This window comes from Orcinus orca, chromosome 11 (assembly GCF_937001465.1).
Source record: "Orcinus orca chromosome 11, mOrcOrc1.1, whole genome shotgun sequence".
Lineage (NCBI taxonomy): Eukaryota > Metazoa > Chordata > Mammalia > Artiodactyla > Delphinidae > Orcinus > Orcinus orca.
In genome coordinates this window covers 26266693-26338781 of record NC_064569.1, presented here as the reverse complement: position 1 = coordinate 26338781, position 72089 = coordinate 26266693, and the positions used below count along the sequence as shown (strand labels likewise).

The following is a 72089-nucleotide window of genomic DNA, read 5'->3' as shown; positions in this document are numbered from 1 at the left end:
CACAGGGAACTCTACTCAACATTCTGAAATAATCTGTATGGGAAAAGAAACTGAAAAAGAATGGATATATGTATATGTATAACTGAATCTCTTTGCTGTACACCTGAAACTAACACAACGTTGTAAATCAACTATACTCCAATAAAATTATTTTTTGAGAAAGTTAAAGTAAAAAAAGGTGTATCGGGCTTCCCTGGTGGCGCAGTGGTTGAGAATCTGCCTGCTAATGCAGGGACACGGGTTTGAGCCCTGGTCTGGGAGGATCCCACATGCTGCGGAGCAACTAGGCCCATGAGCCACAAGTACTGAGCCTGCGCGTCTGGAGCCTGTGCTCCGCAACAAGAGAGGCCGCGATAGTGAGAGGCCCGCACACCGTAATGAAGAGTGGCCCCCGCTTGCCACGACTAGAGAAAGCCCTCGCACAGAAACGAAGACCCAACACAGCAAAAATTAATTAATTAATTAATAAACTCCTACCCCCAACATCTAAAAAAACATTAGGTGAATCATTATTCAGACATGCTGATTTCTTTAAAAAAAAAAAAAAAAAGGTGTATCAAAGCAGATAGGCAATCCCTACACAGTTTCTGCTGGTAACTTAGTCTTGGTTTTGGCTGTCCAGATTATGCCTGTTTGTAGCTGCTACACAGGTGAATGAACCAGTCCTCTCTCTCTCTGCTTCATATTTAATTACACTCAAGAATTTATTTTGCTCATAAAAGTGCTGTGGGGTTTTGCACTATTAGTAACTCAAAGGCTATTTAAAAGAGTTATTCTCTTTCTAATGGTAGGATATAATGAGGTTGGTTGCAATAAGAATTCAGTTTTTACTAGTCACATGCCATACAAGTACCTCTGAATATTTATTTTTGAATAACCTCACTTTTAAACATGTTCTGACGCTTAAACATTTTCTGATTCAACAAGCGCTTCACATAAGTGCTACATGATGGATTCTTATATTTGTGGCTGTATTTCATGTCCTTGTTAATGTGCTAGTTTTTAATTAACATATCAGTTCTTTCATCTGTCTGTAGAGGAAGCAGAGAGGAGAGTGAAGAGCTCTGGAGTCAAGTCAGAGCTGGGCTTGAATCCTGGTTCTATTACTCACTTAACACAAGTTATCTAACCTTTTTAAGCCCAAATGTTCACTCCTCAATAGTCATTTACTTAGTCATAAAATAAATAATTATTAAGAAAATAGGGATTTCCCTGGTGAAGCAGTGGTTAAGAATCTGCCTGCCAATGCAGGGGACACAGGTTCAAGCCCTTGTCCAGGAAGATCCCACATGCCACAGAGCAAGTAAGCCTGTGTGTTACAACTACTGAGCCTGTGCTCTAGAATCCGCGAGCCACAAGTACTGAACCTGCGTGCCACAACTACTGAAGCCTGCGCACCTAGAGCCCGTGCTCTGCAACAAGAGAAGCCACCTCAACGAGAAGGCCGTGTACTGCAACAAAGAGTAGCTTCCGCTTGCTGCAACTAGAGAAAGCCCGTGTGCAGCAACGAAGACCCAAGGCATCCAAAAATAAAAATAAATTAAAAAAGAAAATAAGCTAGGAATTGGGTACACAATGATGAAGAAAACAAGTGTTTTCCTGTTTCACACTGGGGATAATGATATCTGCATCTCTAGGTGGTGTGTGTATTAAATAAGATAATATGAGCGATAGATCGGCAGAGCACTTGACAAATCCTCAAAAAGTGAGGGCCTCCTATGTACCTACAGACACTTGAGCAACTTTTATGTGCTGGCCTGTGCTGTCCAATTAGTGGCCGCAATTGGCTATTAAGAATCTGAAATGCGGCTTCTTTGGTGGTGCAGTGGTTAAGAATCCGCCTGCCAATGCAGGGGACATGGGTTCTAGTCCTGGCCCAGGAAGACCCTACATGCCGCGGAGCAACTAAGTCTGTGTGCCACAACTACTGAGCCTGTACTCTAGAGCTCGCGTGCCACAACTACTGAAGCCAGCATGCCTAGAGCCTGCGCTCCGCAACAAGAGAAGCCACTGCAATGAGAAGCCCATGCACCACAACGAAGAGTAGCCCCTGCTCTCCACAACCAGAGAAAGCCCATGCACAGCAACAAAGACCCAACACAGCCAAAAAAAAAAAAAAGAACCTGAAATGCTAATCTAAAATAGGATGCACTGTACATGTAAAATACACACCAGAATTCAAAATCTCAGTACCAAGAAAAAAAAAAGATGTAAAATATCTCATTAATAATTTTTATATCAATACATGATGACAATATCTTTTTTTTTTTGGCTACGCCATGCAGCATGTGGGATCTTCGTTACCTGACCAGGGTCAAACCCATGCCCTCTGCATTGGAAGTATGGAGTCTTAACCACTGGACCACCAGGGAAGTCCCCTGACAATACATTTTAAATATATTGACTTAGACAAAATATATTATTAAAATTAATTTCACGTTTCTTTTTAATGTGACAACTAGAAAAAAATTTAAAATTTTTAAAATTTATTTATTTATTATTATTATTATTATTTTTTGCAGTATGCGGGCCTCTCACTGTTGTGGCCTCTCCCGTTGCGGAGCACAGGCTCCAGACGCGCAGGCTCAGCAGCCATGGCTCACTGGCCCAGCCGCTCTGCGGCATGTGGGATCTTCCCGGACCGGGGCATGAACCCGTGTCCCCTGCATCGGCAGGCGGACTCTCAACCACTGCGCCACCAGGGAAGCCCTATTTTTATTTTTGGCTGCGTTGGGTCTTCGTTGCTGTGTGCAGGCTTTCTCTAGTTGTGGAGAGCAGGGGCTACTCTTCATTGCGGTGTGTGGGCTTCTCATTGCAGTGGCTTGTCTTGTTGCGGAGCACGGGCTCTCAGGGAAGGGGCTCCAGTCGTTGTGGCATGCAGGCTCAGCAGTGGTGGCTCGTGGGCTCTAGAGTGCAGGCTGAGTAGTTGTGGCGCATGGGCTTTGTTGCTCCATGGCATTTGGGATATTCCCGGACCATGGATTGAACCCGTGTCCCCAGCACTGACAGGCAGATTCTTAACCACTGCACCACCAGGGAAGTCCCAACAACTAGAAAATTTAACATTACATATGTGGCTCACATTTCATTTCTACTGAACAGCACTGTGCTAGACAATAGGCACTATAAGACAAATATAACTAATTCAGGGTCCCTGCACTCAAGGAGCTCCTAATTTCTCCAGGAATTGAGAGTAATTGTAATATAATACAATAAGCACTCCTACAGCAGTAGAAAACTCAGCAAGCTGGTACTGTACAAAGAAAGAAGCAATGGGAGAGAATGGCATGGAAAGCAGTGCAGAAAGAGGTCTAACCCTAAAAGAAAACTGACTTTAGGGAATGGCATTTAATGAGGTTCTTTGCAGCCCCATGGATGATTTGACTGATGCTAGCAGAGTTTCCAAAGCCCCTTCAATACCAGTGGAATTTAGACACAGTGGCTATATGTGAAGTGCACACAGTGTGGTAATAGTACTGCCCAACTGCAGCAATTCCATGCGACTGGATCATTGAAAGGGTTCCTGTGACTTCGCAGGATATACTTAAGTAATTTTAAAATAAAAGTATGTAGTACAGCATAAGAAAAAAAGCATAGACAGCCATAGAGAAATCTGAGGCTTCTGGACACAGCTCCCAGGGCCCTTTCTTAGTCTTTGGACTATGAACCACCAAGACAGGAGTGAGATACTGCAATATCAGGGATGCCGAGGCACAAGTCTACCCAGGGGTCTTTTATACTCTGCACCAGGTAGCTAAAACCCGTCTAGGCAACTGGTTAACCAGGTGTATCACTGTCTATCCTTATCTTGGCCAAGGAGCCTGACTTCCAGGCTTCCCTAGAATAAGCATAGAGCTACTCGAATCAAACAGAAAGTTCACATGTCCATTCAGGCCTTCCATTCCCATATGAAGAAGGAACAATTTAGGATTTAATTTAGGAAAAGACTGTTAGGCAGCTTCCAGGATGGTCCCTAGTGATCCCTACCCCTTCATATTTATACCCTTGGATTACCCCCTCACCTTGAGTGTAGGCTGGACCTTCGTGACTCACTGCTAACAAACAGAATATAGCACAAATGATAGGATGTCACTTCTGAGATCGTCACAAAAAGATTGTGACTTTCATCCTGCCTCTTTCTCACACTCATGTTCTATCACTTTGAGGAAAGTCAGCTGCCTTATGAAGAGACCTGCACCGCAAAGAATTGAAAGAGGCTCCGGGCCAATGCCTGTAAGGAACTGAAGCCCTCAGTCTAACAGTTTGAGAAGCCTGAATCCTGCCAAGAATCACGAGTGAACTTGGAATTGGATCCTTCCAAGTCAAGCCTTCAGATGAGAACACGATCCCAGCCAACACCTTGACTGCAGCCTTATGACAGACCTTGAAGAGGAGCACCCAGTCAAGCCACATCAGACTTCTGACCCACAGGAACTGTGACATAGTAAGTGCTTGTTGTTTCAAGCCCTAAACTATGACAATAACGGATACAGGGATCTAACAATGAGCTTCATTCTGCAACAGGAGAAGCACATGATGATAGTATATTCCAAATATACGAAGTTGGTAGGTGGTACTAAGTCAGAAATGAAGAAAAGGGAGGCAGTAAGCAAAGTTAAGGTCACACTGACACAGGAAGAAGTTACGACAGAAAAAGCACAAGGCCACTAGAAATTTTAAGTGCAAAGCCAAATACAAGTGGAAGCTGAAGGGCAGTCTGTGTGAGTCCTGTGCTGGGATTACTTAGAACACATATGCTGGAAAATTATTCCAGTACTTCTATTCATGGAGAAAGGGCAGGTGTTGATATGCATCATGTAATGGAAATGCTCCTTGGTAACTGTACTGTAATTGTTGATTTTAGTATTTGGGGTCAAATTATAAGTTGTTTGATGACTATATTAATTCTTAGGTAAACTTAAAAGCTGTTTGACCTTAAGTTAATTTTCTGTAGCTCAATGTTCTCATATGTATAAAACAAGGACAATGTAACTTCCTGGTTTACTGTGAATATTAACTTATCATTAATGAGAGGAAATGAGTTAAGGGTTAATTAATAAAGGGTGTACTTGAATCTGAAGAGAAAAATTAACTATCCACACATTTTGTTTCCTACAAGATCCTTTGAAGCATCTAAAAGGAACTGAACTGAGTTAAGATAATTCTCACCAAGCCTAACTTGATATTTTGCTCAGGCCACGCAACCATGAGTAAGTATAGGATTTACATTTGATATTTTGATGTCCTAAAAATAGAGTTTGGACCCCAAGAAATTATAGTATTACAAGGTAGGAGCCACATTTTGGATATGTAGTTCAAAGCAAGCAGAGCATGCAAATTCCCAGTGACCAATGGAATGTAACATACCTAAAATGCAGCTGTGATGGCAGCAGTTCACTGATCACTGGGTCCCCACAATTTCAACAGCCTGGAATCTCAAGCAAACCATCAACTTGGAGTTGATCAACAGAGAGATCAGAGAATAAAAGACAGCAGGAAAGCAACTAAAAGGACTTAGAAGAAAAGGAAAGGCTAAATTTCCTTTCCTTCCCTTCTAACTCTTTCCATTCAGGTCAATAGTCCAGGTTTCTGGCTATTCTTTTAAAAAATTCTATTATCTCATAGACAAATCTATTCTAATTAGGCAATGCAAAAGTTAGGATAAATTATAAAAATCTCATATTAAACCACAGACATTCCTTCCATTAAAATTTATCCTGAAATACCATCTATGAAAATAATGCTGCTGGGAAGATGGTGCCCTGGGTACAAGTTCATGACTCCATTCCTTTCTAGAATCTATACTGGGTGACTCAACCACAAAGAGGTTAGGGTTAACTCATTTCAGATTGTTGCCTTCCATCATGGCCTGCAAGAAAAGGAGATGGCCATTGCAAAAGCTCCATTGAAACTGGCCACATGCTTAACACAATCAATCCTCAGTCCCAAGACACCTGTTCCCACAGGCAAGGCAGACCTCTCCACCCACTCAGTGGCACCCACACCATGGCACAATCCAGAAACAAGATTCCTCCCTCTTCTTCTCCCTTATCCAATCCACCATCAAGTCCTATTGGCTCTCCCTCCAGAACAATGTCACCATTCAGATGGATATTTTCACTCTATATTTCTCCTCTAAAATTAGTCTTATTATCACTTTCTTTCTGTGGTCAGTTCTTTACATGGATGTCTACTGATTTGTTTGATCTTTCACTCTTGCATCTCACTTTCTATTTTTTATTCCCTTCTTCCTGAAGGACCTCTTCTTTGATCCTTTCTTTCATTGAGGGTTTATTTGTCTTTTTCATATTATGCATAAAGGAATATTCTACACACAATTGCCCAGAGCCTCAAACACTTGAAAGACCGAATTTCTTTTTACTAATTTTAAGTCAAAGCAGTATTCTTTCATTCTCTGCTGAAATTAACCACTGAAATTAGATGTTATAAAATCTTCATTGGTACCTGTAAGGTGCAAGCCTCAACAAGTAAGCACCATGCCTAAAGTGAAAACATTAACTATTAAAAAATTAAACAATAATGATAGCAGCCAATTCAACATTGTTAAATATACATTTGCAACTCTAAATGACTTATCTGATTTAAGTATTTGAAATTTAATGTCGACTTTTTGGTAATAAGGCAAGACTGAACATATCCACCTAATTGTGCTTGTGCCTCAGTGGTTAAGGTGCTTGAATCACCACTTTAACACTGAGATTTTTTTTTACAATCTTAAAAACTGAGGAAACTCAAAAGATACTTATCAAAATTTATTCCATGAGAAATTGAAACACATTTTTAAAGCATTTTTCATTTAAAATTAAACCCATTATGGGACTTCCCTGGCGGTCCAGTGGTTAAGACTCAATGCTTTTAGTGCAGGGGGAGGGGGTTCCATCCCTGGTCAGAGAATTAAGATCCCACATGCCATGTGGTGTGGCCAAAAAAAAAAAATTTTTTTTAATGAAAAATAATTATCAAAACATTTGATAAAAGTCTACCATTGGTTCTACATTTTTGCAAATTTCTAGTATCTAAGTTTATGGTGGACTCCTGAATTCTTTCTGTTACATCTTTATTGGAGTATAATTGCTTTACAATGCTGTGTTAGTTTATGCTGTACAACAATGTGAATCAGCTATATGTATACATATATCCCCATATCCCCTCCCTCTTGAGCCTACCCTCCCTATCCTACCCCTCTAGGTCATCACAAAGCACTGAGCTGAATTCTTACTTGTGCCTTCTGTTGTTGAGCTATGTTGTCTTGAAGTATGTCAAAAAAAAAATCCGATCTCACATACAGATATACTTTTTATGTGAACAAAGAGTGTGTTCATAGCCTTTTCAGATAATCATGCATTATTCTTCTTTGATACTGTGCCAAAAGTTGACAAGCAATTGTTTCCTGAAGATTTAGTTGCAATGTAGAAGCTGTCACCACAAAGAAATTTTCAGTTTTATTAAAATCCATTGGTCTTCGTGGCATTTTGAAAGGATCTCTTATCTCTTCGCACTGGTCATCAGAAATATTGGTTCACTAAGGTATACAGATCTTCCAAATATTGACACTTCTTACCACACAACATCAAAAATAATTGTGTTCATTAATATTCTCATTGAGTTGACTAGAGATCCAGGTAATGGGATGCTATCAAGCTCAGCGTCTTGGATACAAAATTTCCAAAATCCTAATTTCTCTTCAAAAGCTCAAATTATCATTGACAACAAGTATTTTTATTCCCCTTGAAATATCAGGATGACATAGTTCAAGACAAACGTGTCCATGATTCCTTCAAGTAAATATGATGTTCCATGGGACTACTTCTCAATGACCATCACACAACCATTGCTTCTGTATCTCTCTTGGTTCAAATCATTTGGGAATGCATACATTTCTTTATGTGTACCTGCTAGTTCATCACTTAGGATATTTAAAAGATGTATATTCAGGGGTTGAGATTTAACAACATAAACAACTTTCACCACTTTGTCAAAGACATTCTTAAGGGAGACTTTTTTTTTAATTGAAAGATTCCAGCACTAAAGAACACAATGACCATTTTTCTAAAATGGTGGAGTAGAAGGATGTGTCCTTACCCCTTCTTACAAGAATCACAACTGCTGAACAACCATCAATAAAAAAACGCTGGAACCTACCAAAAAAAGATACCCTACATCCAATGACAACGGAGAAGCCACAACGAGAGGGCAGGAGGGGTGCAATCACAATAAAATCAAATCCCATACGCACCAGGTGGGCGACCCACAAACTGGAAAACAATTATACCACAGAAGATCTCCCACTAGAGTGAAAGTTTTGAGCCCCAAGTCAGGCTTCCCAGCCTCAGGGTCCTGCAACAGGAGGAGGGGTACCCAGATAATCTGGCTTTGAAGGCCACTGGGATTTGACTGCAGGACTTCCACAGGACTAGGGGAAACAGAAACTCCACTCTTAAAGGGCACACACAAAGTCTTGCACACATAGGATCCAGGGGAGAAAAAGCAGTGCCAGACTTACCTGCTAGTACTGGAAGGTCTCCTGCAGAGGTGGGGGGTGGCTGTGGTTCACTGAGGGGACAAAGACATTGGCAGCACCAGTTCTGGGAAGTACTAACTGTGTGAGCCCTCCCAGAGGCCACCATTAGTCCCACCAGCCTGTAGGCTTCAATGCTGGGTTGCTCAGACCTAATAACCAAATGGGAGGGAACACAGCCCCACCCATCAGCAGACAAGCAGATTAAAGTTCTACTGAGCACTGCCCAGTCCAGAGGGACAAGACCCAGCTCTATCCAACACCAGTCCCTCCCATCAGGAATCTTCCACAAGTCTCTTAGATAGCCTCATTCACCAGAGGGCGGACAGCAGAAGCAAGAACTTCAGTCCTACAGCCTGTGGAACAAAAACCACAATCACAGAAAGTTTGACAAAATGAAATGGTAGAGGTTTACATCCCAAATAAAGGAACGAGATAAAATCCCAGAACTAAGTGAACTGGAGATAGGCAATCTTCTGGAAAAAGAATTCAGAATAATGAGAGTGAAGATGATCCAGGACCACGGAAAAGAATGGAGGTAAAGATCGAGAAGATGCAAGAAATGTTTAACAAAGACCTAGAAGAACTAAAGAACAAACAAACAGAGAGGAACAATACAATAACTAAAATGAAAAATACACTAGAAGGAATCAAAAGCAGAATACCTGAGACAGAAGAATGGATAAGTGACCTGGAAGACAGAATGCGGGAAATCACTGCCATGGAACAGAATAAAAAGAAATGAAAACAGTCTAAGAGCACTATGGGACAACATTAAATGCACCAACAGGGACTCCCCTGGTGGTCCAGTGGGTAAGACTCTGCGCTCACAATGCAGGGCCCCTGGGTTTGATCCATGGTCAGGGAACTAGATCCTGCATGCACGCCATGCAACTAAGATTTTACATGCCGCAACTAAGAAGTCTGCACGCCATAAATATGAAGTCTACATGCCACAACTAAAGATCCCACGTGCTGCAACTAAGACCTGGTGCAACCAAAATAAATGAATAAATATTTTTTAAAAAATGCAACAACATTCTCATTATAGGGGTCCCAGAAGGAGAAGAGAAAAAGAACATGAGAAAATATCTGAAGAGATAATAGCTGAAAATTCCCCTAACATGGGAAAGGAAACAGTCACCCAAGTCCAGAAAGTGCAGAGTCCCAGGCAGGATAAACCCAAGGAGGAACACGCTGAGACACATACTAATCAAATTTACAAAAACTAAAGAAAATGAAAAAGTATTAAAAGCAACAGAAAAATGACAAATAACATACAAGGGAACTCCCATAAGGTTATCAGCTAATTTCTCAGCACAGACTCTGCAGGCCAGAAAGAAGGGATTGGCACAATATATTTTAAGTGATGAAAGGGAAGAACCTACAACCAAGAATACTCTACCCAGCAAGGCTCTCATTCAGATATGATGGAGAAATAAAAAACATTACAGACAAGCAAAAGCTAAAGAGAATTCAGCACCACAAGAGCAGCTTTGCAACAAATGCTAAAGGAACTCCTCTAGGTGAGAAAGAGAGACCAGCAACTTAAAACAACCTGAACATATAGACTGCTATATCAAAACCACATGGGAGGGGCTTCCCTGGTGGCGCAGTGGTTGAGAGTCCGCCTGCCAATGCAGGGGACATGGGTTCGTGCCCCGGTCCGGGAAGATTCCCACATGCTGCGGAGGGGCTGGGCCCGTGAGCCATGGCCACTGAGCCTGCACGTCCGGAGGCTGTGCTCCGCAACGGGAGAGGCCACAACAGTGAGAGGCCCGCGTACCGCAAAAAAAAAAAAAAAAAACTACATGGGAATAGCAAACCCAAGAACTACAATACACACACACACACACAAGCAACCCAAAGACAACAATAAAGATGGTCACCAAACCACAGAAGAGAACAAAAGATGAAGGGAAGAAAAAAGACCTACAAAAACAAACCCAAAACAATTAAGAAAATGATAATAGGAACATACATATCAATAATTACCTTAAATGTAAATGGATTAAATGCGCCAACCAAAAGACAGACTGGCTGAATGGATACAAAAACAATACCCATATATATATGCTGTCTACAAGAGGCCCACTTCAGACTTACTGACACATACAAACTGAAAGAGAGGGGATGAGAAGGTATTCCATGCAAATGGAAATCAAAAGAAAGTGGGAGTAGCAATACTCATATCAGACAAAATAGATGTTAAAATAAAGACTGTTATAAGAGACAAACAAGGACACTACAAAATGATAAAGGGATAATCCAAGAAGATGATATGATTGTAAATATGTATGTACCCAATAGGAGCACTTCAATACATAAGGCAAATACTAACAGCCATAAAGGGAGAAATCAACAGTAACACAATAATATTAGTGGACTTTAACATCCCACTTACACCAATGGACGGACAATCCAGACAGAAAATCAATAAGGAAACGCAGGCCTGAAATGACACATTAGATCAGATGGACTTAATTGATATTTATAGAGCATTCCATCCAAAAGCAGCAGAATACACATTCTTCTCAAGTGCACATGGAACATTCTCCAGGATTGACCACATGCTGGGCCACAAAGCAAGCCTTGGTAAATTTAAGAAAATTAAAATCATATCAAGCATCTTTTCTGACCACAACGCTATGAGATTAGAAATAAACTACAGGAAAAAAAACTATAAAAAACACAAACACGTGGAGGCTAAACAATAGGCTACTAAACAACCCACAGATTACTGAAAAAAATCAAAAGGAAAATCAAAAAATACCTACAGACAAATGAAAATGAAAGTACAATGATCCAAAATCTATTGGATGCAGCAAAAGCAGTTCTAAGAGGAAAGTTTATAGCAGTACAACCTTACCTCAGGAAACAAGAAAAATCTCAAATAAACAACCTAACCTTACATCTAAAGCAACAAGAGAAAGAAAAACAAACAAAATCTAGTTACTAGAAGGAAAGAAGTCATAAAGATCAGAGAAATAAGTGAAATAGAGACAAAGAAAACAACAGCAAATTTCAATGAAACTAAAAAGCTGGTTCTGGGACAAGACTCCATGCTCACAATGCAGGGGGCCCGGGCCCGATCCCTGGTCAGGGAACTAGATCCCACATGCTGCAACTAAGAGTTCGCATGCCACAACTAATGAGCTTGCACGCAGCAACAAAAATCCTGCACGCGCCAAGATCCTGCATGCCACAAGTATGACCCGATGCAGTCAAATAAATTTTTTTAACTAACTAAATAAAAGCTGGTTCTTTGAAAAGATAAACAAATTGATAAACCTTTAGCCAGACTCAAGGAAAAAAAGGGAGAGGACTCAAATCAAGAAAAAGGAAAAATTACAACTGACACCATAGAAATACAAAGAATCATAAGAGACTAATACAAGCAACTGTATGCCAATAAAATGGACAACCTGGAAGAAATGGCCAAATTCTTTGAAAGGTACAATCTCCCAAGACTGAACCAGGAAGAAATAGAAAATATGAACAGACCAATAACAAGCACTGAAATTGAGACTGTGATTAAAAAGCGCCCAATAAACAAGTCAAGGACCTGATGGTTTCACAGGTGAATTCTATCAAACATTTAGAGAAGAGCTAACACCTATCCTTCCGAAACTGTTCCAAAAAATTGCAGAGGAAGGAACACTCCCAAACTCATTCTATGAGGTCACCATCACCCTGATACCAAAACCAGAAAAAGATAACACAAGAAAAGAAAATTACAGGCCAATTATCACTGATGAACATAGATGCAAAAATCCTCAACAAAATACCAGCAATCCAAATCCAACAGTACATTAAAAATATCATATACCATGATCAAGTGGGATTTATCGCAGGGATGCAAGGATTTTTCAATATCCACAAATCAGTGTGATACACCACATCAACAAATTGAAGAATAAAATCCATACGATCATCTTGATAGATGCAGAAAAAGCTTTTGACAAAATTCAACACCCATTTATGATAAAAACTCTCCAGAAAGTGAGGGAACCTACCTCAACATAGTAAAGTCCATATAAGACAAACCTACAGCTAACACCATACTCAACAGTAAAAAGCTGAAAGCATTTCCTCTAAGATCAGGAACAAGACAAGGATGTCCACTCTTGCCACTTTTATTCAACATAGTTTTGGAAGTCCTAGTGACGGCAATCAGAGAAGAAAAAGAAATAAAAGGAATTCAAATTGTAAAAGAAGTAAAACTGTCACTGTTTGCATGTGACATGACACTATACATAGAGAATCCTAAAGATACTACCAGAAAACTACTGGGCTCATCAATGAATTTGGTAAAGTTGACGGTTTCAAAATTAATACACAGAAATCTGTTGCATTTCTATACACTAACAACACCCCATTTACCACTGCATCAAACAGAATAAAATACTGATACCTAGGAATAACCCTACCTAAGGAGACAAAAGACTTGTACTCTGAAAACTATAAGACACTGATGAAAGAAATCAAAGATGACACAGATGGAAAGATATATCATGTTGGATTGGAAGAATCAATAATGTGAAAATGACTATACTATACAAGTCAATCTACAGATTCAAGGCAATCCCTATCAAATTACCAATGGCATTTTTCACCAAACTAGAACAAAAAATCTTTTTTAAAAAATATATTTATTAATTTTATTTATTTATTTTTGGCTGAGTTGGGTCTTCCTTGCTGCGCGTGGGCTTTCTCTAGTTGCGGTGAGCAGGGGCTACTCTTCTTTGCAGTGGGCGGGCTTCTCTTGTTGGGGAGTATGGGCTCTAGGCACGCGAGCTTCAGTAGTTGTGGCTCACGGGCTCTAGAGTGCAGGCTCAGTAGTTGTGGTGCATGGGCTTAGTTGCTCCACGGCATCTTCTCGGACCAAGGATCAAACCTATGTCTCCTGCATTGGCAGGCAGATTCTCAAGCACTGCACCACCAGGGAAGCCCAGAACAAAAAATCTTAAAATTTGTATGGAGACACAAAAGACCCCAAATAGGCAAAGCGATCTTGAGATAGAAAAATGGAGCTGGAGGAATCAGGTTCCCTGACTTCACGCTATACTACAAAGCTATAGTCATCAAAACAGTATGGTACTGGCACAAAAACAGAAATATAGATTAATGGGTCCATTGATAGAAAGAGATTAGAAAGTCCAGAAATAAGCCCAGGCACCTACGGTCAATCTATGACAAAGGAAGCAAGATTATGCAATGGTGGAAAGGCAGCCTCTTCAACAAATGGTGCTGGGAAAACAGGGCAACTACATGTAAAAAAATGAAATTAGAACATTCTTTAACACGATACACAAAAATAAACTCAAAATGGATCAAAGACCTAAATGTAAGACCAGACACTATAAAACTCTTAGAGGAAAACATACGCAGAACAATCTGACATAAATCACAGCAATATCTTCTTTGATCCACCTCCTAGAGTAATGAAAATAAAAATAAACAAATGGAACCTAATTAAACTTAAAAGCTTCTGCAGAGCAAAGCAAACCATAAACAGAACGAAAAGACAACCTGCAGAATGGACAAAAATATTTGCAAATGAAGTGACCAACAAGGGAATAGTCTCCAAAATTTACAAGCAGCTCATGCGGCTTAATATCATCAAAACAAACAACCCAATCAAAAAATGGGCAGAAGACCTAAATAGACATTTCTCCAAAGAAGACATACAGATGGCCAAGAGGCACATGAAAAGATGTTCAACATTGCTAATTATTAGAGAAATGCAAATCAAAACTACAATGAGACATCACCTCACACCAGTCAAAATGGCTATCATCAAAAAATCTACAAACAATAAATGCTGGAGAGGGTGTGGAGAGAAGGGAACCCTCTTGCACCGTTGGTGGGAATGTGAATTGGTGAAGCCATTATGGAGAACAGTATGGAGGTTCCTTAAAAATCTAAAAATAGAGCTACCGTATGATCCTGCAGTCCCACTCCAGGGCATGTATCTGGAGAAACACATGGTCAGAATGGGTACATGCACGCCAATGTTCATTGCAGCATTGTTTACAATAGCCAAGATATGGAAGCAACCTGAATGTCCATCGACAGAGGAATGGATAAAGGAAAATGTGGTACACATATACAATGGAATATTACTCAGTAATTAAAAACAATGAAATAATGTCATTTGCAGCAACATGGATGGACCTAGAGATTGTTATGCTGAGTGAAATTAAGTCAGACTGAGTGAAGTAAGAGAAATATCGTATGTTACTGCTCATATGTGGAATTTAAAAAGAACTGATACAAATGAACTTATTTAAAAAACAGAAACAGACTAACAGACTTAGGGAATGAACTTATGGTTACCGGGGGGAAGGGATAGTTAGGGAGTTTGGGATTGGCATGTACACACTGCTATATTTAAAATGGATAACCAAACACAACATTGTAAAGCCACTATACCCCAATAAAAATATGGATAACCAAGGACCTACTGTATAGCACAGGGAACTCTGCTCAATGTTATTTAAAAACCTAAATGGGAAAAAAATTTGAAGTATACATACATGTATAACTGAATCAGTTCGTTGTACAACTGAAACTATCACAACACTGTTAATCAACTATAGTCCAATGTAAAATAAAGTTAAAAAAAAAAAAGAACACAATGACCAATATAATGACCACTAATATTCATAGCTTGGAACCATTGCATTGACTCGACCGGTGCTATGGTGCCAGTTCTACCAACCATTGCTTTTCTAACTGATCCTTCTACTGACATTGCTCAGGAAGAGCACAATGGCTTTTCCTATGGAAGCATGCTATTTAATATTTTGAGAAGCCCAGTCTTCTCAAGTCTTCAGAATGTATTTTTAAAACTTGTGATAAAATATACATAAGAGTTTACTATAGTTTTAATATGTGTGAACTATGTAGCATTAAGATTTTATGAAAACAACACATTTCTACTTCTAGTAGTCATAAAAGCCCAGAAACATCTGAAGAGTTATATTTTGCCTTCCTTGCAATTTCCTGAACCTAGTAAATTTTTGCTCTTCTAATGAATGAACCTGAAAATATTTACTTGTGACAGCTTAATTAACATTTCTCCTTTTAAAAACACCTTTCTAAAATGTGCTCTGTTGTGAGGGCAGGAAATCAAACACAAATCAAACTGTTTCGGATATACTTTTTAAAAAATAAATGTTTATTTCAAGTATGAAAAGTAATGTTTAGATGTTATCCAAAAATTATGTTCAGTTTAACAAGTATAAAACAAGACTCCGACAAAAAGTTTACAATTCAGTATAAAATACTTAAGAATATACTTTGACATTCACAGTGAGGATTTCTGAAAAATAAATTTTGCTAATAAGTTTTAGAAACAAAAATACAGTCCCAGAGGAAATAAGTCCTTAAGTAATGCACAGGTCTCCCTTAGGATGGATAGTTAGCATTTCAAAACAAGATTTGTATAATAATTCATTTTAAAATAATGGTAAACTTGGTTCAATAATGTCAGAATTCATGGTTTCCCTGACAAATACCATCTATTTCTTATGCCTGCTACACACAGATAAGGTTCTCAAGCCAATTTAATTAAGTAACTTCAATGATATACATAACCTAAAATGGTAACCAAACTCTGAGAAATTTTATCACGGCAATCTGAGTATTTCCAGAAAAATAATTTGAACAGAAAGTGACAGAAATTTTCTTGTGGCAATTAGAGAACCATCAGAAGAATTAAAGTCTGAAAATTATTCTAAAGGACTGCTACCAAGACTTCTGCTTCTCTTCTCCATGTACATCTTTTTGTAGGTTTGAAACATTGCTTTTGAATCTTTTACTGGGTTTTGTAGTGTCTCAAATCCATCTGCACTGAAACTTCTCTTGGAGAGTCTTGAATTAGCCAAAACATTATCATCTAAGGAAACAAAAATTTTATTTACTTTATTACTCTTAATGTTAGTGACTAGTATACAATCAATATAAATTGAGACGGAAAACATGCGTTGTTCTCTGGGATAAAAAATTAGGGAAAGAGCTAAGTGTGACAAACTATGGCTCTTTACCTACAGAATTATAAAGTAAATACACAGGACATCTTGCCTCTCCTTTGGGGGCTGTTTTCTAACATCACCCCCATCTTTACTGCCCAGGGCTATTCTGCTCTACCTGTACGCTTGCCCAATAAAAACTCATTATTTGCATACTATTATGAACGTGACTTTCTTAACAGCCATCTAAACTAGCAATATAAAAAGCACAAACGCAAGCCAGTTACAAAGAGTAAATGGAAGGTACAGCTTGCATATTCTGGCCTTGTTATGCACTAGGTGTTCTAAGAAATATCTGTATTTTTCTGTTTCTTTAGACTATTTCAGTGCTGTTATTAGCCTCACTATCCCTTTTTTTGATGGGCCCAGCCAGCTTTTCCTTTTTCTGTGTATTTCTAGATGTGCCTCTATATCTCAGAAGCTGTTCCAATTCTGAATTCCCGTACTTCACATTCCTGCTGTAGCCACTCCTTTCTGAGTAAGTTTTCTTGTACCTTTTTCTGCCTGGGTGGGTCAAGCACTCTGTCCTCTTCTTTCTTTATTTTTTTTGCTAACAGAGGCCGGCTACTCTTAATTCTTTATCTGTTTCAAATTCCTCTCCGTGCACATCAGCTTTCTGTTATGAATGCTGATACCTGAGGTGCAGCTCTAAGCTGCTTTCCGCTGGATTCTGTCACCTCCTCTTCTTCTACCTCACCCTGACAGCTTCACGACTTGCTCCATCTACACTCCAACCTTTGCCACCAAATTTAGGTGTTGCTTATCTAAAGTGTGTTTTTTATAGCTCTCTGGGAGTTCCAGTTCTTCAGCCTCTTCCTCTTGGTATGTTCTGTCTTTCATGATTTCCCTGAGTCTCATAAGACTTTTTTTTTTTAATTATAATTTTATTTTTATTTATTTTTGGCTGCGTTGGGTCTTTGTCTGCACGCAGGCTCTCTCCAGTTGCAGTGAGCGGGCTCTAGGCACGTGGGCTTCAGTAGTTATGGCTCACAGGCTCTAGAGTGCAGGCTCAGCAGTTGTGGCACACGGGCTTAGTTGCTCCACAGCATGTGGGGTCTTCCCGGATCGGGGCACGAACCCATGTCCCCTGCGTTGGCAGGCAGATTCTGAACCTCTGCGCTACCAGGGAAGCCCTTGTAAGACTCTTGACAGAGCTCTGGACTTGTTTCTTAGCTTTTCTCTCACCCTGCTGCATCTCTCATTGCACCTGGGCCCTGCTTTGTGTCATTTTCATAGTGATCCTGAGTACTGATGTCCCACCTTCAGTGTTTATTGCTCATCCTGGCCGCAGGTTATCTTCACGTCTGTCGTTTAGCTCATGCTGCTCCCTGAGCCTCTGGTCAACCTGTGCATATATCCGTCTTCTGAGTATTTTCAGATTCAGATTCCAGTTATGCCTCCCAACTCTCTCTGAAGCAAAACTTATGGCCCTCCCTTTTTCCAAGGAACTTTCTTGCTGCAATCTCCACACCCATTTCCATCTTTCTCATATTTCACTTCCTGTGTTCCAACTTTAGGGGTGTGTTTTCTACTCTCTCACTAATTAATTTTCCCCTCTTTCCGTTGTCTTCCTGTTCTAATTAAGAGTGCACATTTCTTCTTCCTTTGATTCTTTCATTCAGGTTTCTTTTTCCCTTTATGTATCTTCAATGTATAAGCCTCCATTTCTACATGCCTGCTTACATATATTCTTTATAAGCTCTTCTCAACCTTTGTCACACTTCTTCTCTTGCTTCTCTTTATTGCTGCTCATGGCAAAATTCTGCTTCTCCCAATTTTCAAAAGACTCTTATGAACTCTTCATATTTAATTAACCCAAACTAAATTTCCTGAACCCTAGGTTCCAGTTCTCAATGCAAAACCCTAAAACACAAAATACATTCATTCCACTAATTAAAAATCAGATACTAAAAACTCTGGTTTTCTTGTTGGCCCTCAGCCCAAAACCCTTCCCAGTAAACAAACAAACAAAACCCCAAAAAACCCAAAACCAAACCGAAACAAAAAACTATGAGCATCAGTCTTTCGTCATCAAAATAACTCAAATTCCACACTTAATAAACTTAGAAGACAGGGATGTGGTTCAAGTCCCTATTGAGTTACTGGCTATGTAACTTTAGCCAAATGATCTAACCTCTCATTGATAAATGGGAACATCTTTGTCTCCCTGGTTTTGAGAATTTAATTAACTAACTTGCAAATAATCTAATCTAGGGGTTGGCTAACAGGGTATGCCTGTGGGCCAAGCCCGGCCTCTAGCAAGTTTTGGTAAAGTTTAATTGGAACATAGCCCATGCTCATTCATTATTCTACAGCCATTTCTCACTGCAATGTTAGAGTATTTAGGAGAGACATTATGATTTGCAAAACCTATCTACACAGAAGAAGCATGCCAACCCCTTGTCTTAAGTCACTGTGATGAGAATTCTCTTGTTAAAAGGAAATAGATCACTACTTCTCTGTCCACAGCATGACAGAAAAAATAGGAGAATGTCTTCCTACCACTCATACAGACACTGAACTATCTTCTAAAAGAATATGGATAAAAACCAAACTTCACAGTAGTTTCCATAACTGTAATCCAGCTTATATATGATAGAGTGCCAGGTAAGTAAAATAAAAACTTAAATAGACAGTTTTACCTATTTCTTGGTTGGCTTCCAGCATCCTTTTCTCCTCAGTCAAACATTTTAACCAGTCTTCTTTTGTACTTTTTATTCCTGAAACTATTTAAATATTCATTTTCAGATCTCTAGATATTGCTATTCATCTCTTTTAGTACTATAATGAAGGAAAACCATGTAAGCCTAAATTAGATTTTAGAAGGCATCAGATATATTCACACATAACTAAAAAGGGCATGGAAAAATGCTTTCTCCCCTATGACGTGCCTGAATCTCACAATTTAAAAGTTTACCTTCATTATGTAATTATGTTTCTCCCACTTGGGCTGAACACCAACACATCTCAAGATACTTAAGGGCACATGAGACAGAATGTACCTCACATTGCTGCTGCACCCACTTCCAACCAGGCCCTCAGATTCTAAGGATCTAGTTTGAAGAACCAAGTGTAATCACCAGTACTTTACAAAATGAATTTTATACTCTATATACTCATATATCCCTACCAACTTCCAAGAAAAAGTACCTTATTTACATTGTAATTTTATGCACCCAAACAGATACTGTCTGAACACAGTACAGGAAAAACTACGATTTCCATTCAAATCCTTTAGTTTTCCAATCTGGGTTTCTCAACACACCGTTTTACATATACTATCCACAACCCATAAATGTTTCCTTCTACCACAAATAATGAGTCCTCTATTTTCTCCTTCCATCTTGCACTACATTGAGAATTCTATCCTTCGGCTAACCAACAGTCACGATTTCCATTCGGGTTTGGTAACTCAACAATGGACAACACTGCTTCCAAGATCCTCCCATTGCATACTTCATGAGTAGACTAGAAGGTACCACTTCAGTGATAACACAATCACCAACTGCTTCAAAGATGACTATAAGGCAAACCACTTCCGTGTGTACAAAAAGATTTCATTAACATTACATATCTCCTAACACTTAGACCAAAATTTCAAATTCACAGGGCTTTGAAACTGCAAGTCCCAAAAGAGAATGAACAAAGGCAAGACCTGAAATAATGTACACTTGATGCTTTTCTGACTTAGCACAAAGAGTGCTAAGTCACTTCTTGGCACAAAAGGAAATCTTTGTATTTGGCAAACCTTACAATTTTATATACCTCTTACCTTTAATGTGAATGTAATATAATTTAAAACAAGTGGGACACAAACTTAAAACAAATATTGCCCAATGAACCATCAACTTACTGAGAAAACTAAATACTAAGTAAAGGCAAAATGCATTTAAGTCTCTCCTAGCTACAGGGAAGTCAGGAGAGATGCTCTGTCACTTGCTGAACTACAGTATTACAATGTTGCAGACACCATCAAAAAAAATCATACTGGACCTTGCACAGGAGCTTGCTCCTTCCTAGGAGTAGATGGCAGATCATTCTGGTCTTTAACAGGGTTTGTATTCTTAAATAGTCCATCTGGACATAATTTAAACTCCAGCATGCTTAGTTTCTCTGTGGCATCTTTCACAGGTAAAAGGGTCTTAGGTTTATTTTCTGGTCTCTTTTCTTTATTAAGCTTCCTGGGTGAACTATCTAATTTCGTGAGACAAATGCGCTCACGTTCAGTGCATTTAAATGCAACTCTACTCAGATACAGTTTCCTTTGATCCTTTGCTTGGGAAGCCATTTGGCAGAATTCAACGTCATTATTTACATTACTTAAATTTTTGTCTAATTTGGTTTTATCAATCCACATTTTATCAGGTTGCTTTCCACCAACTGTTCCTTTAATATTCCTTGAAATGTATGTTTTAGACTCCTTGGAATGATGGGCTTTGAGGTTTTTACCATGGCTTGTACCAGTATTTAATGATTCCTTAGAGGTCTGTACACTGCCATTGTGTCTCTCATTTGATCTCCCACAACTTCCCACTCGCGTAGAAAGTTTATTTGATCTCATATACTGAGAATCACATGGTACATTTTTCAGGTAGTTTTTCTTTAATGTTTCTTTATGCTTCTGCCTTGATAAATACTCCTTTGGTGACAGAACTCTATTAATTTTAGAGGAGCTATCCATAGAGCCTGAGGACTTAACATTTGACACTGTCTTTTCTTTAATCCTGGCTCTTTCACCTGTGGTTGAGAAAAGGTTACAGAATTTAAATGCACCACCTCCCACATTCTTATTCTGCTCTTGTTTATCATATTTCTTCTTCTTTATCTCTGAATCAAGTATGCTCCCTTCATCTAACTTCTTTTCCAAAACTTTTTGTTTAGAGCCACCTGCTTTCAATTTTCTCTTTTCCGGTGATACTGACTGTACCAAAGAACCATTCTTCACATGCATCAAAAAACCCATCTTTGGTTTTAGTGGTCGTAAGTTTTGTGCCATGAGCTTCCTCTGCAGGCTCTCTTGAGAAAATTTTGCAGTTTTGTTAGTGGAGTGAAAAGTTACCTCATGAAATTGCAGTTTTCTTTTTCTTTTGTGACTCTGCAAAGAATCTGGCTTTTTATCACCTTTAGATAAAAAGTGACCAGATAATTCTTGTTCTGTCCTTAATGAGCTGTTATGTTCTGATTTGGATTTATCTTTTATACTCCTGTCTTGCTCTGTTTCAGGAAAATATTTTTTCTCAATTGGACAAGTCAGAGGAATCTTCAGCTGATTATTTGGAGGACTGTTAAATGCAATAGGAACATCTCTGTCAGAGGTTCTCTCTTCTTGTTTATAACCGTTAGTCTCCAAAGGAGAACGTGGATCTTTCCCTTTTTCTTCCTTTGAAGTTGAGTTCTTAGTGGAATTACACTGGCACTGAGGTACTCCTTCATAAACCATAGAGAGCCACCCCAATGCACAGCAACGGACATCATCTTTTTCTGAATCCAGTATTACAGAATCACAGGTTTCTTCAACTGCATGTGCTTGTGGGTCACACTGGTTCCCTTCTTTTGTGACAGGCTTTTCTTTCTGAGGCTCTGTCAGTATGTCTACCTCGTTGGGTTGATCATCCTGTTCAGGAAATAATTCTTTCATTTGCTCTGAATTTAATATTGTAATTTGTATCTGGTCTGTTGAGTCTTTGCAGTCACAACCAGTTTTATTACAAGTTTGAGCTTTTGAGATTTGGTGTGCCATTTGTTGGACCACAAAACCTTCATGCATGTTCACAGGTTCAATACCATAGGGAAACTCTTTTAAAAGTTCTGACAGCTGATCATGTAGGTATAAGATCGATGTCTTATCTTCGAGATTCTCATTTGTTGTAGGATCCTGGGCTGCTTCCTGAGGGTAACTATCCCGCTGAATAGCAGCTGGTGAACACATATCATTAGCCATGCTTTCATTTTTAGTGATATGCTCCAAACTGCTTTCCTCTGGAATTCCACTCTTTGCTCCAATGTACTTCAAAGTCGATGGTTCTGGGGGTTGCAGTGACTCTGACTGATCAGTTATTTTATGTGAAACATCTGTGCACTGTATAAAATTATCTTTTTGAAAGTCAACGTCTTTATTCCCAGGGATATTGTCAAATTGTTCATTTTGTCTACTATTCATTACTTGGTGATTGGGTAGAGCTTTCTGTGGCTCAACCTTTTGCAAAGAGGGCAAGCTGAATATCTCTGCTATTTGGGAATTATAAGAGGTATCACCTTCAACAAGAGAACAAATACTGCCAATCTGTAATACATCTCTGCCCACAATATCACTGTCCTTTGATAGATATGAGGTTTGCTGATCACTCACAGGATACTGGATATCTGGTTCTAATTTGTTATGCTTTCCTTGATTGGTATTAGGGGTGACTTCTGAATTAGTATTAGTTGACTCACTTTGCTTATCCTTCTGAATTAGTGGGAAAATCTTGGTGCTTGTGGTACTTGTCACTGGTTCATTAACGTTCAAAGCAGCAGTATTTTCTGAGGATTTGTTTTGTAAGCTACAAACACTGCCTTCTTTAATAACTGGATACATTGTTTCAGGTAAAGCTTCAGGTGTTATACCTTTTACAGACAATGTTTTGACATCTGAAAGAATTAAGGGTGATACTACAGCAATCCCCTTTGTAGTAGTTGCTCCTGAAGACTCATAATTCTGTGCTACCGTTGATAAAACTGTGTCTTGTGAGCTGTTTACAATTTTATTCTGAGAATTTACCACAGCTGAAAATGGACTCTTCTCACAGATGTCCGCAGGCTTTGAAATTCCAACTGCTGCTGTGGTTTTTTTTGACTCATTACACTGTTTTTCTTCCGTAGGTTCTGAAGGTTGCTTTTTCCACAAAGACAGACATGTTGCTAGCAAGTCCATGGAAAAGTGAGAGTCACTTTTAGAAGACATTCCATTGAAGGATTTATGCTCAAAGCAAGAAGAGTTGTTTGATATCTTGGCATTTATATTACAAGTAGTTGGAGTACCTGGAGTTTCCATGGTTTTCAAATTCACTTGGTTACCAGTGTTCTGGATATTTGGATTCATTTCAAAACTATGCAGTTTAGAATCATGAATACGTTCATTAGTATCTTTTAATAATTTCTTCTGAGTTTTATTTCCAGATGCAAGTAAACTGAGAATCAGCCTATTTTTATTTGGATACTTTGAAACATATTCCTCAAAGGATGTAGACTGAGGAAGAGAAGTTGCTTCAGAATTTGTTGGCACATTTTGTGCAACGTTGACTAAATTTCCTGATGAAAACTGGGTGTTATTTAATATTGCCTGGGTAATCTCAACAGTTGACGTCTTTAAAGAACTCACAACTTGCGAACAGCCAGAATTTAGTAAAACAGAACTGACTTGGTTAAAATTTCTGTCCTGAAGGTTGGAATTCAATGCATTGTGTGTTCTATTTGTTTCTTCTGCAGATTCCATTACTGTTGGTGGTTTATCCTCCACAGTATCTGGAGGGCCTAGGGTTACCTGTGGTCCAGACTGGATTTTGGCAGTTTGTTTCAGAGACAACCCACAATTTTGAGCTGATTCACTGTAAGAGGTATTAGTTGTTTTAATACAACCTGCTGCCATCAAAAGATTTTTATTAATTTTAATTTTCCTTGCAAGGTCCGAAAACTTCTTTTTTATTTCTACTAATGTTTTAATATCCCTCACTAACTTTTCTTTTGTGGCACTTGTGTCCAGTACTTGATTTGAAGTTAGATTTTGAGAATCCACTCTTTTCTCTTGATTATTTTGAGTAAGAGCCCGAACGCCATCCACGTAAGATCTAACAGGTTCATTAAAAGGCTGATTGATATTTACTCTCAAGTTACAGGAATTTCCCATTGTGCTGAAATTTTCATTAAGGTTTTGCCACTGCTGCTGAAAGCCTCTACAAAAGTCTTTCCTCATTTCAGGTAAGTGCATTTCTTGACTCTGAGGAACTTCCATAGAAGTGTGTTTAACAACATGCTGAGTACTTTGCAGAGGCTGGCTTGCATACCTACAGTCATAAGGAGGAGGAGGTCTTCTGTCAGTTTGAGTAACCGCATATTGATATGACGGTACAGTTGCAATCTGCTTTGACTGTAAAGTCAGGGCAGGATTTGGAGATTGACTATTTTTAACTTGTGATGATACAGATGACATAGGGGTTTGTTTCTGAAGAGTAGGCTCCGGCAAAAAGCTTCGTGATGAGTAACTATATTGCTTTGGAAGGGGCCTGTAATCTGGGTAAGTCAATCCACTGGATGCACACTGCTGTGCCCAATCAACCTGTTGCTCTGATACAGGTAGGTTAAGTCTCGGGTTTCCTTGGTAAGTTATAGGAACTCTTCCGGAATTAGAAGGGATCATTTGTAGTTGCATGGAATAGGTATCTGATGTTAGAAATTGATTCTGTAGTGCACGTACATTGGGCGTATTCGTTCCTAAACTAGTCTGATGAGATATAGTTGCCCCTGTATGAGAAAGCATAGAATTCCTCATTGGTGAGTTCAACCATACATCCTGTGTAACTCCTGAAGACATTTGCAAATCGTGATTTGGTTGTTTGGGTCCTTTAACATTTGCATATGTTATTCTTTCTACTGAAGTTTGTGAGGTCACAATGGTCCCACTATGCATATCAGAAATAGGGATTTGTTGAGGAGTTTTATAATTTCTGATGTTGAGCAGCGGCTGTGAAACTGGATTTAAATTACTGAGAAATAGGCACGGTTCTTGGTTACTTCCAGGATGGTTTAAAGAACTTTGAGATGCTGTGGTAAGTGTGTTTACTAAAGTTTGCTCCAAAAAAGATGCCTGTTTTTTAGGATACTGTGGTGGTAAGCTGACACTCTCTGATTTTGCATTCCAGTTCATTGTTGATTTGATGCAGTAGCAGTGTATTAAAAGCCAGCTGTTTTGAATGTCAGGAATCTGTAGGAAATAAAGATCTTTTATTAAAAATCTGTTTTGCCAGGTCAGAATTTCTAAGATAATTTTCTTAGTTTACCTTATCACCAATGCTGACTATGTCTAGCAAAATTCCTGAAACCTCAGACTAGAGAAAGCTTCATCTTTGATTTGGATAAGAGGAACAGCAAAGGAAGATGTAATAATAAATATGGCAAATGTCAATAAATTTTCTGGTGTGTTCAACAGAAATTCATTCCACCCAATATAGTTAGTATTTTGTTTGTTACACTTAAGAGACAATTACTTTCTGCATTTACTTATTTTAACTAGCTCTTTATTCTAAGTAACCCATGATCACTGTAAAAAATAAAATTAAAAAAAAATCAAGCATATACTAAGAAGCCCTTACTACTGTCCATCTCCAATATCTAACTCCCTAGGGGTACCTACTGTTACCTTTCTTTCAGAAAATTTCTATATATAAAAAAACACCAATACGTAGATAAAACCTCATCTTTTAAGACAAATGGAGTCCTACCAAACATGCTGTCTACACAGCCTCATTTTCATTACTATACCTAGGATATCTTATCATTTCAACTACACATAATCTATCTCACTGTCTGCATAACATTCCACTTTCTGTGTATATCACCATTTAACCATTTCTCTATTGATGGACATTTGGTTTTCTTAAGTTTTTGCACTTATAAACTATCCTATACTAAGAATTCTTGTATTTATGCTTTTATATTTGTGCTGTTTCTGGAAATTCCTACAAGTGAAATCAATATGTCAAAAGACACTAAAATTATTTTCATAAGCAGTGACAAACTGCCTTCCAAAAAGACTGAAATAATTTATACTCTCACCAACAGTACAGGGACATATCTAAAAACGGACAAATCTGTAACAATAAATGATAGGGCAAACAAACTTGACTTAAACGTATTAATAGTATACCAAACAACTGCAGAATACACATTCTTTCCAATGCACATGGAATTTTTACTGGTACTGACCATATGGCTAGGCCATAAGCAAATCTCATTTTTGAAGGATTACAATAATTCAGATTAATTCACAGTGGAATTAATCTAGAAATTGTAGAAAAAGGACCTAGGAAACTGCCAAATAATTAAGAAATAAAGAATGCAGTGAGCTCTGGTGTCTTTTCCTCTAATTATCCAATAGGATACCAGACCTATTGAATCAGACCCCACCCTTATGACCTCATTTACCTTAATTACCTCTCTAAAGGCCCCATCTCTAAAAATAGTCACACACTGGAGGTCAGAGCTTCAACATATGCATTTGGTGGGGGGGCGGGGGATGACAAGACACACAGTTCATTCAGTCCATAATGGGCTCCCAACCCCATGTTAACATATGACTTGAGGATAATTTATAACATTAAATAGACTTATTTAAAAGAAGACTGGGAAACAATCTCTGTATTTATCATACAAAGTTAAAAATAAGTTAATCCAAGGAAAAGACAGAGTGAAATAAAATGAGAACAGAGATTCAGTAAGTCACAAGTTGGTAACAAATAAAAATCAATAAGCCTCTGACAGCACTGATCATCATAAAAAAAAAACCCACTGTATTGGGAAAAGAGGCTATCACTGATCTTACAGACATTAAAACGGTAATGTATATATCTTGAGTATTTCCAAACATTTAAAATTTAGGGGGAATGGAGAAATTCCTTGAAAAAACATACCCTAACATCTATAATTAAATATCTTCACAAAGAAAACAGCAGGGCCGTGTGGCTGTACTGGAGTGTTCTACCATTTATGGAAGAGATAATCTAATATAACCTCTTTAAAAGGATAAAAGAGGGAACACTTCATAGCTTATTTACTGAGCCTATCATACCAAAGCTGAAAAGAAAGACAATTAAGAAGCCAATCTCACAGAAACAAACACAAAAGTCCTGAACAAAATGTTAGCAAACCAAATGGGGTGATACATGAAAAGGATAACATCATGATCAAACTGAGTTTATTTCAGGAATACAAGTTTGTCATTGAAAATTAATCAAAGTAATTACATTATAATTATTTTAAAAATCATATGATCATTTCAACAGATCCAAGAACTTTTGATAAAATTCAATTAAAATTCATTAAAAGAACAATTGTATAAAACCAAGAATAGAAAGAAGTTTCCTTAATTTTGATAAATGGTAATTTCCAAAATTCAGACCAACAACAGTAATATTATTAATAATAATAGATAACTTAAATAAAGATGCCACTATCACCCACTTCTATTCATTGTTTTACTGGAGATTCTAGAAAGTATAAGAATTGTGAAGGACAATATAAAGCTGGCTATTAAAAGACGTTATGTAGAAAATCCAAAACAATCTGTAGATCTTTTAGATCTATTACATGATGGATCATAGTGTACTCAAACTAGATTGAAGAAGGCACATGTTACCATGTGTTTGATTTGTTGATGTGACTCTTGTGAATTATATATATATGTTTATTTATGTATTTGCTCATAAATACAGTAGAAGCGAGCCTTTTGAGGCCTGGTGTCAAGCATGAAATAAAGCCGTGACTAGAAACTGACTCCATGACTTCAGAGGTTTCATTTTTTGTCATTGCTGTACCTGAGCCAAGACTGATCTGTGCATGCTGGTAGGAAGAGGCAGAAATTTGGGGGATCTCCTGCCAAGGTGACACAGGTGGCATTAGAAACCTCCCCCTCCCAAACTGAACATCTGATCTTGGAGATAATGTGCTCCTGGGACTATAAAATTAGGTGAGCTGGGACTGTTTGCATTTGAGACAAGTGTTGCTGTATCCTCATCTCTTGTCGAGGATCCATTCACCAAGGCATTGGCCACCAGAGGCTTTGCCTGAATGGACGGTCTTCACCTCATCACTTGTGACCCAGCAGTAATCCAGACCTGCTTGAGTGCCTTGCTGAGGAGACTAGTGTCTTGGACCAACTGGACTTTTCTATTATGGATGCATGCATGGACTTGGTTCGTTACAAGCACTTCGTGCTCAAAGTGGTTTTAACTTTCATTCTGCATTTTTAGATACGTTTTTGCTTTCTATTTCTCTGCTTGCTTCTTCTCACTTATGTGAAAGTCAAAGTCATTGGTGAACTCTACGTTTGTCCTGACCTGTCATTTGATTAAGGTAGTAAAGAAACCGCCCTCTCTTTGAGAGTTTAATTTGTCGGGGAGCCAGATCACCCTTGTCCAGCATGACAGCATGCACATTTTGGTTTAAAAACAGGTCCCAAGGAGAAAGATCTGTATATTCCTCACATGCTTTCTCCCAGGAAAGCTCCTTAATAAGACAACTGATCAGGGTGAAGTATAATACAAAGTAAAAAGCAGTACTACCAAGTAGCAGTATTACAAAAGAGTTAATGATAAATTCCCAATAATTTGCCCTATTTCTTATGTGAGCTTGGGGGTGGGACGCTGCTACAGACTGAATTCTGTTCCCTCAAAATTTATATGTTTAAGTCCAGTTCACTATATTTGGAGATAGGACCTTGAGTGAGGCAATTAAGGTTAAATGAGGTCATAAGGGTGGGGCCTTAATCCAACAGGATTAGTGTCCTTATAAGAGAGACAACCAGGTGTATACACACACAGGAAAGACCATCTGAGGAGACACAGAGAAGGTAGCTGTGTGCAAGCCAATGAGAGAGACCTCAGGAGAAACCAAACACATTGATCTCAGACTTCCAGACTCTAGACCTGCAGAAATTTATTGTTTAAGCCACCCAAGCTGTGGTTATTTTGTTAGGGCAGCCCTGCAGACTAACACAGAGATTATGGGTAGGAAGAGAAATAATTACAAATAATTACAAATAATTACAAATAATTTGGGGTTGTTGGGTTTTTACCCCCTCTCTCTCCTTTGCTGGCATAGAAAAAAACTGAATCCTGGAAAACCAACCTTGAACTACCTAAATTAAAAGGAGAGAATTAAGGGATCTCCGTGGCAGTCCAGTAGTTAAGATCCCACACTTCCACTACAGGGGGCGCTGGTTTCATCTCTGGTCGGGGAACTAAGATCCCACATGCCACTTGCTGCAGCCAAAAAAAACCCAGAACAAAACAGAAAAGACCTTTTTCCTGACTGCAGCCTCTACTTTTAGATACAATGTATTCTTAGACCTTCTGAAGATATATTTTAATGGAGATAACCAGAGACAGGATTTCCATGGTCTATCATTTAATTTTTTCTTGGAAAAATTAACTCTTTTGCCCCCAAATTTGCACCCTGCCCTCTTATCTCCCCTCACCTGTGACAGCCATGGCATTTACCTAACAAATTCCAGCTACGGCTGAACTTAAGAACCTCTCTGCACAGGAGTAGCCAAAGTTTTTGGGGAAAAAACACACAAGCCAACAAAATGAGTTTACACATTGCACATATCCACAGTGCATGACAATTCTACTTCATTTTGTTGAAATTTTATTTATATTGAAGTAATTTAATTTTTCCATTCTTCTCCCCTCCCACCACCCCAACCCATACACATGCTCCCCCTACTCAGCTGCTTATATTTCAGAGGGAAAAAAATTGCACTACCTATCATCCTCCCGTCACCAAATCTATAAGACAGAGCCTTGTAAATGAAGTCTGTACTTATAGTATCAAATCTCTACATTTAAAATCCTGCTCCCAGGAATCCCCTGGTGGTCCAGTGGTTAGGACTAAGTGCTTTGACTGCTATGGGTCCGGGTTCGATGCCTGGTCAGGGAACTAAGATTCTGCAAGCCACGCAGCACAGTCAAAAAACAAAAAAGAGAGAGAGAGAGAGAAAATCCTACTCCCTTTCCCTGTATTCCCAGTATCAACCTGTCTCTAACTGGATTAAGTCAGTTACACATACACAGGCACACACACACATGCACATACGCCAGGATTACTGGTACTCAAAAAACACAACAAATAACCTCACTGGGCCCTACATTATTCAGCTCTCTACTCCCCCCCCCCCCCACACCAGTGACAGTCTTTTAACTTGGTTAAAAATCACAAATATAACAAATCAGATGTTAAATGCTTAAGACCTTTAAAGGTAAAAACAAATATGATTTTTTTAAAAGTAATTTGTGGGACTTCCCTGGTGGTCCAGTGGGTAAGACTCCAACAGGCTCCCAATGCAGGGGGCGGGGGTTCAATCCCTGATTGGGGAACTAGATCCCACATGCATGCCACAGCTAAGAAGTCTACATGCCACAACTAAGACCTGGCACAGCCAAAATTAAATACATATTAAAAAAAAAAATAAAGGTGGGACTTCCCTGGTGGCACAGTAGTTAAGAATCCGCCTACCAATGCAGGGGACAAAGGTTCAATCCCTGGTCTGGGAACATCCCACATGCCATGGAGCAACTAAGCCCACGCGCCACAACTACTGAACCTGTGTTCTAGAGCCCATGAGCCAACACTACTAAAGCCCACGTGCCTAGAGCCACCCTCCACAACAAAAGAAGCCACTGCAATGAGAAGCCCCGTGCACCGCAACAAAGAGTAGGCCCCACTCGCCACAACTAGAGAAAGCCCACACGCAGCAACAAAGACCCAATGCAGCCAAAAATAAATAAAATAAAGTAATTTGTGATTCCATAAAATAAAAAAATATACTGAAAAATTATTAAAGAAGCTAAAATGCTACATTACAAAATATTCACTTAATGCAAAAGAAAACAGTGAGGGACAAAAAGATATGAGACAGAAAATAAAAAGTACAAACAGGAGATGTAAATCCAACTATATCATAATAACATTAAAAGTGAGTGGATTGGGCTTCCCTGGTGGAGCAGTGGTTGAGAGTCCGCCTGCCGATGCAGGGGACGCGGGTTCGTGCCCCGGTCCGGGAAGATCCCACGTGCCGTGGAGCGGCTGGGCCCGTGAGCCGTGGCCACTGAGCCTGCGCGTCCAGAACCTGTGCTCCGTAACGGGAGAGACCGCAACAGTGAGAGGCCCGCGTACCGCAAAAACAAAAACAAAAAAAAAAAGTGAGTGGATTAAACAATCCAAATGACAATGTCAGACTATATTTTTTAAAAATGGCTAGCTAACTATATGCTGTCTCCAATAGGCATACCTTTGAGTCAAAGATAAAAACAGATTGGAAATAAAAGGATAAAAAAAGAGGGACTTCCCTGGTGTTCCAGCAGTTAAGACTCTGCACTCCTAATGCAGGGGACTCAGGTGTGGTCAGAGAACTAGATCTCACATGCCACAACTAAAAGATCCGCATGTTGCAACTAAAGATCCCACATGCCACAACAAAGATCCCTTGAGCTGCAACCAACACCCGGCACAGCCAAATAAATAAATAAATAAATTTTAAAAAAGGATTAAAAAAACGATATTAGGCATACAATAGTCACAATAAAGGGAGAATGACTATACTAATTTTCAGAAAAAATACACTAAAACAATGTTACTAAAGAGGGACTTTTTATAACCATAAAAGGGTCAGTCCACCAAGCAAGATATAACAACTATAAATATATATGCACTTAAGAGAGCATTAAGGGCTTCCTTGGTGGTGCAGTGGTTAAGAATATGCCTGCCAATGCAAGGGACACGGGTTCAAGCCCTGGTCCAGGAAGATCCCACATGCCTCGGAGCGACTGGGCCCGTGCACCACAACTACTGAGCCTGTGACCCACAACTACTGAGCCTGTGTGCTACAACTACTGAAGCCCACACACCTAGAGCTGGTGCTCCACAACAGGAGAGGCCACCACAATGAGAAGCCCGCGCGCAGCCGTGAAGACCCAACGCAGCCAAAAGTAAAATAAATAAATAAAATTAAATTTAAAAAAAGAGAGCATTAAAATACAAGAGGTAGGGACCTTCCCTGGTGGTGCAGTAGTTAAGAATCCACCTGCCAATGCAGGAACACGGGTTCGAGCCCTGATCTGGGAAGATCCCAAATGCTGCGGAGCAACTAAGCCCATGTGCCACAACTACTAAGCCTGCGCTCCAGAGCTCGTGAGCCACAACTACTGAAGCCCACACACCTAGAATCCATGCTCTGCAACGAGAAGCCACCACAATGAGAAGGCCGCTCACCATAACGAAGAGCAGCCCCCGCTCTCTGCAACTAGAGAAAGCCCATGCAGCAACGAAGACCCAATGCAGCCAAAAATATTTTAAAAATGAATAAATTTATATAAAAAAAATACAAGAAGCAAAACACAAAGTGAAAAATAGGCAATTCACCAAGAGTCAAAGACTTCAATTCCCCACTTTCAATAGTGAACAGAATTGGCGGGGGGCGGGGGGGGCGGTAAAAAAAAAATCTACAAGGAAATAGGAGTTTTCAACATATTATATACACCCACATTTCTAGTTTCCAGTGCAGATTAAAAAAAAAAAAATCAAAAAACTGGAGTACTTTAGGTTGCAGGTTAGTGCACAATTGTCCATTGGCTGCTTTGTAGTTTTAAGGTTCTCTCCTCTCTGGCATTTACTATGGTTTGGATCCAATAGTTCATGTACTCTTGTCAAGTGGCAAAAGGGTCAGCAAGCAGCCCAGTGACAGGTGTATGTGCCAGCAAGCTATGAAAGCACTGGACTCTTATATTCTGTTGTGGGGAATCTTCCTAACTGTGAATAGGTATAGGCAAATTAGCAAACTGTAAATAATGATCCTTGATATAGCCACACAAAATTTGGCTCTACTAACCCACCCATCTGGCTGTAGGCTTTATGGTTTGGAGAACAAGCAATACTAATATGTTGATGCTGATGAACTGTGGTGGCCCTCACTGGGAAGGGAGGCAAGCAGCCCGGGTGTGTTGACATTGATAAAGTGCTATGGTCTACACTGGGGGGATTTAGAGTCATAATTAATATACTCCTATTCCAAAGAGAGAGTCCATAGAGGCTTCCTGTGTGTCATCACAAAAACAGTCTTTTAAAATTTTTAATTAAAAAAAACCCCTAAAGTCTATCTTTAGGTCTGACAGTCTCTGGATTGAAATCTTATATATATTATTACTATTACTTCCTATGAGAAAAGTGGGAAGAAAGCAAGTCACTAAAATCCATGGCATAGGAAGTTGTAAATAGCAAGTTGTAAACTGTGAAATTAAGATGAATTAGTGAAGCTGGAAAAAAAGGGAAGTGAATGGCTGCAGTAGACTATAAATGTAACAATGCATGTGGATTTTCACATAAAATCTTCATAAAGATCTTACTAACGTTAAGAAAAGGCTTGTGTTTTTTTTATTTTAAAATATTCTATATCCATACAATGCAAATATGGTTTAACTGGAAAGCCTCCTTTATTTGACGTCAGCCTTATTACAGAAAATTACAAACCAAAAAATAACCTAAAAATCATACCTTTGAAGAATAATCATATTAATATCTATCTTCAACACAAATGCACAAGTACTTACAACCACCAAGAGAAAAAACTCTACTGAAATGGACCTATTATATTATGGTTTGCCATGGCCAGGCTTACTTTAGGCCAAAGTAGTAAGAAACAGAACATGAAAGGGCAAATTAAGCCACATCAAGAATTTTTTTATATGCAAGGGTAACCATTAATTTATCAAAGAAACTGGAACATTATTATAGTGAAAGACAATGCTATTAAAAGCCAAAAGTGATAGGCTTTTAAAAAGACTGTCTTGGGGGCTTCCCTGGTGGCGCAGTGGTTGAGAGTCCGCCTGCTGATGCAGGGGACACGGGTTCGGGCCCCGGTCTGGGAAGATCCCACATGCTGCGGAGCGGCTGGGCCCGTGAGCCATGGCCATGGCCGCTGAGCCTGTGCTCCACAACAGGAGAGGCCGCAACAGTGAGAGGCCTGCGTACCGCAAAAAAAAAAAAAAAGACTGTCTCAGGGCAAAGCAAAAGATGCATATCTAGGGATTTCCCTGGCAGAACAGTGGTTAAGACTCTGGGTGTCCACTGCAGGGGCCACGGGTTCCATCCCTGGTCAGGGAACTAGTATGCAGCGTGGCATGGCCCGGAAATTTTAAAAAAAAAAAAAAAAAAAAAAAGATGCATATCTAGACAGTTGTCTAGCAGGCTTCGATAAATGTTTGTCAAATGAATAAACGTTATCTATAACTGCTGAACACCAAGTTAAACAGAAGTCCCTATTTAAACCTGCAAATGGGAAGAAGTCTCCACCCCTCCCTTCACATCTGTGTCAACCATAAACATTACATGATTTCATCTGTAAGCATTTCAGTACCTCAAAAATACAAGATTTCTTAAAAAGTATAGTACTCTTCTCATACCTGAAAAAAACATCTATCTCTTCTGGTATTTTAAATTGGAACCTTCCCTTATGTCTTTAGTTCCACTTCTAATGTGTTTATTTGGAGAGTCCACTGATGTGAATAAATTGAGGAAAAACCAGTATTTTTCATTGCAAAACTCATCTCCAATGGAAAAAGCTATAGATTCTTCTTTAAAATCAACAAAACCACAAATACCAACACGTAAGTGGTAAAACCCACTTCTGAGGAATTCCTAAAGTATCAAGATTTACTCAACCTATTCCAGCTCTGACTTTTTGTGTCCTTAGTCCTAAGAGAAATAAGGCTTTTATCAGTCCTTGAATTAGGCTTTCAAGAATAGACTACCCTAAATTCTACCTTTATAACACAACTTATAAAGAGTAACAGCTAACACTTGAAAATTTATGTCAAGAACTGTTTTGAATAAATACATTTAATGGTCACAACAAATGCACGAAGCCAAGCAGTCCTAAGCAGGAGCGCCGCGGCTGGCAGGGCCACTATCCCAGCTGTTAGGTCGGCTCTCTACACTGCTGCAGATAGAAAGGAGACAAGACTGAATGGATTCCTATGTAGTTTTTTACCCACTCAAACAGCAAAACCAACTTCAGTGTCCCTAGTCCCACTAGGTAATACCAAGGCGGATGAGAACTGTAAACCGCAGTCATTTCATAGCCTGCACTTATACCCCAAGGGAAGGGAGGCTGTCAAGTCTTGAGTGCAAGTGGAACTAGGGAGAAAGAGAAACCACACTGTGGCATTTCTCAGGAGGCTGCCAGGAGGACCTGTGGGGTGTCCTGCCAAGGTGTGGGTCAGACTGAGATTAAGCTAAGCTTTGCCTGTGAGACTTTTAAAGGAAAAGAAAGGTCATCAGAGCCCCATGGTGAAGTTGTTCACCTACATGTCTACTCTCCAATCTTTCAGGTACCTAGCTCCAAATTCGATACAGAAGCACAGGCCAACACAATCAGATACGCTACTTAATTATACTTCCTCTTAGGTAACACTGGGTAAGAGTGACTAGACAGTAACTCTCAGCAGGATGACCAGGCCACAACCAGGTTCCCCATGTGTCCCAGATGCCATTAAGGTTCGCCAGTCAGAGCAACATGGCTTTCTCCTGGGAGAAGGGAGAAGCGGGAATAAATCGCTCTCATTTTCCTGATTGATTAATCTCGGTACAGCATGAGGTGTTGGCACTCATCATGATGGGCAGCAGGCAATTCAGAGCAATGCGATGATCACTGGGGCTAGAAAGTTTACACTAGTTTGTTGTGTCTTATATAGTAGAGGTCAGACAAATTGCAGACCACCTTTTCTAGGTGTATTATTCCCTAAAGTGGGAACTAAAGATCACAGAGCACACACAAGAAGAAGTCAGTTATCCTTCCTTGGAGTTCTGCCAAGCAACTCATTTGGACCCTCTAGGTTCCCACCTCAAGGAAACATGACCCATTAGAGGGGCAGTGGTCTCAAGTATCTGGAAATCCCTGACAACTGCCTCAAGTAGAGATGATTAATATTTGGTAGGCAAGTATAAGCTACTTAACAATACTCTATTGGGGTACAAACTGCATTAGGAAAAAGGCATCACTTATTACAATAGGAATGAGGCAATTCTGTGCCTCTTGAGGTAGACAAACTCCCTGAGTAGAAGTGAACAGTTCCCACAAAGTATGCTGAAATGCCTCTGAAGAGAAATCTGATAAAAATCTTCTCCTCCCTGTTAGTTACCACTGTCATAATAGGCGCATTACAGTGTTTGCTCTGGTAGTCCCAGGTTGTTGACAGGATTCCAAGAACTACAACAGAGGCATTTTGTTGTCATGGGGTTAAGATTCAGATTCTATAAAACTGGAGGTTAAGATTAATGATGCAAAGAGACCTCAAGTACCAGAAGAAACATATAGGACAAAATATACCTTCTTGTCAGCAGGGTCAAGTAAAGGATGACAGATCCAGCAAGCAGTTAAATTCAGAGCCATAACTACAGTCTAAAAAATGTACACAAGAGGGTTCTAATCAGGAAACCATGAGAAATCATGACTAATAGGATGAGGTATTCGGGCCTTTGCCCAAGGACACAGCTCCAAGGACATCCACTCCCAAAGTCAGCAGCTGCTGAGTTTCTAAGTGTCCCTAGATTAAGATCTTCCATTGGCCTGTAGTTATACTGAAGATGATGGCAACAGTCTGGAGTAAATTAGATTAATGGTTTCCGAGCGCCCCTTACCCCCATGATCAGTACTGTCTTCCTTCCCCACCAGCATAGGGGAGCCATTCAAGTTCTGCTGGATGAGAAGGAATGCCCACCATTCAGCTGTAAATAATCCCGTGCTCTAAGCCACGCTAGCCACAACACTTTGCCCAATGACATGATCATATAGAAGGAAAATGTAAAAACTGATAGAAATTGTAGCAGTGAATCTTTAGGAGCATAATGAAAGAGTGACCTACTGAAGATGAATTTCTGTCATCCAATAAACATCCTTCAACTACTTCAACTAAAGTAACATGTAGCAAGAAACTGAATGCAGAAGCAGATGTAAGAATCCAACTATTAACCAGACATTAAAGAGATTTGCAAAAATACAAAACAATGCCACTCTTTTCACTAGTGTTTTGTGTTGTTTTGGAAAACATTTATATTAACATGTAAGGATTTACTGCGGTTTTTTAAATTATTATTCATTTATTTATTTTTGGCTGCGTTGGGTCTTTGTTGCTGAGCGCAGGCTTTCTCTAGTTGCGGCGAGTGCGGGGTACTCTTCATTGCAGTGCGCAGGCTTCTCATTGTGGTGGCTTCTCTTGTTGCGGAACACGGGCTCTACGCATGCGGGCTTCAGTAGTTGTGGCACATGGGCTCAGTAGTTGTGGCTCGCGGGCTCTAGAGTGCCCGCTCAGGAGTTGTGGTACGTGGGCTTAGTTGCTCCACAGCATGTGGGATCTTCCTGGACCAGGGCTCGAACCCGTGGTTCCTGCATTAGCAGGCGGATTCTTAACCACTGCGCCAACCAGGGAAGTCCTACTGTTATTTTTAAATAAAATAGTTTTTAAAAATTCCTGTTTCAGTCTTTAATGCAGTAAATGTTGATGTAACCTACATAAACAAATGTTCTTTAGAGTCTTTAAGAATTTTTACTGTATATAATTGCTTCCTGAGACCATGTGTTCCTGCAGTCTCCAGCTGCAGAGAAAGCATGTCCATGCAGCTCTCAATGGAGGGAGAATCTGGAAGCACACACCTGACTTCTATGGACTTTGCCTATGCACATCTTCTTCCTGTTGGTCCTATATTGTATCCTTTGTGGTCATAAACTTTAGCCACAAGAATACAAAAAGAGAGAATACTAAACTCAGGAATAAGGACATTACTACCAACCTTACATTTAAAAAGAGACACTATGAACAACTGTATGCCAGTATATTCAGATCATTTGGATGAAAAGGACAAACCCCTGTGATACTGTAATTTATAAAAAGAAATCCATTATTAGGTCTTCATCCCCATTTCTGGCACAAAGCTCCTAAAACCCTCGGATTTTCCTTAGTGAGAGTGATAAAGGTGTCTTGTTATGTCACTGAGGTGACTTTCTGACTGCACCTAAGGATGGAGGCTGGGTGCCAGGAGAACCAACCAGATGATTTTGTAACACAGCAGGACCCTATGGGGCCTTCCTGCGACAGGCCTTCCCCCATATCCTCTGCTTTAGCTCCTCTCTGAAGTACCTAGATAATAGTATTTGATGCAAATTTCCTGAGTTGTTGGACAAACTACATGATGATCATGAGCACGTATCCCCAGGCCTTCTGGAACCGTATCCCCAGGCCTTCTGGAACCGAGGGACTGATAAGGTTAACCCCTGTGACCCCACCCTGCTGCCTCACCATCAGCCAATCAGAGAATTGTGCGCAAGCTGATCACATACCCTGAGAGCCCCGCCCCAATCACCTGGCCTTTAAAAATGCTTTGCTGAAACCCTTCAGGGAGCTCAAGACTTTTCAGGGCATGAGCCTCCTCATCTCCTTGCATGGCCTTGCAATAAACCTTTCTCTGCTGCAAACTCTGACAGCTCCAGGAGGGGAGAGGAGCTGGAGGTTGAATCAATCATCAATGGACAGTGATTTAATCAATCATGACTGTGTAAAGAGGTCTCCATAAAAACCCCAAAGTACAGGGTTGGGGAGCTTCAGGGTTGATGAACACATGATCTGGGGAGAAGTGGCATGGAAGCTCCACATCCCTTTCTCCCATGTACTTCACCCTACACATCTCTTCCATCTGGTTGATGATTCCTATTGTTAAAAAAAAAAAAAAAAAACAGGCCCTAGGTTGGAGCCACTTGCCCCCAGGACAAAAAACTAAGATTTAATTGCAGTTTCAAAATCTCCCAGGACTTAAATTTCTGGAATTTCCTTGTCAGAACTAGTGAGGTAACCTTGCCTGAAACAATACTTTCTTTTCTTTTGCTAATAACCTCCTTCTCTGGCCCCGGTTTCTATAAAAGCCTTCCATTCTGTACAGCTCCTCGAGCTCCAATTTACTCTCAATTCATGAATTGTTGAAAAAAGCCAATTAGTTCCTCAAATTCACTCAGTTGAGTACTGTGTAACAGTATCCTTTAATATCCTTTGCAATAAACCAGTAATCTAGTAAGTAAAATGTTGCTCTGAGTTCTGTAAGCCTCTCTAGCAAATTAATTGAACAGAGGGGGGGTGTCTTAGAACCTCTTACCAATCAATCAGAAATACAGGCATCAACCTGGGCTTGAGACTGGTGTCTGAAGTTCAAGGAGAGGGTTGGGGACAGACTCTGGGAGGGCTCACACCAAGGAGTACTTCCCAGAACTTCTGCTGCCAGTATCCTTTTCCCCACGATGAAACAGCGCCACCCCCAGCCTCTGCAGGACACCCTCCAATACTAGCAGACATTGAGGAGCTGCCAGGGTTCCTGTTGAATTTCCTGAACACAGTGGACCAGCCAGCGGTCGTGGGGTCCAGAGTGGAGAGGGGATTAAGAGCGCTACTTAAAGGAGCTCCAGAGACGGGCGCGAGCCGCGGCGATCAGCGAGGACCCCAGAAACGGGCATGAGACGCTAAGGCTGCTGCTGCTGCTGCTGCCACCAAGAAGCCTGTGTACGAGCACAGGTCACTATCCCTACCTCCCCTCCCGGGAGCCTGTGCAGCCCACCACTGCCAGGGTCCCGGGATCCAGGAACAACTTCCCTGGGAGAATGCACAGGGCACCTCAGGCTGGAGCAACGTCCCGCTGGCCTCTGCTGCCTCTACAGCCGCAGACTCGCCCCGCATCCTAACCCCTCCCTCCTCCTGGGCTGAGTGCGCCAGAGCCCCCGAATCAGCTGCTCCTTCAACCCTGTCCTGTCTGAGCGAAGAACAGACGCCCTCCGGCGAACTACACGCAGAGGCGGGACCAAATCCAAAGCTGAACCCCCGGGAGCTGTGTGAACAAAGAAGAAAAAGGGAAATTTCTCCCAGCAGCCTCAGGAGCAGCGGATTAAATATCCACAGTCAACTCGATGTACCTGCATCTGTGGAATACCTGAATAGACAACGAATCATCCCAATTTGAGGAGGTGGACTTTGAGAGCAAGATTTATTATTTTTTCCCCTTTTCCTCTTTTTGTGATGTGAGCCGTGTGGATGAAAGGCTCTTGGTGCTGCAGCCAGGAGTCAGTGCTGTGCCTCTGAGGTGGGAGAGCCAACTTCAGGACACTGGTCCACAAGAGACCTCCCAGCTCCACATAATATCAAACAGAAAAAATCTTCCAGAGATCTCCATCTCAACACCAGCACCCAGCTTCACTCAATGACCAGCAAGCTACAGTGCTGGACACCCTATGCCAAACAACTAGCAAAACAGGAACACAACCCCACCCATTAGCAGAGAGGCTGCCTAAAATAATAATAAGTCCACAGACACCCCAAAACACACCAACAGACGTGGAATTGCTCACCAGAAAGACAAGATCCAGCCTCATCCACCAGAACACAGGCACTAGTCCCCTCCACCAGGAAGCCTACACAACCCACTGAACAAACCTTAGCCACTGGAGACAGACACAAAAACCAATGGGAACCACGAACCTTCAGCCTGCAGAAAGGAGACCCCAAACACAGTAAGACAAGCAAAATGAGAAGACAGAAAAACACACAACAGATGAAGGAGCAAGGTAAAAACCCACCAGACCTAACAAATGAAGAGGAAATAGGCAGTCTACCTGAAAAACAATTCAGAATAATGGTAGTAAAGATGATCCAAAATCTTGGAAATAGAATAGACAAAATGCAAGAAACATTTAACAAGGACCTAGAAGAACTAAAGATGAAACAAGCAATGATGAACAACGCAATAAATGAAATTAAAAATACTCTAGATGGGATCAATAGCAGAATAACTGAGGCAGAAGAACGGATAAGTGACCTGGAAGATAAAATAGTGGAAAGAACTACCGCAGAGCAGAATAAAGAAAAAAGAATGAAAAGAACTAAGGACTGTCTCAGAGACCTCTGGGACAACATTAAATGCACCAACATTCGAATTACAGGGGTTCCAGAAGAAGAAGAGAAAAAGAAAGGGTCTGAGAAGATATTTGAAGAGATTATAGTTGAAAACTTCCCTAATATGGGAAAGGAAAGAGTTAATCAAGTTAATCCAAGGAGAAACACGCCAAGACACATATTAATCAAACTGTCAAAAATTATATACAAAGAAAACATATTAAAAGCAGCAAGGGAAAAACAACAAATAACACACAAGGGAATCCCCATAAGGTTAACAGCTGATCTCTCAGCAGAAACTCTGCAAGCCAGAAGGGACTGGCAGGACATATTTAAAGTGATGAAGGAGAAAAACCTACAACCAAGATTACTCTACCAAGCAAGGATCTCATTTAGATTTGATGGAGAAATTAAAACCTTTACAGACAAGCAAAAGCTGAGAGAGTTCAGCACCACCAAACCAGCTTTACAACAAATGCTAAAGGAACTTCTCTAGGCAAGAAACACAAGAGGAGGAAAAGACCTACAATAAATAACCCAAAACAATTAAGAAAATGGGAATAGGAACATACATATCGATAATTACCTTACATATAAATGGATTAAATGTTCCCACCAAAAGACACAGACTGGCTGAAAGGATACAAAAACAAGACCCATATATATGCTGCCTACAAGAGACCCACTTCAGACCTAGGGACACATATAGACTGAAAGTGAGGGGATGGAAAAAGATATTCCATTCAAATGGAAATCAGAAGAAAGCTGGAGTAGCAATTCTCATATCAGACAAAATAGACTTTAAAAAAAAGGCTATTACAAGAGACAAAGAAGGACACTACATAATGATCAAGGGATCGATCCAAGAAGAAGATATAACAATTGTAAATATTTATGCACCCAACATAGGAGCACCTCAATACATAAGGCAAATACTAACAGCCATAAAAGGGGAAATCGACAGTAACACATTCATAGTAGGAGACTTTAACACCCCACTTTCACGAATGGACACATCATCCAAAATGAAAATAAATAAGGAAACACAAGCTTTAAATGATACATTAAACAATATAGACTTAATTGGTATTTATAGGACATTCCATCCAAAAACAGAATACACATTTTTCTCAAGTGCTCATGGAACATTCTCCAGGATAGATCATATCTTGGATCACAAATCAAGCCTTGGTAAGTTTAAGAAAATTGAAATTGTATCAAGTATCTTTTCCGACTACAACGCTATGAGACTAGATATCAATTACAGGAAAAGATCTGTAAAAAATACAAACACATGGAGGCTAAACAATACACTACTTAATAACGAAGTGAGCACTGAAGAAATCAAAGAGGAAATCAAAAAATACCTAGAAACAAATGACAATGGAGACACGATGACCCAAAACCTATGGGATGCAGCAAAAGCATTTCTAAGAGGAAAGTTTATAGCAATACAATCCTACCTTAAGAAACAGGAAACATCTCTAATAAACAACCTAACCTTGCACCTAAAGCAATTAGAGAAGAACAAAAAAACCCCAAAGTTAGCAGAAGGAAAGAAATCATAAAAATCAGAGCAGAAATAAATGAAAAAGAAATGAGGGAAACGACAGCAAAGATCAATAAAACTAAAAGCTGGTTCTTTGAGAAGATAAACAAAATGGATAAACCATTAGCCAGACTCATCAAGAAAAAAAGTGAGAAGACTCAAATCAGTAAAATTAGAAATGAAAAAGAAGAAGTAACAAGTGACACTGCAGAAATACAAAAAATCATGAGAGATTACTACAAGCAACTCTATGCCAATAAAATGGACAACCTGGAAGAAATGGACAAATTCTTAGAAATGCACAACCTGCCAAGACTGAATCAGGAAGAAATAGAAAATATGAACAGACCAAGCACAAGCACTGAAATTGAAATCTTCCAACAAACAAAAGCCCAGGACCAGATGGCTTCACAGGCAAATTCTGTCAAACATTTAGAGAAGAGCTAACACCTATCCTTCTCAAACTCTTCCAAAATACAGCAGAGGGAGAAACACTCCCAAACTCATTCTACGAGGCCACCATCACCTTGATACCAAAACCAGACAAGGATGTCACAAAGAAAGAAAACTACAGGCCAATATCACTGATAAACATAGATGCAAAAATCCTCAACAAAATACTACCAAACAGAATCCAACAGCACATTAAAAGGATCATACACCATGATTGAGTGGGGTTTATTCCAGGAATGCAAGGATTCTTCAATATACGCAAATCAATCAAGGTGATACACCATATTAACAAATTGAAGGAGAAAAACCATATGATCATCTCAATAGATGCAGAAAAAGCTTTCAACAAAATTCAACACCCATTTATGATAAAAACCCTGCAGAAAGTAGGCATAGAGGGAACTTTCCTCAACATAATAAAGGCCATATATGACAAACCCACAGCCAATATCGTCCTCAATGCTGAAAAACTGAAACCATTTCCACTAAGATCAGGAACAAGACAAGGTTGCCCACTCTCACCACTCTTATTCAACATAGTTTTGGAAGTTTTAGCCACAGCAATCAGAGAAGAAAAGGAAATAAAAGGAATCCAAATTGGAAAAGAAGAAGTAACGCTGTCACTGTTTGCAGATGACATGATACTATACATAGAGAATCCTAAAGATGCTACCAGAAAACTACTAGAGCTAATCAATGAATTTGGTAAAGTTGCAGGATACAAAATTAATGCACAGAAATCTCTGGCATTCTTATACACTAATGATGAAAAATCTGAAAGTGAAATCAAGAAAACACTCCCATTTACCACTGCAACAAAAAGAATAAAATATCTAGGAATAAACCTACCTAAGGAGACAAAAGACCTGTATGCAGAAAATTATAAGACAGTGATGAAAGAAATTAAAGATGATACAAATAGATGGAGAGATATACCATGTTCTTGGATTAGAAGAATCAACATTGTGAAAATGACTCTACTACCCAAAGCAATCTACAGATTCAATGCAATCCCTATCAAACTACCACTGGCATTTTTCACAGAACTAGAACAAAAAATTTCACAATTCGTATGGAAACACAAAAGACCCTGAATAGTCAAAGCAATCTTGAGAACGAAAAACAGAGCTGGAGGAATCAGGCTCCCTGACTTCAGACTATACTACAAAGCTACAGTAATCAAGACAGTATGGTACTGGCACAAAAACAGAAATACAGATCAATGGAACAGGATAGAAAGCCCAGAGACAAACCCACGAACACATGGTCACCTTATCTTTGATAAAGGAGGCAGGAATGTACAGTGGAGAAAGGACAGCCTCTTCAATAAGTGGTGCTGGGAAAACTGGATAGGTACATGTAAAAGTATGAGATTAGAACATTCCATAACACCATACACAAAAATAAACTCAAAATGGATTAAAGACTAAATGTAAGGCCAGAAACTATCAAACTCTTAGAGGAAAACATAGGCAGAACACTCTATGACATAAATCACAGCAAGATCCTTTTTGACCCACCTCCTAGAGAAATGGAAATAAAAACAAAATAAACAAATGGGACCTAATGAAACTTCAAAGCTTTTGCACAGCAAAGGAAACCATAAACAAGACCAAATGACAACCCTCAGAATGGGAGATAATATTTGCAAATGAAGCAACTGACAACGGATTAATCTCCAAAATTAAAAGTAGCTCATGCAGCTCAACAAAAAAACAAACAACTCAATCCAAAATTGGGCAGAAGACCTAAACAGACATTTCTCCAAAGAAGATATACAGTTTGCCAACAAACACATGAAAGAATGTGCAACATCATTAATCACTAGAGTAATGCAAATCAAAACTACAATGAGATATCATCTCACACCAGTCAAAATGGCCATCATCAAAAAATCTAGAAACAATAAATGCTGGAGAGGGTGTTGAGAAAAGGGAACACTCTTGCACTGCTGTTGGGAATGTGAATTGGTACAGCCACTATGGAGAACAGTATGGAGGTTCCTTAAAAACTACAAACAGAATTACCATATGACCCAGCAATCCCACTACTGGGCATATACCCTGAGAAAACCATAATTCAAAAAGAGTCATGTACCAAAATGTTCATTGCAGCTCTATTTACAATAGCCAGGAGATGGAAGCAACCTAAGTGTCCATCATCGGATGAATGGAAATAGAAGATGTGGCACATATATACAATGGAATATTACTCAGCCATAAAAAGAAACGAAATTGAGTTATTTGTAGTGAGGTGGATGAACCTACAATCTGTCATACAGAGTGAAGTAAGTCAGAAAGAGAAAGACAAATACCGTATGCTAACACATATATATGGAATCTAAGAAAATAAAAAACGTCATTAAGAACCTAGGGGTAAGATGGGAATAAAGACACAGACCTACTAGAAAATGGACTTGAGGATATGGGGAGGGGTAAGGGTAAGCTGTGACAAAGTGAGAGAGTGGCAGGGACATATATACACTACCAAACGTAAAACAGATAGCTAGTGGGAAGCAGCCGCATAGCACAGGGAGATCAGCTTGGTGCTTTGTGACCACCTAGAGGGGTGGGATAGGGAGGGTGGGAGGGAGGGAGACGCAAGAGGGAAGAGATATGGGAACATATGTATATGTATAACTGATTCACTTTGTTATAAAGCAGAAACTAACACACCATTGTAAAGCAATTTTACTCCAATAAAGATGTAAAGAAAAAAAAAAAAAGGAGAGGGTTGGTCCTCGGAACCTCCAATCTGTACCCAGTCAGAAGCACAGGTGACAGTATAGGCTTGTGCATGTGAAGTGGGGGGTGAGGCAACTTGTGGGACTGAGGCTTCAACCTGTGGAATCTGCTGGCATTTCTGGGTAGATAGTGTCAGAACTGAGTTTGTAACAGGTAAGAGCCAAATCTAACTACATGTTGGATCTGGTTCTTTTACTTTATTTAACCTTTGCTTTCCACTGCTTTTTTTCACTAAAAGGATAATGTCTATACATAATGGCCTGTCTCAGGGAACCCCACCCCTGAATGTTAAGTGTCCAGACCCTGTCCACCTGTGGATGGCTGCAAGAAAGAAGAAATTAACACATCCCCTCCCTGAGGCTTGCCATTCCAGGGGATATTTGCAAAACTTATGGCCTTTTTACTTCACTTCCTCATCTCCCCGTCTCTGTTCTATGAACGAAACTGGCATCCAAACCCCAACAAGATGGTTCTTTTGAGACACTAGTCTGCCATCTTTTCCATCTGCCGGCTTTCGGAATTAAGTCATATTCCTTCCCTCAACACCTCGTCTCCCGATTTACTGGCCTGTCGTGCAGCAAGTAGAGGGAGTTTGGACTTGGTAACAAGTTGAATTGTAGGACACCCAACTGATGTCCCCAGAGAACTGCTTGTTGGTAGTACGGTGGGGATCCCCCCACACAAACACACACACTGGAATTGGGTGCAGAGAATCCCAAAAGACACACTGACCAAAAATGACTCAAGAAGATACAGGAAATCAGAACAGACCCATAAAGAAATTGAATTAGTAACCAAAAAACAACCCAAAAAGAAATGGTTAGGCCCAGATGGCTTTCTGGTGATTCATGCCAAAAATTTAAACATTTAAAACCCACTCTACAAACTCTTCTAAAACATAAAAGAGGGAATACTTCCCAAATCAATTTTGAGGCCAATACTAAAATCAGAAAATAAATAAATACATAAAATCACAATAAAACTACAGACCATGGGCTTCCCTTGTGGCACAGTGGTTGAGAGTCCACCTGCAGATGCAGGGGACATGGGTTCGTGCCCCAGTCCGGGAGGATCCCACATGCCCCGTAGCGGCTGGGCCTTTGAGCCATGGCTGCTGAGCCTGCGAGTCCAGAGCCTGTGCTCCGCGGTGGGAGAAGCCACAGCAGTGAGAGGCCCGCATACCGCAAAAAAAAAAAGAAAAGAAAAAAAGAACTACCGAACAATCTGTTATGAATATAGATGCAAAAATTTTCAACAAAATACTAGCGAACCAAATATAACAGCATATAAAAGTAAGTATATGCCATGACCAACTGGTACTTTCCCAGAAATGCAAGATTGATTTTTTTATTTTTTATGTTGAACCAATGTCATATAACACATCAATAGAATAAAGGACACAAACAACATGATCATCTCAAGCACATGTAGAAAAAGCATCTACTACGACTGAAATTAAATGCATCCTAAAATCCAACACCCTTTCAGATAAAAACACTAAAACTAGAAACAAAGGGGAACTTCCTCAACTGGGTAAAAGACATCTACAAAAAAGCCACAGCTTTAAAGCCTGTTTTTCCCTTTACAAGATCCGGAACAAGACAAGGATATCTGCTCTTGCCACTTCCATTCAACATTGTAGGAGGGGTTCTAGCCATGGCACTTGGCAAAAAGAAAAAAAATAAAAGACATCCAGATTGGAAATTAAGAAATAAAACTACCTCTACTTACAGATGGCATCATCTTGTATATAGGAAGCTGTAAGGAATCCAACTAATAAAAAACTAGAACTAGTTTGACTAGGTTGCCTAGTACAAGCTCAATATACAAAAACCAAATTTATTTCTATACAACAATCTAGAAAACAAGTCCATTTACAGTAACAGCAAAAAGAAAGAAATACTTTGGAATAAATTTAACGAAAAGTGAAAATTGTACACTCTGAATATTTCAAAACATTGCCAAAAGAAATTAAAGACCTAAATAAATGGAAACACATCCCACATTCATAGACTGGAAGATTTGATACTCTCAAGGTGGCACTACTCCTCAAATTGGTCTACAGATTCATTACAACCCTTACCAAAGTCCCAGATGTCTTCTTTGCAGAAATTGAGAACCTGACCCTAAAATTGATTTTGAGAAAAAGTATAAAGTTGAAGGACTCACACTTACCAATTTCAAAACTTTAAACTACAAAGCTAGAGTAAACTGCTACAGGCTCTTTGGTGGGGCCTTATGCCAACGCGTATTTCCCAGAACTGCTACTGCCAACGTCCTTGTCCCCGTGAGCCACAGCAACCCCCCCCAACATCTGCAGGAGAACCTCCACTACCAGCAGATCTTAAAATAGTAATTGCAAATTAATAAGAAGAGCTACCACTGAGCAAGGCCGCACATCACACTGGGAGGCTTTTTAGCTTTTTTGCGCTCTCTCTAATGGTACTGATGATCCTGCAAGGCTTCCTTCCTTGTACCTTGAACCTCTGTGGTTTCCAGTGGTGCTGCTGCCCATCTGAAAGGACCTGATGAGAAGGGGAAGAGCCAGCAGTCACACCATCGGGACACTCAGGCAAAATATGGAGATACTCACATGGCAAAAAACTACAGCCTCCTTCCAACAGCTATGTGAGTGAGCCATCTTGGAAGCAAATCCCTGAGCCTCAGTTAGGCCTTCAAAAACTGTATGCAGCTCCTGCCAATATCTTGACAGCAGCCTCATGAAAAGCCCTGAGCCAGAACCACTCAGCTAAGCCATTCCCTGATTCCTGACCCATAGTAGTAACTATATGAGATAATAACTATTTGCTGTTTTAAGCCACTAATATTTGGGGTAATTATGCAACAACTAATTATAATAACTAATACCAATGGCTAAAAAAACCCCCCAAAACTAGAGTAAACAAAGTCATGTGGGACTGAACTAGGATAGACAATGATCAATGGAATAGAATCCAAAAACAAACCCTCATATATATGATCACTAGGAAGAAACTAGAATCCAGAATATATAAAGAACTTTTACACCTCAATAATATGAAAACAACTTGAATTTAAAGTTAACAGAGGTTTTGAATAGACAGGTTTTCCAAAGATATACAAATAGGCAATATGCACAAAAAGATGCTCAACATCATTAATAAAATCACAGGATGCCACTTAATGCTCACTATGATAGCTACAATCAAAAAGACAAGTGTTAATAAGGATGTGGACAAACCGGAACTCCTATGCATTGCTGTTACTACTGAGAATGTATATGGTTCATCAAAAACAGTCTGGCAATTTCTCAAAAGGTCAAAAATAGTTACCATATGATATGACAGAAAAATTCAACTCCTAGATATATACATACACGAATTGAAAATGTATGCCCATACAAACACTTGTACATGAATGCTCACAGCAACATTATTCAGAGTAGCCAAAAAGTGGAAACAATCCAAATGTGTGTTAACTGATGAAAGGAAAACAAAATGTGGCATAACCATACAATGGAATTATTACTTGCTAATAAAAAGGAATGAAATACATACATGCTTATCATGAATCAATCTTGAAAACATCATGCTAGGTGAGAAAAGAGTCATAAAAGATCACACATGACATCATCTATAAGAAGTGTTCAGAATACACAAATCTAGAGACAAACTAGATTAACGGTTGCCTGGAGATGCGTGGGTTGGGGGAGAATGGAGAGTATAGAGAATATATGGAGAGTATAATGAGTAGAGATTCTTTTGGGGGGCAAGAATATGTTCTAAAAGTGATTGTGGTAATGCTTGCACACTATGTGAATATATGCAAAACCACTGTACACTGTAAGTGAATAAACTGAATTATATGAATATGATATATGAATTATATCTGTAAACTACAGTTTAAAAAAACAAAACATTTCCCAGTTGTTAGCACAGACATGGGCACATGACACGATAAGCACTAATATAATTATAGATCTGGCAGAGCAACCAGACAAAAGACATGCTCTGTGCAAGTTGAAGCTGACTGGCTATATACCTGGAGATGTTAGGGCTACCCAATGAAGGAGGAACTGTGCCTGAGAATGAAGTCAATGCCAAAGAAGACAGCAGAACTTCAAGACAGTGTCTCAAGTCTTTAAAACTTGCTTTCAGATTCAAATGTTGGATCCAGCCAAACCTGAAAGTCAAGCCACATGAACTTTTTTTTTTTTAACACCTTTATTGGAGTACAATTGCTTTACAATGGTGTATTAGTTTCTGCTTTATAACAAAGTGAATCAGCTATACGTATACATATATCCCCATATCTCTTCCCTCTTGGTGTCTCCCTCCCATCCTCCCTATCCCACCCCTCTAGGTGGTCACAAAGCACTTCGCTGATCTCCCTGTGCTATGCGGCTGCTTCCCACTAGCTCTCTATTTTACATTTGGTAGTGTATATAAAGTCAATTGTTACTCTCTCACTTCGTCCCAGCTTACCCTTCCCCCTCCCTGTGTCATCAAGTCCATTCTCTATGTCTGCGTCTTTATTCCTGTCCTGCCCTTAGGTTCTTCAGAAACATTTTTTTTTTTAGATTCCATATACATGTGTTAGCATACTCTGACTTATTTCACTCTGTATGAGACTCCAGGTCCATCCACCTCACTACAAATAACTCAATTTCATGTCTTTTTATGGCTGAGTAATATTCCATTGTATATATGTGCCACATCTTCTTTATTCATTCCTCTGTCGATGGACACTTAGGTTGCTTCCATGTCCTGGCTATCGTAAATAGCGCTGCAATGAACATTGTTGTACATGACTCTTTTTGAATTATGGTTTTCTCAGGGTAAATGCCCAGTAGTGGGATTGCTGGGTGGGATGGCAGTTCTATTTTTAGTTTTTTAAGGAACCTCCATACTGTTCTCCATAGTGGCTGTATCAATTTACATTCCCACCAACAGTGCAAGAGGGTTCCCTTTTCTCCACACCCTCTCCAGCATTTATTGTTTGTAGACTTTTTGATGGCCATTCTGACTGGTGTGAGGTGATACCTCATTGTAAGTATCACCTACATTTGCATTTCTCTAATGATTAGTGATGTTGAGCATCCTTTCTTGTGTTTGTTGGCAATCTGTATATCTTCTCACATGAACTCTTAAGTTATGTGATCCAATAAATTCTCTTTGGGGGCTTAAAAAAGTTTGCGTATGATTTTTTGTTTCTTGAAACCTAAGCGGACAATATAATTTCTTTAACCACAATTTTAACTACAAGTTAAGATTTTATTTACAAATGAAGTCTTGTAATTTAACACATCTCAAGAAAATCTTAGTGACTGTCATTAAATCTCTGCAATCACTTGAGACATTTACCTCAACAGGCTAGGCTCTAACACTGCCCTTCAATTTACAAGCACACTTAGGATATCAAGCATAGACACACTACATAGCTGTTTGTCAACAAAGCACTTAGAATTCTTCAAAGGTCCACAAGATTACATTTCTTTTTTTAAGATTGTACCTTTAGGGCTTCCCTGGTGGCGCAGTGGTTAAGAATCCTCCTGCCAATGCAGGGGACACGGCTTCGAGCCCCGGTCCAGGAAGATCCCACATGCCGCGGAGCAACTGAGTCGTGCACCACAACTACTGAGCATGCACTCTAGAGCCCGCGAGCCACAACTACTGAGCCCGCATGCTATAACTACTGAAGTCCACAAGCCTAGAGCCTGTGCTCTGCGACAAGAGAAGCCAGCGCAATGAGAAGCCATAGCCGCAACTAGAGAAAGCCTGCGCAAAGCAACAAAGACCCAACACAGCCAAAAATTAATTAATTAAAAAAATACGGCTGCAGGTAAAAAACAGAGTTGTGTCTGGTACTTCCTTACAAAAACAGAACCTCCAACATCATCTACAGTCAAGGGTTTAATCAACACAAACTCGATAAATTGATTTAGCGCTTAAATGAGCAAACTGAATCTCCTGTAAGACACTGTTAATTTTCTTAGGCCATAAAATATATTTCTTCTCATGACAACAGCTAAGATTTATTAAGCACTTACCATTTACCAGGAGCTCTTCCAAGTGTGTTCTGTCTATCAAACTCATTAACTTATCACAACAATCCTGCGAGCTAGGTACTATGGTTACCCCCATTTCACAGAAGATGAGAAAACTGAGGCAGAGAAGTTAAATAATTCTCCCAAGGTTGCAGAGATGGCAAGTGGTAGAGCCAAAATCTGACGCTCAGCAGTCTGACTGCAGGGACCATGGTCTTAATCATTACAGATTTCCTAACACTACTTGGAGTTTACAGGATGGAAGCCCTGAAATGACCTCTTTGGCTTTATAGGTTTATATTTCAGGGAATGGTTCTCCCAGAGTTCTGCTCTGTGCTGCCTTCCTCCAACCCCATGTGCCACATATGATGAATTTAAAAAATAAAATAAGAAACAAACCATGTAGAGAATAATGTTAAGTAGACCTCTTCCTCGGTAACTTAGACCACAGTCACCTCACCATCATCTTCTATTCCTTTTCTTGCAAAGATGAACAGCTGAATTCTCCATGCTGTGCCAACCATATTTCTCAAGCTTTGACGTCAAATCCACAGCATCCTATAGTTTAATATTTAACCAATGCTGATTCAACTTAATAATTTTGTTCCACAACAGATAAATTAGAGTAGACTACTTAGAGGAGACACGCTTACCTTTAAATATGATATTACTCATTCATTACTGTATATGTTCCCATTTCCTTCCACACGTGTCAGTACCACTCCACAGTGTTTACTTCTTTGGTCCTAGGAACAGCAAGAAACACTTTATAACTGATAATAATTTAATATAAAACTTAAATATATAATATATAACTTAATACGAAAATTATAGTTGAATTTTATTTATATAAAGTTCACATTAAGTTTATAATAAAAATACACACTAATCTGTTTACTTGATATGACATTGCTGTGCAAACTGTTCCTTAAGGTTGCACCAAAAGCAAACTAAGTTTACTGAATTCTTATTAAGAAGGCAAAGTAACAGAAACAAACTGGGTCTGCCTTAAAATACCATTCACTTTTTAAGTGATAATTCACGTGCGCTCCTCCTGGGCCACTATTATTTTATCACGCTAAACAACACTTTAACTTAATTCTTTATTGGATTAGTAAACAAGAAGCCAACTATACAGTAAAAAAAAATAAGTAAAACCTTAACTCATGCATAATAATACTAAAACTTAACTGTGGTTTACAGCTAACGCATTAATCAGAAAAATCCCCAAACAAGCTCTGCGACCCGCCTATTTAAATGCACCCAAGCTCATCCCCATCACTTGCTGTTCTCTTTATTTTGATTACAGGCACTAGAAGTATTACAAATTGTTTTCAGTGAAACGATTCTCCGGAAGCTTGCTGAACTCAGGATCCTAAGGTCATCTGCTTAGGGAATTCGCGTCCCTCGAGAACATCTAAAATCTGTACGCATTTGTGCATTTAAAAATGCCTCGAGGGACTAACTATTGCAGAGGAACAGAAAACGTCTCCGGCACAAGCGCGTTCGCGGGCCACTTGGAGATGCAAGCGAAGCAATTCTGTTTCGGGAGGTTCTGCATAATGGGGGTGGGGAGGAAGAAAACACTAGAAAAATAAATGCAAAACAAAGATCTTTTTTTCAAGCCAGCGACAGGAAATCAATAACAACATAAGCCACTCTCACATCCAGCCTAACCAATCGCCTTGGAATTTAACAAAATGCGTCCTCGCAGTCTGCACCCGCGACCTCTACGGTGAAGAGTAAGGCGATCCACAGAAAACACACTGCGAGGCGCCGCCCTCTGGGTCAGGCTCTGAGTCCGCGGCTCCTCCGGGCCGGCCCCGCGCCGTGGGAGGGCAACGAGCCGAGCCCAGCGGGCCCGCCCAGCTCTGGGCGGCGGCCAGCGGGGCGCGTTCACCGTGGGCCCGAGGCCCGAGCCCCCGGAGCCCCTGCAGCCGCCACTCTGTCCCCGCCACAGAACAAAAGCGCTCACCGCCGCACGCCCAGCCCCGCCCGCAGACGCCTGGACTCCCGGTGCCCCCAGCCCAGCCAAGACCAGAGAAGATGTGCGAGTGCCGGCCGGGAACCAAGCCCCCCCACCCCCAACTCACCAACGGGCACACAACCCAGCCAGGGCGAGCGGAGGAAAACGCAGCGCCTAGCGGCCCCAGAGTTTAAATCAACTCGGGTCCGCCTCCAGGGGCGGGTCGAGTTGGAGGCCCCGCTCCCGGAACAGTACAACCCCTCCCCGGGCGCAACGGCAGCTGCGAGACCCGGTCCCCGGCGCCGGGGTCCTAGTGCCGATCGGATGAAGTAGCGTCCGGGGCCAGCCCCGCCCCCCAGTCATCTCCCAAACTTGCCAAGCTAGTTCACGTATCTGAGGAAGAAAACTCCAGCAGTGGCTCTCCGCCTTTAACTTGCATCAGATTCTTTCGAAGGATTTGTTAAAAAGGGACTGAAGAGCACCACCTGCAAAATTGCCAATTCAGTAAGTCTAACTCCGGGCTGAAAATTTCTAACAAGGGGGAGCATCCATTAACGCAGAGAAACCTCCTAAAAGAGAAGGAAATAGACTCTTTTTGCTGGGGGATTTCTACAGGAGTAAGTTGTGAAAATTAATAAAGGGAAACCTCACCAAAATAGAGTTGGGAGGCCAGAAGGGGGAGCTCTCATGCAGTACAGTACCACTCCCAGTCAATTACAGAAGGAATTGTCAATTACAGGCCCCAAAGAGCAAGATAAGATGTACATTGCAGTTCATACAAGAAACAGACTACCTCAGCAACTCAGCCAATGAGAAACTCTCATCACCCTCACTTTTCACCATGCACTTTCCTTCATAAGAACCCCCCCAAATTCCTCCATTTTCTCTATAAAGTAACTTTCCTTTGTTTGTTGGACTTGCCTATGGCTTTTGCTATAGTTTGCTTGACCCAAATTGCAATTCGGTCACCAAGTGCAAACTGATACTGCTTGCCCCATGACAGGCCAATAAATCGAGAGACCAGGTGTTGAGGCAAGGAATAGCGACTTTATTCAGAAAGACAGCAGTCGGAGAAGATGGCAGACCAGTGTCCCAAAGAAACATCTTACCGGAGCTAGGATTCAAGCTTCTTTTAATACTAAAGGGGGAGGGGGTGTGGTTGGTTGTTGCAGACTTCTTGGTGCAGGCCAGACCCTGGAGGGGATGTGAGCATCCTTTCTTCTTGTATCTGTCCACAAAGGTCTGATCACCATGTTCCTGTAAACCTCCAACAAGACAAATGTTATTCTTTGTTCTGCAACTGTTTATCTCTATGTAAATGAAAAGTCTTATACCTTTAAAGGTCAAACCCAGAAGGCAGAGCCTTGAGAATGGCTATCAAGTACATTTCAGACTCTAGGCAACATTTTTTTGGACAAAGGTGCAGAACCAGCATGACTAAGCACAGGCAATGTGGCAACAGAGCGCAAAGGTTAGAGCTAAAGGTATCAGGTTTGTTCTTCTCTGTTACAATTCCCGAAAAAAACCATTTTTGCTGGTAAAATAACTTTTATTTTTAAAGTCAACAAAGTAAACAAGGGAATCCAATCTGAGTGAATAAGAATGAGAAAGGGCAGAGTTGGTTAGTTCTTGTAATACGTAGGGCGGGGTAGTCCTTTGCCCTCTTGAGGTGGAGATCATGGCTCTGCACTCACTAGACATACAACTTTGGGGAAATCACTTAACCTGTCTCTGCTCAGTTTTCTCATCTGTAAATTGAAAATAACACTAACACTTACCTCATAGGATCGTTGAGATAGTTACATGAACTAATACATAACTAAAAGCAGCTCCCAGAACATGGGGTGGTGTCCTTGGCTCAGATATGGGGTTTTCCAGAGCCTAAGCCACACAGGTCAGCAAACAGAAGTGAATGCAAGAAACAAGGAGTTTTGTTGCAAGAAAGTCTGACATGAACCCCACTCCTATATAGCCTAAGGATGGCTTAATGCCCAGCAAGATTTAATGCCCGGGAAGCTACAACTCATTCTGAAATGAAGCGGCTGATCTCTCTGCTGTGTATCCTTGCCCCTGTTTGTGCTGACTTTCTCCTGTCTCCTTTAGATGAATAAAGCTTGTCTGATTTTCCAAAAGTGTGGTCTTTCCACCACTCCTAAAGTACAACTGACATTTGTCAATATAGCAGGCCTGAAGGGTCACCAGCAAGGGGACTTGCAAGGGGAGGACACAATCTCTAGAACCTGAAAGTTGTTTAATCAGGGGCTGGACTTTAAGTTGCCTTCTCTTTAAGGTATTTATAATTCAGTATGCTAAACAAAGAAACTTGTTATCCAACTGGTCAGGCTGGGGAAAGATTCCCCAAAAGATTAGATTGTTCTATGCTATGTCCCCTATCATAAATTACAGATCCTCTCTCTGTGTTTCACAATATTCAAAAGAAAGTCTCTCTTTAGTCAAATTACTTTGGCTATAGATGCTATCTCAATCTTTCAAGAGCATAATACTTAGCCTCAAGGCTTGTTAACTCCTAAACTTATAAAACATGTTTTAGAAAATTGCATGACATCATTAGCATGTCTATAGTAAGAAATTTGTACGAAAGATGCCTAGTATTCATTTAAGAGGTAAATGAGGTCATTGGTTTTCTTTTTCTTTTCTTGGTTGTCCCCTATATTCTGTTTCTCCTTCCTGCTAGGTACAAGGTCACTTAACTGGAGAGTACATTCCCCAAGCCTCCCTTGCAGCTAAGTATTGCCACATTTCAGTTCTTACAATGACATATGAGCAAAAATGTTGTATGCAACTTCTGCCTGAAGGAATGTCTTACCCTGAAATTCCTCTTTCTCTACTTGTTTATATTGGAATATAGATATGGCAGTAACCTGATTTCAACCTTAGAAAGGAAAACTATTCCTGAAGGCAGGAATTCTTTTTTTTTTTCTGGTGATTTAAATCTCTTTGGCAGTTTGGTGGAGCCCATAGACCCCTTCTTAGAATAATGTTTTAGAATGCTTAAAATAAAACATATAAGATTACAAAGGAAATTAATTCAGTATGAAAGTTATAAAAATATTTTTAAAACAAATGTGTGATATGATAATATGTGTTTCTTTATTAACAAAATAAATAAGATCTAGTAGCAGATCTAATAACAACTGTGATTTTGGAAGTGATGGACATAAATGACATTTCAAGATTATCTGCATAATATAAGAATACCTTACCTGTGATTTTTATGGTGAAAAATTTATTGTTAATACAGCTATATTTCTGTGTCTTTGTTGCCAACATTTATAATTGAAGGAAATGGTACACTTCAAAAAAATGTTAGTGAAAATAGAGTTAATTGTTTTGCCATCCAAATTCATGGTATTCTTGAATTCTATCCATGGATATGGTAGGCATAAGTTTGGCCCCTGTGACCTTCACCTCCGGGTGTTACTCCATGGTTATGTTACTTACATACAAAAGGGACTTTGCAGATATAACTAAGATCACTAATCAGCTGACCTTAAAATAGGCAATTTAGCCTGAATTATCTAGGTCTTGGTGGGCCCAGCATAATCATATGAACCTTAAAACCCAGAAGATGAAGACAGGAGAAGAAGCCACAGAGATGTGGCACAGGGGATAGTCTGAGAACGAAAGCATGAGAAGAGCTCAACTGTCGCTGGCTTAAATATAGAGAGGGCCACATGGAAAAGCATGAGAAGGAAATAAATTATGCCAACAACCTGAATGAGCTTGAAAATGAAACTCTGTGAGATAATAAGGAGGTGTTGTTCAAGCAACTCAGTTTGTAGTAATTTGTTGTGTCGGCAACAGAAAACCAGTATAATGGACTCCAAGTTATAACCTCTGCCCAAGGGAATGTTTAAGGAACAAAACAGAAGTAAACCGGGTCCTGAAAGTTCTGTAAAGAAGAGCTCTCCACCAGCAGGGACCACCTAGACTATTACTGAGAGAGAAGTAAAGTTCTATCTTTTATAAGTTGATTAAAGCTCTGGTTACGAAACAGTACTCGTTTATGTGAAGTGTAGAATGAGGAAAGATCCAGACCAAGTCTTGAAAATCTCCAATGTTTAATGGCAAGGGAGGAAGATACGCCTTAAAGAGACATGGGAATAGCCAGAAAGACAGAAGAAAAACTAGGAGAACGATATCACAGAGGCAGAGAAAGAGAGCCGTTCATGTGAGTAGAAAACCTTCAGTCCTGTTAAAGATCAGGTAAGAATAAACTGGAAAATACCCTTTGGATTTGACAAGAAGGGGAATGATTGGAGACCGGAACCTGGAAATGCAGGTACAGAAAGGACAATGAAAACAATCCTGAAGAAGAACAGTTAAAAAGGACTTTCACAACCTGATCTAAAGATGTACTATATAATAATCAAGAAGTGTGATATTGGTGTAAGGATAAACCACTAATTCCCCCTAATCCATGTGTACTTTAGTACTTTTCTCCATGCTCATTTAACCATATATTAATATACGTATAGAGACATCTTACTCACCATTTTATCAAATAGAATATTGTTCACACTTCTCTGATTCTTACTTTATTCAACAAGCCATAGCAGTCCCTCCAGGTTACAGTAATAGCTCTAAGTCATTTTTAATAATTACCTAAAATTCATCATTACCTAACGAAACTCGCTTCATTTCCAATTTTTGCCGCTTGTGAACAATCGATAAGTATTGGAAGGATTCCCAGGAGGAAAATTGCTAGGCTGAACTGTAATTTCAACATAACAGATATTGCCAGATTACATCCTTTTAAGGCTATAACTATTTTCAGTAATGCCAATAAAGTTATTCTTTCTCTATCATTGACAATGGGCATTAGCTTCTCAATCTAGGTAAAGTGATCTCATTGTTGTGATTATTTGAACAGTCAAAAAGATCTGGTGCGTTGAATTACCAACTAGAAAACAAAATTCAAGGTCAATTTGGAAAACAAAGAACAAAAAGTGAGAAGGTAGCCACAGGGTTCAGCAATCAAAAAGGAAAATAGCTCAGCAATTCAGGTGCTAAAAGCTTTGAGTTTTGGGGACTGATGCTGCTAATCAGTCATTCTTTGTTGAAGCTACTATTCTTTTCAGATTCATGGTTAAGGGGGATGAATTCAACTGGCTTTTAAAGACTGCCCAGTTGTGTCAGGTCTGTTCATTCTCAGTAGGACATCCAAGGTGATACTGAAGGTTGTGAGAGACTGAAGGACCTGAGTGGTCCTCTGATGTCCTTGTTTCCACAGCGGTTCCTCCTCACCCCTTCTTGCACATGACCATAGCCGTTACCTATCTCCCCCCATTCCTCTTGACCAAACAATGGCTACCAATCCACAAGAATTATTCCTCTCTTTCCCAAGGAACCCTCTTCAGCCATCTATTCCCCAAATTGGCCACACTTCAACGGACCCCTCCTGCTAAAATGCCATCCTTTCACAGGTTAGACTGCTCATACCCAGCCTTCTCCAATAAATTCCAATCAGGACTGAACCCTCTGCTGCTCAGCCCCCAGCCACATCAAGGAGAATAGAACATGCCCGAGACCCCTTTTCATGTCCCCTCAAGTTGCAAGGACTGGTTGCTTCAGTGAGCCCTGCTCCTGACCTGCTCTCTGTGTTGAAGAGCCACCTAAACGTTTATTCTTTTTATTGTCTGTGGTGCAAGCCTCTTGATTTGTTTTCACTATTCCGGGTTCTCCCAGATGAACTGGGCTCATAGTTCCAAGACGCTTTCCTGGCCCACTTATTCTTGTCTGCTCTTGTCATTTGAAAGTGGGATTAAAGTTGTGGGGGTGAATAGCACTAAATGTTGGAAGCTCTCTCAGGATCTTACCAAGGACACTTTAGGTCTTCAGTGGTTATTCTCGGGAACTTGGGATATGAATAAGATAATTCATTTGCTTGCCACCTTAGACACAAATGGTTGAAAGATTCCAAAAATTCAATCACCTGCATTTTCAAATGGGCATTGTTAGTAAGACAGTAGTAAGGAAGCGAATGGGGTTAAACCTGATTATATCATATCTTGCAGAAGTAGAATACCAGGCAATAAGAGAAATTGTAACATGCACTGGACAAGTTTATTTCAGAACCCCTCTGTGTTGTTTGCTGATGATTGGGGGAAAGGTAAACTATGGTTTCCTAGGTCTTCCTGTGGAATCAAAGAATATGTCTCAGAAATTAATGATTTCAAAAGGAACAAAGAATGTAGGAACAAACGACTATTATCAAGAAAGAGAAGCAACCATAGCAAAGATAATAAATCAGTCATAAAGACTCCCAGTTCTGTTTCAAAGGTAAAGATCAGCCTGAAGCACATTCTTGAGCTGTTTTTCAGGATCCAAACCCCCTGGAGCACTCAACCACCAGACTAAGTGGAGCCTAAGAATTGATGATGCTGACCTTTGCTGACCCTCTTGAGTTCACTCAATTAGGTGCCTGGATTTTGTCAACCTAGAGTAACCTCTGCCTCATTTTAATGCTAAAATCTCCGCCCTAAGGGTGGGTATTGCCACCATGTTTTGAACAGCAACGTCTGCCTATGGTCGCACTGGCAAGGGCATCTAGAACTTCACCTCTACTTAGAAGATTGCACTCATCCTTTCCTGAATGTGCATGTGCCCTTAGCTTAAAATTCCCTGATCTTGCTGTTCAGAGAGACAGTGCTTTGAGAGCTATCTATCTCCCTGACTCCTTACTTGTCACACGTAATAAATGCTTCTGCTTTGATCAAAAGTACTTGGCACGTTCGTTGACTATGCACCCCAACCGATTGACCCATTGAGTCCGGCAACGGCATGAAGAGCCCTCTAAAAGAAAACTCTAAAGTTCCTGCCATTAATGATGCCTCAGGAAAGGCTAATAACAATGTGGAGGATCTAAAATCCAACCTTAAAATCTCTTCTCCCTCTCCTGATCCAACCCTAGATTGACTTTCCTCCTTGACCCCTGTACCTTACCTTCCTCCTCCTCCTTATTCTGTTCATCCTCTTCTTCCTGTACCTTCCCTAGATCCTCTTCCCTTTTCTCCACTGCTCCTTCTTAAACATACCCCTTTCACTAAGCAGTGTCCCTTCATAATGTCTTATAACATAGGTAAAAGTGATGACCAAGCTTGCTGGCCTTATACCTTTAAACTTTGGTCAAGAAGTTCCCTGGCACTCCAGTGGTTGACTCCCTGCTTGCACTGCAGGGGACGCAGTTTGGATCCCTTGCCAGGGAACTAAGATCCCACAGGCCACAAGGTGTGGCCAAAAACAAAATTTTTTTTAAATAAATAAATACATAGACTTTGGTCAAGATCAGGTTTGCATATTGTAGTTAAGAACTTTATAAATCCTCCTAAGGAAAGAGGGAAATTTATTGAAGAATTTACAGTCATCTTAGAAATTTATAGTATGGAATCTCTGATCTCTACCAGTTAGTTCATCTCTTTATGAGACACAGAGACGGGGAAACGCTAATATTGGGTTGGCCAAAAAGTTTGGCCAATATACTGTGTATGTCTTTCGTTATGCTCTCTAGATAGAAAGTCTTGAAGAATTGACTCCCTCCACCTGCTGACAGTATTAGCAAATGAGGGACATAACTTTTCAAAGGATAAACTCCAATTTTCAGACCAAAGTGCATTATTTTGGTCATGACATCGTCATACAAAATGGAAAGTCTCTTTCCCTTGTGAGAGTGGAAGTTCTTCATAACTTTACCTGGCTAATAACCAAAGCATAATTTAGAAGAGTTCTTGACTCATGGGATATTGTAGACATTGGATTCCTAACTTTCTGTACTGGCTGCCCCTTTGTATGATCTTAACTAGTTGACACACCTGAATCCTTGCCCTGAATAGATTCACTACTCTTGGACTCCATAATTATCATAAATATTTCTTTCTATTTGTATAAAAAAATCAGGACAAACTCTAGGAGTCTTAACAACAGCATATGGGAATCAGAGACCCATTGATTATATCCCCTCATTTTGACCCCATAGCAAAAGCCCATCTACCTTGTTTGGGTACAATGGCAGCAGCTGGTTACTTAGCCTTAGTAGCTGCATTTAACCTCATGGACCCTGGTGCTGTTCAGACCTTACTTTTGATGAAAATACATAGCATTTTTCTGCCTCTAGTTTGACTTCTGAAAAAATCATCTCCTCTCCCCCTGCACGTATTTCATCCATTGCAGGAATACTCTAGACCCCACCACTGTTCTGCCTCATTCAATGGAAGGCAAACCTCATAACTGTCATAGGCTTATTTGGGAACTTACCTGCCTGACTCTGACTTCTTAGAAACTCCTTTAAATGTCCATAATTAAAGCCATCTGTGGATGGGAACTAGTTGAGTACCAAAGAAGGAGGCAATCAAGCTAGACATGCTGACACAACCCACTCAGATTTGCTTGGATCCAACCCTCTTCCAGAGGCCAAATCTGCACAAGAGTTTGACAGTCCTTTGCTAATGTGATGTGATACATAAATCATTAAAAGTTACATGTTTAGGGAGTTCCCTGGTGGCTTAGTGGTTAGGACCCCGGGCTTGTACTGGTGGGGCCTGTGTTCAATCCCTGGTCAGGGGACATCCCATAAGTCACTCAGCATGACTAAAAAAAAAAAAGAAAGAAAGAAAGGAAAAGAAAACTTACATTTTTTGAAATAAATAATGTTTGTTTTCTTCACTATAAATTCATTAAATAGAACAGAGAAGATAACTGTTTTTGCTATTAGAAGACCCCAAATTTCAAAATAAAAGAATTCTGAATGCTATGGTGTGTTTTTTCCTCCAAGTTTTCAGTTTCAGACTAAAGTAGACAGGATCATAAACAATACAAGTAGTATGATGTCTTTGTAGTATGTCAGCATAGCTAAATACAAACTAACTTTCCCAGAATTTCTTTTCCTGCATGATTCTGAGTTACAGTTGGCCACAGGAGAAGTATGAGCATTTTTTGGAAGGCCTAAGTGAAGCAGCTCTCATTTTTTTCACACTGAAAGTCAGTATAGGGTGTCAGGCATTGTCATAATGAGCACATATTGTCACTGATCTGCTAACACACCTTCTGGGGGTACAGTGGTACCAATCCATAGTTCCCCAAGCACACCCCATATCTCCTCATTCAGCTTTTCCTAGTCCTGGGTCAAATGCATGGGTAGTTCCATGGTGAAGGGCACCAACTTCTCCTGTAGTTCACTCAACATCATGGTTTATCCTTGTGGTTTCTAGTTTATCCTTATGGTTTCTAGTTTATCCTTATGGATTCTAGTTCTTGCTCGTCCTTACTTTACATCCAGCCTCCCTTATTACCAGCCTGGATGACTTCAGGCCCTACACAGTAGAGAGCCAATAGCCTTGCATAGACTTCTCAATCAGCTACCATAATTGTCTAAGGTCTAATGCCTATAATAAATTTCTTATTCAATTATTCATGGTGTTTCTGCTTCTCTCATCAAACGCTGCTTGATACAAGAAGTCAGTACACTTATGAAAAAAGCATCTTCTAAGGAGGAACATAAAATTATATTTGCTGTATTCATTGTTTGCTATGTGCCAGACATTTCACTAAGTGTGCCTTATCTCTTTTGATCTTTACTACAACACTGTTTTCCAGGTGAACAAATTGAGCTCAAAGAGATTAATAAATTTGCCCAAAGCATGCTACTAGAATACGAAAAGCTGGGCAATTGAGAGTTTCTACTCACAACTGCTGGGTCATCCTACCTCCCCGAAGACCATAAACTTTGCACAGCAATAAATTCTTTGTGCAGAATGGTGATTTTTTTTACCCTGTAAGTATTTTGACTATTCATTTTTGTTTTCTGAAACAGAATAAAGGAAACCTCATTTAAAATGGAATTAAGAGGCCAGAATGGGGAGGCCTCATGCACTACCACTTGTCATCAGTTACAACCCAACAGGAAGCATCAATTACAGACCTCAACAGGAAGATTTCTTTTGCCCAGCAACAAGCCCGACCAATAGGAAAAGCTGGGTCACCCTGACTCTCACTTTCCTCCAATGGACTTCTGGTCAAAACCACGCCTCCTGGGACTTCCCTGGTGGTCCAGTGGTAAAGAATCCACTTTACAATGCAGGGGACACAGGTTCAATCCCTGGTCAGGGAACTAAGATCCCACATGCCGCGGGGCAACTAAGCCCACGCACCACAACCACTGAGCTCTTGCGCCTCAGCTAGAGCCTGCGAGCTGCAAACTACAGAGCCCATGTGCCCTGGAACCCTTGTGCCACAATTAGAGAGAAGCCCGCACACCACAACGAAGAGTCCACACTCCACAACAAAAGATCCCTCAAAGCCTCAGTGAAGATCCTGTGTACCGCAACTCAGACCCGATGCAGCGAAAAATAAGTTAAATAAATAAATAATAAATCTTAAAAAAAAAATGCCTCCCAACTTCCTCTTCTTTCTCTAGAAAGTAACTTTCCCCTCCTTTGCTAATTGGGCTTGTCTAGGTTTTTTGTTACAGCTTTCTTTTCTCTAATTGCAACCCCTCTGCTATTCCTGAATAAACTCATTATACTGGTAAAATAACTGGTTGTTTTATTTTGCAGGACATCAGTTTGAAAGGGATCAGAATATGCCACCTCCAAATATGCCACATTGACAGAAGGATTATTTTGAGCTGAGGCATTAAGAATCACTTCCACACACACCCCCACCCCAAGAGGGAGGGAACTGTCAATTTGCATAAACAAATTCTTGCTGAAATAGCCCTTATGTACCATTAGTTTCACTTCCCTACCATTTTTGTCCCTTGAAGCCCAAAACCCCTTTCTTTTGTTGAAAGGGCATATAAGCTTTTCTTCTTTGAGTTGCACTTCTTTTCTGTGAACTCCTATGCACATTAAAAAAACAAACAAAAAAAGAGTGACTTTTCGACTGTTAATCTGTCTTTTGTTAGTTTAATTAGCACACCTCCAGGCAATAAACCTAAGAGGGTAGGGTTTTTCCTCTCACTGTCTAAGTTAAAATGGATTGTTTTCCAAATAGACCATCTGAAGAAGTTGCTTTGCTTAACAACACAGTACAGAAATGTTGTCTTCCTAGTTAGAACTTGCAAGAGACCTACTGTCTATGTAATTCAATCACAGTTTAAAGTGTTAACTTGACCTCCTTTACAAAACACAACTATCAAATACTCATTATGTGAGGTATAATTCTTAGGTATGGGGAGGAACACAAACTACAAGTTTTTGTAAAAGCCACAAGAGGCCAACCTATTGCATCACACATCTTAAAAGAAGAGTCAGGGCATGCTGAAATATGCTGTGTTTTGTTTGTACCAACATTTTCCTCATTATAAAAAATAATAAATGCTCGTTAGACAATGAGGAAAATCCTGAAAAATAAAATAAAGTATTATTAATAACCTATTACTCAAAGATAATCATTAATATACTGGTTGATGGAATAAAATTCATGTTTTAAGACAGGATAAGAAAATTTAAGCAGAACATATTCCCTACCTGCCTTGGACCCCTGCTAATGTGCAACGTGCATCTGCGTTATACATTAACCAGACCTCCTCAAAGGTGGGAATGTCTACTCAACCATAAAGATCGTTTTTTTTTCCTTCTCTGACTCCAGAAACATATCTCCTTAGAAGATAACATTGTTTTCCTAATGCTGTGAGGAGTCATGGTGACCTATTGTACTCTTGGTACCTGTAGATCTAGACTATGTATCCTTGGTGACCTTTATGTAAAATGTCAGTGTGTCATTTTGATAGCCAATACTTTGTGTCCAAAATGTATATAATTGTGACTTCTACTTCTAACAAGTGGAACCGTCCTCAGAGTTTTCTGAAAGACCGTCTGTCTCCTGGGTTATAATCTTCAGTTTGGCTTGAATAAAATTCTCTATTTCTCCCATAGAGAAATTCATTAATTTTTCTTCAATGAGATGTTTTTGCTCTTATGCTTTCTTTTCTATGCATAGTTTTTGTTTTCTTTAAAAAATAGTTTTAGGGAATTCCCTGGCCGCCCAGTGGTTAGGACTCTGCGCTTTCACTGCCAAGAGCCCAGGTTCAGTTCCTGGTTGGGGAACTAAGATCCCACAAGCCACGTGGTATGGCCACACAAAAAAAATAGTTTTACATGTTATAATATAATCTTCAAAATCATAATTTTAATGATGGAATCTTTTTCCAAGGAATAGAGGTACCATAGTTTGCTAAATCATTTCTCTAGTGGTGAACACAGTTCATGGATCATTTTGCCTTCTTTGCTTTTACTTAGACATAATAACATTTTTTTAAGTCAGAATTTCTTAAAAATGCAAAAGTAATGCAAAAATGTTATGAAAATTCAATTTCCAACTTCCATCCTCAGAAATAATTGCTGTCCAGTTTCTTCTGTCCATATTGTTCCAGGGCCTTTTCTGTGAACATACAATTATATCAAAGGACAAAATTCTTAGATAGATTTGTTAGTACACATCTAAGTTTTATTGACTCATTGAAACTGAGCCCCTGTGGGGCTCCTAGGCCTTTCTGTGTCTCCCATTTATTTAAGGCAACAAGATGAGATTCTTCCCCAGCTGGCTATGCCTCTGTGTCCCCCCATTTCTTGATTAAGGAAATAGGCTTCATTCAGCCTTCAATTCCCCTGAGTTCCAAGGGGAAGGTTCAAACAATTGCTAATTAGGGAAGGGAGGGGAGACAAGGGAGGAACAGTCAAGAAACAATAGTGTAGCCTTGGGGCAGAGTCCTGGCTCCTCCTCAAGGCATATACATAGCAATATCTTTGAGCTATTTTGCAGATATTGAAACCCCTACCAGGTGAAAGAAGTTATCTGCATGCTGCCCACAAGCATGTAGAACCCAGACTGGTTGGAACCAGAAGGTTGATACTGACTCCCACTTACCTCACCACCAACCAATCAGAAGAATGTCCATGAGCTGATCACGCCCTCTTTGAACCATTACTATAAAACTTCTCACTACCCCCCCAGGTGGGGACACACAGTTTTGAGGGCATTATCATGCTGTGGCCCACTTTGCCTGGCAAAGCAATAAAGCTATTCTTTTCTACTTCATCCAAAACTCTGTCTCTGAGATTTAATTTGGTGCTGGGGTACAGAGACTTGATTTGGCTTCATTATAAAATAACCAGCAGGTAAGAAAACAGTTGATTTGAGAAGCATTTGAAGAATAGATTCTTACTTATAGTCAGAGGGGAAAGAAACACCAAATAAGATTGCTAAATTAGTTATGAGTGGTTAACTTTTTCAGAGCAATAAAGACCTGTCACATTTGGTAATAACATCTCTACTAGGTGGCAAGCATCCTAACAACTTACCAAGTTTACAAGTAAACTTCTCATCTTACAGAACAGTAGTCTTTCTGCATCTACGTAAGTTGTTGATGGTTGTCAAATATATGGTATTTCCCAAGAGTGTCACGTTAGAGCAAACAGACTTAGTAAATGTTCTGTCATGCATTAAAAAATCAAGCTATTGGGCTTCCCTGGTGGCGCAGTGGTTGAGAGTCCGCCTGCCGATGCAGGGGACGTGGGTTCGTGCCCCGGTCCAGGAAGATCCCACATGCTGCGGAGCGGCTGAGCCCGTGAGACAGGGCCACTGGGCCTGTGCGTGCGGAGCCTGTGCTCCGCAACGGGAGAGGCCACAACAGTGAGAGGCCCGCATATGGCAAAAAAAAAAAAAAAATCAAGCTATTATCACTCAAACTCTAAGTTTGGGAAAATTTTTCTTTAAATGTATATATTTATATATTATATATGTATCTGTATATGTAAATATTACATATATTTATACGTAAATGTATATGTATATAATGTATATTTAAGGTATATATTTATTCATGTACACACACACACACACACACACACACACACACACACACACACTTGTCACTTCAAAATTATAAAAGTATTTCCCTAAAATATTTTTCTGGTAACCTTACAACTTTGTTTAAATTTTTAAATCTTCCCCACCCTAAGTATTTATTATTTGATGTAATGTAAGCATCTTTTTCATCAAAACAAACATCACTTATTGAATAGTTCATCTTTTCCCACTGATTTGAAATGAAAATTTAGGTTATTTTATATATATATAAAATTTCTGTTTATTTTCATTTATTTATTTATTTTTGAAACATAGATTAGATAAAAATCTATCTATATGTATCTTCTTGAGTCTATTTCTGAGCTTTCTTCTCTTTCAATGACTCATTTCTCTATAACTTCTTTAATATGACAATGTTTAATAGCTTTATATTTTGATATATGGGAGAGCATATCCCTTATGTTTATTCTTCTATTCAAAGTATGTTATTTATGTGAATCTACTCTTCCAGATATTCTTTTTTTTTTTTTTTTTGCACTACGTGGGCCTCTCACTGTTGTGGCCTCTCCCACTGCGGAGCACAGGCTCCGGATTCGCAGGCTCAGTGGCCATGGCTCACGGGCCCAGCCGCTCTGCGGCATGTGGGATCTTCCCGGACCGGGGCACGAACCCACGTCCCCTGCATCGGCAGGCGGACTCTCAACCACTGTGCCACCAGGGAAGCCCAAGATATTCTTTTTTATTAATAAATTATATTCTTTTGAATTGATAGGAGTAGAAGTTTGGAGTCATTGGGTATGTTCAATGCCAAACTGTTTTTCAGAGAAGTTGTATCAGTTTACACTCCCAAGAGCAGGGCATAAAGCTTCCTGTTGCCGACTTTCTCACCAATATGTGGTTTTATCAACCTTTTAGAACTCAGTCGTTCTGGTGGGTATATAGACTTAACTTACTGTAGTTTTACTGATTATTATGGGAACTGTTAGCATTTTCACCTGTCTATTTTCTATGTAGAATTTCTGTTTATTTTTATTTATTTATGTATTATTGAAGTATAGTTGATTTACAATGTTGTGCTAATTACTGCTATACAGCAAATTATTCAGATACATATATATATATATATATATATATATATATACTTTTTTTCTGCATTCTTTTCCATTATGGTTTATCATAGGATATTGAATATAGTTCTCTGTGCTATACAGTAGGACCTTGTTGTTTATCCATTCTATATATAAACCCTTACATCTGCTAACCCCAACCTCCCACTCCATCCCTCATCCTGGAATTTCTGTTTGATGTTGAAACTGGGCAGGACCTGTGGGGCTCTTGGGCACAAAAGTCCTTCTGTGTTCCCTTCTCTGCATTCCAAAGGTCAGGTTCAAACAGTTGCTAATCAGGGAAGGGAGGGGATGTAGAGACAGAGAGGAGCAGTCAAGAAACAGTAGTGCAGCCTTGTGGCAGGGTCCTGGTTTCTCCTCAAGGTATATACATAAGAATATCTTTGAGTTTTTCTGCAGGACTGAAACCATCACCAAATAGAAGATGTTCCAGAGAGAAGGTCACAATTCAATAGCCTCAAGAACCACAGATCACAGACCGCCTGATGCCAGAAGATCTCTAGAATGAAAGAATGCAGGCCCCAGATGCACCCTGATCCTTATCAGCAGCCCTGCCCCCTGACTATAAAACTCCTCACAACCCCCACTCCCTGAGATGGGACACACAGTCTTGAGGGCATTAGCCCACTGTGGCCCCCTTTGCCTGGCAAAGCAATAAAGCTATTCTTTTCTACTTCACCCAGAACTCTGTCTCCAAGATTCAATTTGATACCTGTGTACAGAGGCCAAATTTCAGCATCATCAATGTGATGCCTGTTTAAGATTTTAGTATGTTTGTAGAAGGAAGGTCTAGATTTTCTTTGTTTTTATTGATCCACCTGGAATTAATTTTGGTGTAAGGTAAGTTGTAGGAGTTCAACTATCACTTTCCAGACAGCTAGACACTTTTCACAATACTACTCATTGAATTATTCATTCCAGATAATTGATAATATAGAATCAATGTTTGTACATGTATATGTGTGTCTGTCTATCTATAGTATATGTGGATATAAATTCTATTAAATGTTCCTTTGCATTACATAGAATGCATAGGTAAATTGGAGAACTTCCTTGGTTTTTTTGACATTGAATCATCCAATCCAAGAACATAGTAAACCTCTCCATTTATCCTCATGTTCTTTCATGCCTCTTTAAACAGTTTTATGATTTTCTTCTTAGTCTAGTTTCTCTTACTGTTATAAAGAAGATTTTTCCATTATGTTTTCCAATTTCTTCTTTTCTCTATATACTTAAAAGAAAAATATATGTGATAAAATATATATAACAAAAACATACCATTTTAAGTGTAAAATTTAGTGTTATTAAGTACATCCACAATGGTGTACAACTATCACCACTATCCTGATTTTTTTCTATACAGTATTTATGTTATTCCTGGTTACATTACTGAAGTCTATCCATTCTGAGAGCTCTTGGTAGACAACTTCAATTGCAAAAACATTGATAACTAAAAATTTGAAAGCATTCACAACAAACTGTTATATATTCCATAAATTAATTTTGTAACTGAGAGCTTTTCATCAAGCCCAGGTCAAGACAATGGAGAATTTGATTACTCAAGGGATCTAGTTTAATTAAGAAATAATGAGTGATTCAATAATTGTTGGGACTTCCCTGGCTGTCCAGTGGTTAAGACACCATGCTTCCACTGCCAGGGCACAGGTTCAATCCCTGGTTTTGAAACTAAGATCCCACATGCCATGAGGTATGGCCAAAATAAAAAAAAAAAAATTGTTGATTGGGTAAAGGTTGTGACAAGGCCAGACACATATTCTGCCCCTTTGCCTGAACCTGCTTTGTACCTAGCCAACTTCCCATTCTTTGTCTCTTGATTTTCAGCTATGATTAGAACTATTTGTCCCCTGAAACTAGCTAACTAGTAAAAAAAAAACATTTGTCCACTAATTGATTAAGACTTACCCAGTTTATAAAACAACCTCAGCTGTAAATCACTCCAACAATACTTGTTTATCTCTGCCTGTAAAAGTCTAAGGCAAGTCCACCCTGCTGAGGTACTCTGATCTGAATAAAATCAATCTCCTTTCCGGTGTGGTTTTTGTCTTTTACCCCTGCAACTGAATAGTAGGTCCTAACAGGAAAAGTCACACCTAAGCAGATAAAACCATCTTTTCTTAAAAACTTTATATGCCATACCAATTCATTATTTTGCAAGCTGTAGGAAGAGAAGGATATATTTATCGGAGCTATCCATAAGTGATTTACCTTCTTCCTAGGGCCTAGCAAAATTTGATCATGTGAGGTGCATAAGGAATTGAAAATTTGACTTTAGTACTCCTGGGAAATGTTAATTACATTCTCAGGAATTCATCCAGAGAGATCATCTCATGCAGAATCATTAACATGTAGCTACACATTGTTTAGCTGAGTTTGTGCTCTCTTACCCATTAGCTGTTGAGGTTGGAGTGTATAATGAAGCATATCATAAAGAACATACCATTAGTTTATGAATCAGAAGATCTCAATTATAACTCCAACTCTGGTACTAATTTTAGTAAGTAATTTAACCTTTGAGCATTTGATTTTTTTCTTTAAAAATTCAAGGAGTTGAACTAGGTGGCTTCCAGATATCTTTGCATGTCAAAACCACAGCATTTTACAATTAGACTATAACTGGCAGAGCACTTTTCTCAAGGAAACCCAGACCCTAGGCCTCTCTCCTTCACATCTGTCAAGTAATTGAATGGGACTTTTCATTTCTAAGCTATTTGCTATTTCCTCTTTGTGTCTCTTTTCTTTCCTTCCCTTTTCTCTTCCTTCTTTCTTTGATTCTTTCCTTTTCTCTTCCCTTCCTTCCTCCCTCCCTCCCTCCCTTTCCTTTTTTTCATCATCATGAGGAAATTTATTACCTCACATAATAGGAGGTTCAGATGTAGGCCCTTCTGCCTTTTAACTTAATATGACATTCACAAAATTTTTTGAGAATCTTTTGGGGGAAGGAAAACACCTTGTGATTTTGATTACCCGTAGGGATGTACTAGGTGTGGCTTGGGGATTTATGCACCTTTAGGGACCACCCTAGAGGAAGCATACTAATTATGGTTACTTTTGTCTGCTAAGTTCATAAGTAG

At 39.7% G+C, this 72089-nt stretch overlaps 1 protein-coding gene across 4 annotated transcripts; it reads right to left on the bottom strand.

The window, feature by feature from the left end:
* Window positions 1–15701: 15701 nt before the first annotated feature.
* Window positions 15702–54296, bottom strand: RESF1 (retroelement silencing factor 1). 4 transcript variants are annotated; one of them, XM_004270875.4, is made up of 5 exons: window positions 54171–54287; window positions 52731–52823; window positions 20569–25534; window positions 19218–19301; window positions 15702–16442 (listed from the first exon to the last, which is right to left on the bottom strand). In XM_004270875.4, the coding sequence occupies exons 3-5, from the start codon at window positions 25475–25477 to the stop codon at window positions 16276–16278; spliced, it is 5160 nt and encodes a 1719-aa protein (XP_004270923.1). In that variant the 5' UTR covers window positions 25478–25534; window positions 52731–52823; window positions 54171–54287; the 3' UTR covers window positions 15702–16275. The 4 variants fall into 4 exon arrangements, 3 of the variants coding, with proteins under 3 accessions (XP_004270923.1, XP_012388896.1, XP_033286016.1); XR_007470149.1 differs by having other exon boundaries at window positions 16302–16442; window positions 19218–19356; window positions 54171–54296; XM_012533442.3 differs by lacking the exon at window positions 19218–19301 and having other exon boundaries at window positions 54171–54288.
* Between the last annotated feature and the right edge of the window lie 17793 nt (window positions 54297–72089).

Bases quoted from the DNA above. Each gene is read 5' to 3' on its own strand.
- RESF1 (XM_004270875.4), bottom strand. From the start codon at position 25,477: ATGAACTGGAATGCAAAATCAGAGAGTGTCAGCTTACCACCACAGTAT. The intron at 19,302-20,568 runs GTCCAGTATGAT...ATATTTAAATAG, and splicing joins GGAGCAAGCTCCTGTGCAAG to TTTCAGGAATAAAAAGTACA. The intron at 16,443-19,217 runs GTAAAACTGTCT...TTGTTTCCTTAG, and splicing joins GGAAGCCAACCAAGAAATAG to ATGATAATGTTTTGGCTAAT.